Source organism: Mustela erminea, chromosome X, assembly GCF_009829155.1.
Source record: "Mustela erminea isolate mMusErm1 chromosome X, mMusErm1.Pri, whole genome shotgun sequence".
NCBI classification, from domain to species: Eukaryota; Metazoa; Chordata; class Mammalia; order Carnivora; family Mustelidae; genus Mustela; species Mustela erminea.
Window position 1 is genome coordinate 83,485,444 of NC_045635.1, and position 72,089 is coordinate 83,557,532.

Below are 72,089 nucleotides of genomic sequence, written 5' to 3' on the forward strand. Positions count from 1 at the left end.
AACAACTTTGGACAACTTAACTCCAGGAGAGGCAGCCTCTTTAAGATGAAAGATTCTCAAACTCAGTTGTCATCTGCCACTCTCAAAAGAACAAAGAACATGCTGAAAGGGAGAAGATTATGTAGTTCCTTAGCATCACCTTTTGGTACTGAATAGCTGGCTCTGGTTTTGCTCACAAAACCATGGATCTCCTCGCCATCTGACATAAGAGCAGAAAACATAAAGAAACAGCAGATTTATTTGTCTCTGCCTCTGTGTATTTTTGTCATTATCTACTTAAAAGTTTCTCATTTTGTACAGGTGTTGTAAGTAACTTTTACTGTAAATACTCCTTACTGTGTGACAGGGATTGTGTTAAGTGCTCTTCTTCTATCATCTAATCTTCACCACAAGACTATGAGGTAGGTACCATTTTTATGCCTGCTTTACCCAAGAGGAAATGGAGGCTGGAGGGTTTGTCCACAGCACAGCTAATTTTAAGTGGCAAGGATGGGGCTCATACCCAGACCATATGGCCCCCAGACACACACTCCTAATCCTTGGGATATTCCCTGGTGGGCAGAGTGTATGACAGTCTTCTGTAACCCTTGGGTGTACAAACTGGGGACATGGGATGATTTCTCTGGCTCCCTCAGCTTTCCCTTAGCTTAACATGAACTCCTTTGGGGCTGTAGCCTGGTGCAGACTCAACACAACCAAGCCTCTTAGCATTTCATAAGTAGCCTCATGACACTTGTATAGAGTAGATGAGTCCTTTACACATCAGCAAATAATGTTTTATTTTATTCATTTTATTTTATATTTTAAGATGTTCTCTGTAAAATATTCATTTGCAAATTCATGTGGGAGTTACCTAAAAGATAACAAAATATAAGTTCCTTGAGATTTTCTGCATAGGCACTCATGTCATCTGCAAATAGGTAGTGTTCTTTCTGATCAGCATGCTTTTATTTCCTTTTCTTGTCTTATCACAATGGCTCCAGTACATGTTGAATAAGATCAGAAACAGTGTAAAACCTTGCCTTGCTCCTGATTTTAGGACGATAAGCAGTCAGTCTCTCACCATTGGTATAATGTTAGTTGTAATCTTTTGCAGGTGTTCTGTATCAAGCTGAAGAACTTCCTCCTCTACTCTTGTTGAGAGTTTTTTCATGAATGGGTATTGGATTTTGCCAGATTTTTCTTACCTCTGTCAATGATACAATAACATTTTTCTCCTTTACACTCTTCATATGGTAGATTACACTGTTTGAGGATTTTTATTGTCATTATCTCCCTAAAAGTTTTTCATTTTTTACAGGCTTTGTACAGGTTTTTGAACCAGTCTTGCATCCCTAGAACAAACCACACCTGATCATGGTATATAATTCTTTTTATATGTTGTTGTATATTTTTTTCATATATTGCTGAATTCTATTTGCTAATATTTTGTTAAAGGTTTTCATCCTTCTATTCATAAGGGATATTGGTTTGGCTTGTAGTTTCTTGTTTCTTTCCTTTTTCTTTCTTTCTTTCTTTTTTCTTTTCTTTTTTTTTGGGGGGGGTACTGTTTCTGTATTGGTCTTGTACCAGGGTAATATTAGCTTCATAAAATGAAAGCTTCTATTTTCTGGAATTGGTGTTAATTCTTCTTTAAAATTTTGGCAGAATTCTCTTACAGGGGCTTCTGGACAAATTAGTGTGATTCAGCCCAGTTTTGTTTTCAATGATTTATGTTTGTCTCTGTCACTGAGGTTTCTTCTTCCATTTTTTTTCCATTCTTAAAATGGGTGTTTCATTGTAATTTTACATCCACCCCAAAACTTAAGGTGTTTCATTTAGTGGGACTGTTAATCTGGCACCTTCCTCTTCAGAAATGTTGGAGAGCTATATCCATAACCCCATGTCCTGTGAGAGGAGTCACAGGGACAGGTAAAGCTGAGAGTTTCTCTGGGATGCTCTATGGGCTCAATTCTTCTGGTCCACTCTCTTATGGCTGCCTGGTGAGTGATGGATTTTGGACTCCTTTTCTCAGGCTGGCTTACACAATAAAACAGACACTACAGTAAAGGTAAATCAATCTTCAACTTAGATGCATAATACTCGGGAGTAAGGGTGGTGCAGGGAACCAAACTCAGGAATATAAAGTTGCCATGGGACAACTTCTTCCTGCCCTTACCAAGTACCAAGCTGAATTCAGAATGTAATAATACATAATGTTTGGTTGGACATTGGTATCATAGTTGAGAAAAATCAGGGGAAGATCCAAGAGAAATGTAATTTATACTGGCAATCTCTATAATGTTTTTTAAAAATTCTCCCTTTAAAAAAATTGATTATCAATTTTTCCTTTGTTATTGTTTCAAATTCAAAATTATTCATGTGGGGAAGCCTGAGTGGCTCAGCAGGTTAAGCCGCGTCTTGGGCTCAGGTTGTGATCCTAGGGTCCTGGGATCGAGTCCCGCATCCGGCTCTTTGCTCAGTGGGGAGCCTGCTTCTCTCTCTGCTTCTGCCTGCCATCTGCCATCTGTCTCTCTGACAAATAAATAAGAAAAAGAAAGTAGTCATTGTGGTAAGAATTCAACAGTGTGAAAACATATAATGTAAAAAGTGAATTTCTTCCCTTCTCCTTTTTCTGCCCTTTCTCTTCTTTTTTCCAGCCTCTCTCTTCCAGCTTCATGCTGAGCTTGCCCACATTCCCATTCCCTTGCTCTTCTTCCCCATCTCTTTCCATAAGAGTTCTAAACAATTTCCAAAGTAAGTCCAGGCTTTCAAAAAGGTAAGCTCTATTAACATCTACTCATAGCATCTGGCTGAGCCACACCATTTTCACACTAACTTAACCACATAAAACTATTCTGGCAAACTTTCTAACATCTTAGATGAAAAATACATTCTTAGTACTTGTTGAGTTGTAATTTGAAGTGGAATGTTATTACGTGGAAAACTGCTAATAAGATGGTTTTGGCAGTAAACTTTGAGGAAGAAAACTTCTAACTTTACTGCTTCCCCCATTAGCTGGCATTTAAAGCAGGATAATCTGAATGGTCAATCATCTACACAAGGCATTCCTTTGTTCCTTTACTTCCCAGTTAAAGGAGTTAGAATATTTCTGTTAAACAAACATGCCTCAGGCTTTGGAGTCAGTTATAGCTCTCCTGTTACTCCGGCACAGAAGTAGCAAAGGTGAAGTGTTCAGCTTATGGATTCGTGAGCCATACTTTCTGCCTGTCTGCCTGCCTACTTGTATACTTGCTTACCTTTCAAATTCCAGAACTACCATTTACTAGCTGGTGTAATTTTGGGTAAGGCAGCTAACTAACAGTGTTCATCAACTTGTTCTTCACTGAAATAGGGATGATTGTGGCATATGTATCTAAGGGGTTTGTTGTGAGGGTTACGTGCATTAATATATGGAAAACACTTGAAACAGGGCCTGTCATACAGTAAGTGCTGTACAAGTACCAGCTGTTATAGTGACTAAATAGAAGATATCTTAGGGCGCCTGGGTGGCTCAGTGGGTTAAGCCTCTGCCTTCGGCTCAGGTCATTATCCCAGGGTCCTGGGATTGAGCCCCACATTGGGCTCCCTGCTCAGTGGTGAGCCTCCTTCTCCTTCTCCCTCTGCCTGCTGCTCAGCCTACTTGTGCTCTCTGTCAAATAAATAAATAAAATATATATTTTAAATAAATAAATAATTTTTTTAAAGAAGTTACTTAGTATCTTATATTTGGCAGAAAGACCAGAGAGTCTTTTAGATGGTCATGGCTTATATAGAATATAAAATATAGAATATAAAAGTATAAGATAGACATTCACTAGGCAAAAGGATCAGACTCTCATCCCCACACAGCCATGAAAAGGGTCAAAGTTGTAGCAATTATTTATTTATTTGGTGTCTCCTTATAATCGTGCATCCATTCTTCCCATCCTCAGTTCACTTGATGATTTGCAAGGGTGTAGTGAAAACAGAATTCCTGGCAATGGAACTGATGAAATAGGCCTAACAATATTTATGATACTTCCTCTGAGGCAACTTGGATTAAAAGTGAACCTCACTTCTGTAGTATGGAAGCATGCTATACTGACAGCAAAAAGAATTTACGTGCCAATAGTCTCTCTCAATTTATATTATCTGAAGGCCCTAGAAGCCACAGCTATTCATTAGGGAAGAATACTTCAACCCATCTCCCACTTGAATCTCAACACGTTCTCCCCAGTTATATTCTGCCATTAAGCTATCATGCCTGCCTATTCTCTTAGATTGACAGGTACTTCCTATCTTGCTTTAACCTTGACTCAGTCTGGACTCATGCACTGTGGCCCTTTCAATAGTATCTTTAATTCTCTGAGCTCATTGCCATTTTAATTCACATATGTCTGTCACTCCCCAGATCAACCTTCTCTGTTGCAGTTTCAAGGGGCTCCCAAACTCTACCACCACTGCAGTTACTGCCACTGGTGAAAATCCTGATGACAGGGTGCTTGGGGGCTTCATTTACACATTCAATATTCAGCTGGGCTCTGTCCCATTCTATAACCACTTTCCTTTATTCTAATAATTTCTCTGTATTGTGGTCTATGAAAGAACAAAGCACTTGGGATTTCACAAATGAAAACCCCTCCCTATTATGATGACATTGTAATGATTTGCATAACTTGATCCAAGTGGTATGCTACTGAATTAGATGCCTTCTCACTGATGTTAACACATGCATAATTTCCCATCCATTCTTCTACCTTTGCTGTGTGTAAAATAATATTTTTGAAATATTGACCTGTATTCTTATAGCTTTTCTGGGTATTTCAGTCTTGGGCTTTCCTGCCATTCATTTAGATATCCGTACTTTAGTGAACGTTTGTAGCAGGGTTTCCTGGTTTTTGTGTTTCCATAAAAACCTGAGCCCATTATTCTGGGAGCCTCTGAGGCAAACAACAAGAATAATAAGGAGAAGGATTGTCCAAGATTAGAGAAAACCCTCCCCCAGCCCAGTGGAGAGGAGAGAAGAAAAGGAAGTAGTAAGTGCTGAGATTCCAGAAAGGAAATGAATGCAGGTTGTGTCAAGGTGGATGGGGCCCTAGACAACCCTACAGAGTTCCTGTACTTTGGCATGGGAAAGAAGCATCGGGCAGAAGTTTTAGAGTTGAAGGGGCAAACAGGAATAAAAGGACTTTCAGTAGCAATCTCCAAAGGACCAATGACCCAAATCTGTGTGACCTATGACTCAAGGACCAGATTTCCACCCACTTCCAACCAATATTTTTGCTCCTTTCTCCTTTAGAACTGAAATTTAAACACAACCCTGATAGAAGGAAAGAACCCAAATTCTGGGATTAAATTTTTGTCACTCTAGAAAAGCCATAGGCTCAAAATAGAAACTAAGTTGAATGAGTAGAAAGGTTTTTATTTATTGCTCATTAAATTACTTTCTTGAAAGAAAAAGTAACTGCCCAATTGAGCATGTAAATGGCTTGCACACTCAAGTTTGTGAACACTGCTTCTTTGTAGAGCTCTCTCTCCCTTACTAACGTTTTAAATACAATACAGACAGCCATATAAAACAGTGGCTTTCAAACTGTGTTCCACAGAGCTCTAAGTTCCAAGCAAGTTTCTTATAAACCTTGGAAGAGATTGATAGCATAGCAAGTCAACAGGAGTTTGGGCATTTCCCAGCACAGCTTTCTCAAGAGTACTTTCCCTTTTATCTGTTTATTCTGAAGATTATTATAATACTCCCTTTAAGTAAGAGATTCAGCAGTTCAGAAAATTTGAGATTTAATTTTTTTTTTATTTGAGAGAGAGAGAGCACAAGCAGGGGGAAGAGCAGAGGGATAGGGACAATCAGACTCTGCACTGGAGCATGGAGCCTGACATGGGGTTCGATCCCAGGATCCTGAGATCATGACCTGAGCCAAAATCAAGAGTTGGATGCTCAGCTGACTGAGCCACCCAGGTGACCCTAGCAGCTCAGAAAATTTGAAAGTCATTTATGTAAGGTATAAAATAATTTATAGCTATAATCTGAGAAATACCTAAACAGGCATAACACTGGTTTTCATTTTTGTGTTGATTTGTTTTATTTTGCCTGTATAACTTTGGAACAAGTTCTGAAAGCAATTTTTAATGTATTTTAAAGAATGACAGGGGTGCTTGGGTGGCTCAGTGAGCTAAGCCTCTACCTTCGGCTTGGGTCATGATCTCAGGGTCTTGGGATCGAGCCCCACATCGGGCTCTCTGCTCAGCAGGGAGCCTGATTCCTCCTCTCTCTCTGCCTGCTTCTCTGCCCACTTGTGATCTCTGTCTGTCAAATAAATAAAAGCTTTAAAAAAATGGTAACAGAAACAAATGACTTCTTTCAAAGGTAACTCTTTTGAAGGCCAATACTTGTTTGTATTTTAAGTTCTCATGTTTGCTAAAGAAGAAAGTCAGTCTGTTGACTTCAGCATCACAAGTCACATTTTCACTGTCAGTATAGTTCCAGCAAAACAGGAATATTTCTATTCCTTAAAAGGCAAGGGCTGAGCTATGAATAAGTTATATTTTAGTAGGGAAACTGAATGGACTATACTTTACTAGTTGAGTTTATTATCTTGACTTCAATAACCTTTTCCATTTTACAAGCAAATGATGGTCCATCCTCCAAAAATATAAGAAATTGTTTTCTCTTTCCAGGGTTTAAGAAGTACTTGTAAGTTAATAATCATTTTCATTATCAGCCTTCACTCCCCTAATCCAATGCTAACATACTGCGTATTTCTTCCTTCCTAAGGCTATTCAGAACTTTACCTAGGGGACCTCTCTGGATTCTGGACTGTAGCAGGGGAATAGTTGCTGGAGAAAAAAACAATTTCTGTCTAGATGATTGGTCTGTATTCTGCTCCCTTGGACACCACAGTCCGAGAGCATCTGGTTTTGGTTTGCTGCTAAGGAGTTTAGTACACAAAACAGGTAGCTGCTGCATCTGGGAAGATTCCAAAGTCTTATTTTACTTCAAAAAACCCTTGGTATTAACTATTCTGGTAAAGAAGAGAGGCAGAAAGCTTCTAAGGAAAGAAATGGGGAACTTCCATTCAGAATGTCCTGTTGCCAGTTAGTAGACAAGGGCACTACGGTTCATCTAGGAGAGCAGTTAGTTACTTTTAAATAGAGCAAGATGCATGTGTTTTAATGAAGAGCAGTGCCATCTCTGGTCTATCACTCTCTTTTCTCTGCAAATTAGGGTTTCTAAATATCTGCCCTGTGGGATTTTATTTTCCAAATGGCTTTGAAATTTAATTGATTTCCAAACTGTATAAAAGAAGCACTCATTTTAGTCTTCTCTGAATGAAACTTGAGACAATAATAAAAAAGTACATGGAAATCATTTGAGCTTTTTGGTTTCGGTGAATCAATTAAGTATAAAATCCCAAGAGGACAAAATATTCAACATACTTGGACTGACTATTAGAAACTCATTACAGTTTATGTGAACCCACATTTTTATCTTTGATAGGAATAACAAAAAATCTACCAAAAAAAAACCCCAAAACAAAAGATCAGTCAGAAGTTGTGGATAAATACTTCCTCCCCTGCAATGAGATGCAGCGATTAATATGTATTAAACTATTTCTTTTACAAACACTCATAATTTTTATTTAAAAATTTATAATTATACTTAGAGTATTTTTCATTTTCCCTATCAGTGCAAAATAAATTATTTTAAAACATTATTTAATATTATAAAAATAATCTGTGGCTCAAAATATATCTTCAATCTCTAAAAAAATTATTTGGTTCCAGAATACAGAGTATACTACTCACTAACATTTCCATCATTCTTCAGTCACAAAGTTGGGAGGACAAGTGACTTAACATTTTCATATCAGATATCTCCTTCTATAAAGAAATCCTTCTTTTGTGTAATCTAAATCACTCCAAAAAAATTATTTCAGCTGCTTTGAATCATGTTCATACATTCTACTTTCTTACCATCCTGTCATTACTTCAGTTCTGCAGAAAAAGAAGAAAGAGGATACATTTTTTACTTAAATAAACTCAGTGGTGTCAGAAAAAGGTCTTACCATTGTCCCTGTTCTAAAAGAAAACAGACATAAACTTCTAACCTCATAAAACAAATCATGCGTGAATACTAAAGGTTATTCCTTCCACCACTGCTCTTTCCTCATTATTCAAAATGGTAATTTTTCCAGTTACGCAATCACTGGAGTTGCCCAAGAGAAAAAGCATTTACCTATCAAAATGCGGATTGGATCACACAATCTTTCCACTTTGTCACTCAATTAATGTTTGGTATCCTGTTTTTTATTTGGCAACCCTATTGGCTACCTAATTCTCTCCTTCCTTTTATTGAAGTGTCTTTTGCTTCCATAACCACTGCTGATTGAGCCCCACTTTGGGCTCCCTGCTCAGCATGGAGTCTGTTTTGCTCTGCCTCTGCCACTCACCCTGCTTCTGCTCTTTCTCTCAAATAAATACATGAAATATTTAAACAAAATAAAATAAAATATTCCCATTCAGATTAAAGAAGTTGTATCATACACACACCACACACACACATATGCACGCACGCGCGCGCGCGCACACACACACACACACACACACAGAGAAATATTTCTCAACCAACAAAAAGAATGAAATCTTGCCATTTGCAACAACATGGATGGAGCTAGAGTGTGTTATGCTAAGAAAATTAAGTCAGTTAGATAAAGACATACCATTTGATTTCAATTATATGTGGAATTTAAGAAACAAAACAGATGAACATAGGCGAAGGGGTAAAAAAGAGAGGGAAGCAAACCATAAGAGACTCAACTATAGAGAACAAACTGAGGATTGATGGAGGGGAGTTTGGTGGGGTGATGGGCTATATGGGTGATAGGTAAAAAGGAGAAGACTTGTGATAAGCACTGGGTGTTATTTGTAACTTATGAATCACTAAATTCTACTCCTGAAACCAATAGTACACTATATGTTAATTAACTAGAATTTGAATAAAAAATTAAAAAGAAAAAAAGCAAAATACAGGATCATTTTTCTAATGTTTTTGGGAAAGAGTTTGTGAAATAAAGTAAAAAAATTGCTGTTAAATTTTAAAAATTCCCTTTCATAATTTTTAAAGGTAATCAGGATATTTTGCTAGATATTGACAGGCATAGGTCCAAGTTTTAGGATGAAGTATACACCATGAACTTAATAACTATTCTTGTTCTTTCTCTCTCTCTTTTCCTTCTACTCTTTTTCTTTCCTTCTTTTAATATCAAGAGATTATTCTTGATAAATATGACCCTGGGCCATTCACAAACCTGAAAGAGTCAGTACGGTTGGTGGACTAAGGGGCATTCTGAAGTGAGGGCTCTTGGTTTACAGAGAATCTTGGCACCTTGATACACTGAATCACAAGGTAAGGGGAGTAGTTTAAATGTCCTTGCTTCCAATACTTTTTCCTGTAGCCCACCTTCATTCACTCTTCCTGTAGTTTGGGTGCCCAGAGAAGCTTCTTAATGATGTGATTTATTCTAACTCCATTAGCAGAGAATGAAAGAAACAAAGAAAATCTATTTTGCAGTTCGGTGGTCATTCAAAACAACTCTACCTTAAAATGTCAGCTAATTAGGAGATAGTGGGTGGGGGAGTTTTTCCTTGCATACTTAGACCTTACTATTTGGACCTTATAGAGATTATTAATATTATACTTCAACAAAATAAGCCAAAATTATGTCACACACTTAATTTTATTTGAAGGCTGAATTTCTATTGCTCTCACTCTAGCCAGACATTAGATTCATAATGTTCAAAATCATAGGGAACAATTGCCAAATTAGTGTTTTCTCGATTAAGTACTGACCAGTTCTTTTTAATTCTTCTGGTGGTCTTTGAAGCTGGAATAATCTTTGAATATATTTAACTCTCAACTTACAAATGAGCAGAAAGCTGAGACAGTAAGATATGTTTGAAAAAAATACAATTGAAAGAGACCCAGTGGTTACAGACTAAAATGCAGAGAGAACAGTTTCTCTGTTCTTTGGAGAAAAAAGCATATGCAAAGGGAAACAGCATTCAGGATGACAACTTTGGTTAAAATTTACTGAGTGCTTACTATGTGCCAGGCATTGCTCTAAACATTCTACACACTGTATCATAGTTCTCACAAATGCTGTATGAGAAAGGATGTTTTTCACATAGGAAAAGTGTATAAAGAGGTTAGGTGACAAGGGCACCTGGGTGGCTCAGTTGGTTATGCCACTGGCCCTTGTGGCTTGGGTCTTGATCTCAGGATCCTGGGATCCAGCCCCTTAGGGCTTCTAACTCAAGATCCTTTCCCTCTCTCTCTCTCTCTCCCCTTCTGCCCTCCACCCCCTTGCCCTCTTATGTGCTCATTCTTTCTCTCTGTCTCTCTCTCAATAAATAAATAAATAAAATCTTTTTAAAAAGAGAGAATAAGTGACTTCCTCAAAGTCATACACATGTCAATAAAACCAAGGTTTGTACCTAGGCAATCTGACTAGAGAGCTCTTCTTACAAGAAATATAAAATCACAAATATTCTTGCGCATCAATAAAGACCACTAATGAGAAAATACACTGGATGATTAACAGAATGCATGACTAGAGACAAAGGGCTAAACTAAGTCTCTAGTAATAAATTATTAAATCATCCTTTAGCCAAGTTTTCTTTAAGGAGAGAAATATAGACACACACACACATATATACACACATCCTAGAGTTTGGAAATAAGATTTCCTTCTGAAAGCTAAACAAGTAAAAGCCAGCCATAATGGATGTGACGAGCACCCTACAGAACACAATTAAAGGACTTGCCTGCTCAGGTATGAGAGCAGAATATGTACACATCCAACATTGCTAGTCAAGGTTGAGGGACCAGCCCTGGGGACCAGCCAGATGGAGGGGAATAAAGAGTGTGTTCCAGGCAGAAGGGACAGCATGTACCAAAGCTAGGAGGCGAAGGAGAGAATGACACTTTCAGAGAACATGAATAAGTTCGGTATGGCCAAAACAGTGAAGGAGAAGTAGGCAGGGATGGGGCTATGGAAGGCCTTGCCTGCCCCTAAGGTTGTCTGGACCTTATCCCCAGTGCAGTGGGAAGCCAGGCATTGAGGTATTTTAAGTCAGATGTGAAGGAACTCAGATTTGAGGCAGATCACATCGGCTGCAGAGTGTGTTGGAGCCACTCTCACCCCCACCCTCTAGTGTGGGTAGACCAGTTTAGGAGGCTGTTGTCATCATCCAGGAGAGAGATGATTGGGCAAGGTTGGCAGAAGTGACAACCGGGAAGTGTGGACTGATGAGAGACAGTGCAGAGGTAAATGGATGGGATGTGGGCATGAAGTGGAGGAAGGAGTCTGGCTTGGGCAATGGGGTGGGTTGTTGAGTGAGACCCCTTGGAAGAGGAGAGCAGGAGGAAGGGGAAGAAGAGGAACAGTGGGAGGAGGAGGAGGAGGACGAGCTCAGGCTGAGAAAAGTTGAATTTTAGGAGTCGGTGAGTTGTCCAAATGGAGCTCTTCACTGGCCGGTTGATCACATGGATCTGGACTTTGGGTGCAAGATAAAAGACGTGGGTATCATCAGCTCACAGACCCCGAGGGTGAATCAGCTGGCTATAGGAAGCCAGATCATGGAAATGGAGAAGGGAAATGGGAAACAGGAGAAAACCAGAGGCTCAGACAGCAGAAGCCAAATATGTATCTCATGGCGTGGAAAAGGAGAACTTTTGTGACATCCCAAGTCAATATCGTTTCTTTCCGTACTACTTTGGTTTCCCAATTACTGTGGGTCTGTGTTTCTGGAGGCCGGGTGGGCTGGGTTGGGGTGGGAGTGTGTCGTACTTTTATACTCCTTGTATCCTTGGGACCTTTGAGGGCTCTTGGTGTTCTTCTTCTCTTGAGGAAGGCAATTTCCTTTTCCTTTTTTTTCTCCCTCTTTCGGGCTGCTTATGCGATTCTGTCTGCCCGAGCCTGCTGGTGGGGCCTTCCTAGACATGTACATTAAGATGCAGCATAATCTAGTGGTGAAGAGTGTGGGTTTGGTGTCAGAGTCCTGATGGTTGTCATGGTTACCCAGTCATTAACATGGCTAGTAATTAATTCTTGAGAAGCAGGCCATTGCCAGTGTCTTGGGAATCCTTCTTTAGTCCACAGCTTTATAGACTCCATTGATTTTCTGTAATTAGTGTAAGTCATTTTATCCTTTCAAGCAAAAGTTATACCTTTTAATAATAAAAAAGATGTTTCATACAGAGAAAAAAGTTAAGTGAATTATAGGAATAAATTTCAACTTAAAATAATTTTAACAATATGATAGTAGCGACATTCCCAGGAACTCAAGGACCTGATTATATCATCTGACTCTCATTCCAATGTCTTGTTCAGCAGACCAAGATTGTGCTTTGTGGATCTATAGTATCTTAATATTCTGGGGTTTAAAGACAACAATGACGTCTAGTTCATGCATATCTCCTAAAGGAAACAGGAAGTCACCCTGTACTAATGATACATGTGAACTTGGAAATATTTAGAAAATACAAATGAGTGCCGCTTGGAGTCTACAGTCAGAACTGCAGCTTGAACATCAGAGAATGGGAATGTTGGGAAGGAAGGTAGGAAGAAAGGAATAAAGGGAAGAGGGACTGCTACTTTAACCTCCAGACCCAGCTTTCCAGAAGTTTGTATAGCATAAGAAATACATCAGAAGTGGCGGGGGGGGGGGGTGTTGTTTGGGGTACCAGGTGGTGGGTATTATAGAGGGCGCAGATTGCATGGAGCACTGGGTGTGGTGAAAAAATAATGAATACTGTTATGCTGAAAAAAAAAAAAAAGAAATACATCAGGGACTGGAAGCCTGCACTGAGATTTTCTCAGCTGACTTGCGTCTAGTCTATGGTGTCAGTTTCTCCTATTTCCTCTAGTCTATGGTGTCTGTTTCTCCTACTTCCCATCCTCCTCCTCCCCCTCCCTTCTTTCCCCCACTCTCCTCCCCCTTCGTTTTCCTCCTCTCTTCTCACCAGTTTACTCCTCCCACAACATACACAAAGCAGAGTGGGAGCAACTACCATTCAGAGAAGCCAGGGAGCCATCTCAGTCTTATGGAATCTAACATTCCCAACTAAAAAGAATGTGTGTGTGTGTCCGCGCTCGCTCGCGCGCGCACGTAGGAACAAACACACATTCAGGGTTTAAAGAAAAAATAGGATCTTGTTTGCAGCTTTTTTATTGTAAAAGGTATACTTTCTTATTGAGAAAAACACGAAGGATTTACTAAAGATAAAATAGGATTACGTTTGCAGCTTTTTTCTAATTATAGAAATTATACTCGTTCATTGAGAAAATCCTGTAGGATTCAGAAAAGATAAAGAAAATCTAAGTTACCTAGAAACCTATAACTTAAATGTTCAGTTCTGTTTGAGCAGGTTTGTTCATAATTAAAAAAATTTTTTTTTTACAAAGTATTAAGAATTCATTTTTGCTGTTCAAAAGCAGCTTTACTATTTGGCAGGATTATTAATTAGCACTCCCTACTTTAAAATATTCTATGTACATGCAATTTTACATTTACATTTTATATTTAGCCATGTGTAGTGAATGTCTTCCAATGTCAGTAAATATACTTGTACCTCATTTTGTAAAAATTTGTAAAACAAATTCTCTTCATGTTTCAAATTTTAACCCCTATTTTTCTGATTTCAAAGATAAAACAAAAACAACAAAACCTTGTATAAGTTAAACTAAATAGGAATGTATAATATAGTCTTTGCATCTCCTTCACCTGTGAAGTCTGTGGAAATATTCTTTATTTATAGCTTGAAGAACATTCCTTCAGAAGAGTTTTTGTTTTGATTGTTTTGTTTTTAGGGATACATACATATATTGTACCACATAAATGAGACCATACTAAAAAATATTATTCTACATATATCTTTCTAATTCTATCACATGCTTACAATGTTTGCAGGTTGCTCTTTTTACTTAGCAATGAATTGTGAATGTATTTCAGTTTAATAAATACATTTTTACATTCTTTCATGAATCACTCACCATTCAATAAGATTTCCTCCTTAGTTAAAATTTTTTTAAAAGATTTTATTTATTTATTTGACAGACAGAAATCATAAGTAGGCGGAGAGACAGGCAGAGAGAAAGAGGAGGAAGTAGGCTCCCCACTGAGCAGAGAGCCCGATGTGGGGCTCCATCCCAGGACCCTGAGATCATGACCTGAGCCGAAGGCGGAGGCTTTAACCCACTGAGCCACCCAGGGGCCCCCTCCTTAGTTAAAATTCTTAACGAAGCTTTTTTTCTGGTTACAAACTATATATGCTTGCTGTAAAAATTCAAATGACACAAAATTACATAAATTAGAAAGTGGAATTTTCCTGTATCTCTCCCCTCCCTTATCAAGATAGGTCTTGGTGTCTATTCTTCCTGTTACTTTCTTTGCAAAATACCAATCTCTCATTCTCTCTCTCTCTCTCTCATTCTGTGTGTGTGTGTGTGTGTGTGTGTGTGTGTGTATGCATAAAAAATGGGATCCTACAGGGTATATTGTGCAGCAAATTGCTTTTTTTTTCTTAACAATATATATTAGACATCTTTCCATGACAGTACATATAGTTCCACCTAATTTCCTTTAATCCATTTAGAGGATTCCATTGTTTGAATGTACAATTTTTAATTTAACCAATCAGCTATATACGTGTTTTAGGTCCTTCAAAAAATTTTTCACTGTTACAAATTGTGCTGAAGTGGATATTTTTTAAACTTATCTTTACTTAAGTGTGTCCATTACTTTTGTGTGATAAATTTTTATGAGTGAAATTGGTGTCTCAAAGAACATGCACATATATTTTTTAATTCATAATCAATGTGGTTTCAAATCAATAATTTTAATGATTACATAAATTTTCAGATTTTTTGAATAATCTGTTTATTTGTTTAGACACACATGTATATACTTATTTAAATATTATAACCATTAAATAAATACAAAATTGGAAGTGATAATTTAACCTATCATTCAAAAATAACCATCATTAACACTTACTGTATAGCATTCATCAGTCTATCCATATACACAAGGAGGAGAGATACTGTCTAGGTAATAATTTTATAAATATTGGTTATTACTATGTGTGGACTTTTAAACAAAATATTGGAATTTTATCTGATTTAGCTTAAGTTTAATTGAAATGAATCTATAAACTATATTGAACTTTAGGTATATATCATTATATCTTAATTTTTTCCTCTGAAAGATCTCACCACAGTTAAGATTTAATATGTGAATACAGTTTGAAGTCTTTATTTTTAACTATATATTTTTTATTTTAGCAACAGTTGAACTCTTGCTACAGAAATAATCTCATGTCTAATATGTATTACTTAAAATTTTAATTTGTCAATATTTATGCCATCCATTTTCCTCACATTTTGAAGGAGCATGCACATTTTAAATTTGCCTTCAGCAGTTTGAAGCAATTTATTATTCTACCAAGGGTGTATGAGAATGACAATTTTCTACACTCTGCAACACCGTATCTCATCAATATATTTAAAGAAATGTTTGTCTCCTAACCCTGCCAAAATCACACATGTAAATCCTAGGTTTTTAAGAGTAGAACCTGACAATTTTTCTTATTGGTAGTATTGCTGATAGTAGTGGTGTACTTGTGTTTCTGCTTATTTATGCAACTGCCTAGAACTCTTTTTTCTTTTGCATTTCCTTTGCTGCTCTTCCTGGGTGGTAATTACTTCTTCTTTAAATGTCTATGCCTAAATACTGAAACCAGGGATTTATAGGGATGAACATTATTGTAACTTTATCCTTGTGCATATTCTGAGCTTTTTTTTTTTTTTTTAAGGAGGCTCCACAAGTGTGGAGCCCCATGCGGGCCTTGAACTTATTACGTTGAGACCAAGAGCTGAGCTGAGGTCAAGGGTTGGTAGCTTAAGAGATGTCCTTCAACGGATGATTGGATAAAGAAGATGTGATTCATATATACAATGGACTATTACTCAGCCATCAGAAAGGATGAATATATGTACCATTTACATCGACACGGATGGAATTGGAGGGTATTATGTTAAATAAAATAAGCCAACAGAGAAACACAATGATCACATGGTTTCACTCATATGTGAAATATAAGAGCACAGAAGATCATAGGGGAAGGGAGGGAAAACTGAATGGTAAGTCATCAGAGACATCAGAGAGGGAGACAAACTATGAGAGACTCTTAACTATAGGATATAAACTGAGGGTTCCTGAAAGGGAGGTGGTTGGGGGCAATGGGATAACTGGATGATGGGAATTAAAGAAGGCACGTGATATAATGAACACTTAGTGTTATATTCAACTAATGAATCATTGAACATTACATCAAAAACTAATGATGTACTATACCTTGGCTATTTGAATTTAATAAAAAAATAGAATAAAAAAATAAAATAAAAAGAAGTCAGTGACTTAACTGAGCCACCCAGGCACCCCTGAACTATCGTTTTAGGATGAACTCTTCAACATAGGATTGCTGGATGAAAGGATAAGTATATTATAAAGCCAAAAGCTTCATTTATATGCATGTAACTCCTGTTTATCTATTGTGCAGACTCCTCTGAGTTTTTAGACCTGATAATAAGCAAACTTTTTCACCTTAAAATTTCAAATTCAAGATGTCCAAAGCTAAACTCATTATTTCTGTTCTCTCCCATCCTCCAGCATAGTCCTTCTTAATTTCAGTGAATGGCAGGCAGCTTCATTCACTTTTAAAAACCAGAAGTGTTGACTTTTATCTGTCATTTCATTTCCAGTCTACTCCAAGTCCTATTCTATCTTCTAAATATATTTAAATCTGTCTGCTTCTCTCCAATACCATTGCTATCATACTAGTCCAAAATAACACCTTTTCTTAGCCAGACTACTATAAGGTCCTCCTAACTGATTTTCTTTATCCATTTTTTTTTTCAGAGTAAATGGCATTTATTTATTTATATATTTTAAAAGGTTTATTTATTTGGGAGAAAGAGACCTCATGAGAGCATGGGAAGGGGCAAAGGGAGAGGAAGAGAATCTTAAGCAGACTCCCTGCTGAGCAGGAAGCCCACCCTGGGGCTCCATTCAGGACCCTGAGATCATGACCTGAGGAGTCAGGAGTCAGAAGCTTAAGCAACTAAGCCACCCAGACATCCCAGAGTAAGTGGCATTTATTACATGAACTTCCAGGAATAGGAAACATCAGGCAAATTATATCACAATCCACATAGAAACACTGAATTTCCCCATCTTGCACTGTTTTTAATATTTAGCCTCACTTTATTAAAATATGCAAAAGACACTAACTTTCACTGTTTGAAACTAGATGCCACTAATGAGCAAAGTGTCAGAGTGAGCAAACAAAAAGCGTGAACATTGTAATATCACCATTCTTTTTTTTAAAGATATTACTTATTTATCTGTCAGAGAGAAAGAGAGAGAGCACAAACAGGGAAAGCTGCAGCTGAGGGAGGAGCAGGCTCCCCGCTGAGCAAGTAGCCTGATGAGACTCGATCTCAGAACCCTGGGATCATGACCTGAGCAAAAGGCAGATGATTAACTGACTGAGCCATTCAGGCATCGCTCATTTTTTTTTTTAAGATTTTTTTTTTTTTTGGTCTTGTTGTTTTATTTTTTTTAAATTAAATTTATTTATTTTCAGCATAACAGTATTCATTATTTTTTCATCACACCCAGTGCTCCATGCAATCCGTGCCCTCTATAATACCCACCACCTGGTACCCCAACCTCCCACCCACCCACCACTTCAAACCCCTCAGATTGTTTTTCAGAGTCCATAGTCTCTCATGATTCACCTCCCCTTCCAATTTCCCCCGACATGGGGAGTTAGAGAGGAGAAGGGAGTTGGGGGAAATTGGAAGGGGAGGTGAATCATTTATTTTTTTGAAAGACAGGAAGAGAGAGCACTAGTGCGGGAGAGGGGCAGAGGGAGAAGCAGATTCCCTGCTGAGCAGGAAGCCCACTGTGGGACTTGATCCCAGAACCTTGGCATCATGACTTGAGCTGAACCCCGATACTTAATCAACAGCCATCCAGGCGTCCCATAATATTACCATTCTTGAAAAAAACTGGGTGTTTCTAACATAACTGATAAAACAATATGCAATTCTTTTTTGGTTTTTGAAATACTATTAGACACGTGATCACATGCAAATCTTGTCTATTCTGATAATACCATAGCCTTAGGGAGAAGTCTAGAATTCAGAATGCAAAATTAATGTTTCTTTTTCTGGTTGTGGAAACAAATAAGCAGTAACTTCTCCTAATATGTTTAAGGTGAATGGAAAATATATGCATATATGGAATTATAATTTTAACTGAGAAATTGCAGACAGAAAATGCTCACTTTTCTTTACCCTTATTCTAACCAATTTCTCTACCATACTCCTTTCTTTCCTTCTTCCCTCCCTCCCCCTCTTCTTTCTTTTCCTTTTATTTCCTTCCTTTCTTTTTTTAAAAATTTTTATTTATTTTTAAAATTTCTTTACCACACCCAGTGCTCCATGCAATAAGTGCCCTCCATAATACCTACCACCAGGCTCACCCAACCTCCCACCCCCGCCCCTCCAAAACCCTGATTGTTTTTGAGTCCAGAGTCTCTCATGGTTTGTCTCCCCCTCCAATTTCCCCCAACTCCCTTCTCCTCTCCATCTCCCTGTGTCCTCTGTGTTATTCCTTATGCTCCACAAATAAGTGAAACCATTTGATAATTAACTCTCTCTGCTTGACTTATTTCACACAGCATAATCTCTTCCAGTCCTGTCTTTTTTTGAGATATAATTCATACACCATAAAATAAAGTGTTGCACAATTGAGTGGTTTTTAGTGTAGTTACAAAGTTTTGCAACTATCATTAATATCACAATATTTTCATCACCCAACCAAATATTCTGTATATATTAGCCATCACTCTCCATTGTCCCCTCTTCTTATCTCCTGAAAAACAACCTATTTCTGTTTCTCCTGATTTGTCTGCACTGAACATTTCATATAAATGGAACCATAAAATATAAGGCCTTTTGAATATGGTTTCTTTCACTTAGCATAATGTTTTTGAAGTTCATCCATATTGTAGCATATATCAATACTTCATTCTTTTTTAAGGCTGAATATTATTTCACTGTATAGATATACCATTTTTTTAAATCCTTTTATCAACTGATGGACATTTTGGGTTATTTCCTCTTTTGAACTGTTATGAAGAGTTCTATGAACATTCATATACAAATTTTTGTGTGGATATATATTTTCAATTTGGGGGTATATATACCTAAGAGTAGAATTGGCAAGTCATATAGTATCTCTCTGATTAAATTTTGAGGAATAGCCAAACTGTTTTCCAAAGTGGCTGTACCATTTTACTTTCCCATCAGCAAAGTAAGAACGTTCCAATTTATCCACATCTTTGTCAATACTTATTATTGTCCATTTTTAAATTATAGCCAACCCAGTGGGTGTTGAGTGATATCTCATTGCGGTTTTAATATGCATTTTCCTGACTAATGATTTTGAATATCTTTTCATGTGCTTATTTTTAATTTGTGTATCTTTTTTTGAGAAATATCTATTAATGTCTTTTCTCATTTTTATTTTTATTTATTTTTTTAAAGACTTTATCTATTTTTTTGAAAGAGAGAGACACAGAGAGAAGGAACACAAGCAGGGGAAGTGGGAGAGGGAGAAGCAGGCTTCCTACCAGGCTGGGAGCCAGATATGGGCCTTGATCCCAGGGTTCTCGGATCATGACCTGAGCCGAAGGCAGCCGCTTAATGACTAAGCAATCCAGCCGCCCTCAAGTCCTTTTCTCATTAAAAAAAAAAAAACAACAAAAAAAACCAAAACCTGAAATTCTTTAGGTTTTTATTAACATGATAAATGTAATTTTATATTACTAGTATTTGGGGGTTTTAGTTTATTGAGTATTAATAGTCAAGATTATTGTTGACATTTTTTCCTCTTTTCTTTTCTGCATTTATTGAGATGACCATATTTTTTGCCTTTAATCTATTGACATATCTAATTATTCCATAGACTTTTTTTATTTTTAACTCATTGAATTTCAGGGATAAATAATACCTTGTATGTTCAATTGAATTTACCTGTATAAAGTGCTTTGTCATACATATTAATATTGGGAATGGCATCTATTTAAAGTGCAGTAACAGATGCCTAATACAAGCCACTAACACAAATGTGGTAGTTCTTTTTGGAGAAAGCACAGGTTCAGAGGAAGTTCACAGCAGCCATTCATTATTTCTCCCTTGGAAATGCATTCTAATTGGCGAGATAAACCATTTGAACAGAGCATTATTATGATCAAGGAAAACTCGCCCCCAATCTTCTCTCATTTTACATTGAGTTGTTTTCTTGTTGAGTTTTTCTTGTGGTTGAATTTTAAGAGTTCTTTGTATATTCTGGATACTAAACCCTTTGCAGATATGTGACTTGCAAATATTTTCTTAAATTCTTTTTTTTTAAAGGATTTTATTTATTCATTTGACAGAGAGAGAGATCACAGGCAGGCAGAGAGGCAGAGAGAGAGGGAAGCAGGCTCCCTGCTGACCAGACAGCCCGATGCGGGGCCTGATCCCAGGACCCTGAGATCATGACCTGAGCCGGAAGCAGAGGCTTTAACCCACTGAGCCACCCAGGCGCCCCTTTTCTTAAATTCTTAAATATATCTTAAATAAATGTTTTATAGGGATGCCTGGATGGCTCAGTAAGTTAAGCATCTGCCTTCAGTTCAGGTCATGATCTCAGGGTCCTGGGATCTAGTCTCACATTGGGGGGGCGGTCCATGTTCCATGGGGAGCCTACTTTCCCTCTCTCTCTGTCTGCTTGTGCTCTTTCTTTCTCTCTCTCTGATAAATAAATAGGTAAAATCTTTAGAAAAAGCAATTTTTATAGTTTTCAGTGTAAAATTCTTGCATTTCCTTGGTTATATTTATTCTTAAGTATCGTAATCTTTTTGATGCTACTGTAAATGGAATTACTTTAAATTTCATTTGTGGATTGTCCATAGATGGCATATTAAAATACAAATGATTTTTGTATATTGATCTTGTAGCCTGGAACCATGCTGAACTTGTTTATTAATTCTAATAGTTTATTTGCAGATACCTTAGGATTTTCAATACACAAGATCATTTCATCTGGAAATAGAGATCGTTTTATTTCTCTTCCAATTTGGATGACTTTTATTTCTTTTACTCTCTCCTAAGTTCCCTGGTAAGAACATGTAGTACAATGTTGAATAGATACGGCAAAGCCAAGGATCCTTGTCTTGCTCTTGACCTTAGTGTATTTATCTAATTTTGCTTTTGATTCATTGTCTATCCAGAGAAAAATTTAAAAAGTTAAATTATACCAGGTCATTACCTTTCTTAAATACTCCAATGGGTTCCATTCATACTTAGAATAAATTCCAAATTATTTTTCTTGGCCCTCTATGCTATTTTTCTCCAACCTTATCTCATTTTACTTTTTAAAAACTCGTGCACAATAGCTACATGAATCATTTGTAGGATCTAAAATGCACCATGTTCTGTCCTTCCACAAGCCCTATACACATGCTACCCTTTTTTTGGGCAGGGGGAACAAGCCAATTTCGTCAATTCCTTTACCTCTTTATCCTGATTTAAAACTACCTGGAAAAATTCAATCCATGAAAGAATCAATCCACTTCCTATTTTTTGTGTTCTTAATATTATTTGTGAGTGCTGCTGAGAAAAAAAAAAATCACACAATCTCAAGATTTGGTCTCAGAGTCTAGATGTGCCCAGTGTTTCTTCAATGTTTCATTGCTGTTGTCTTTCAGTGAATTTTTATAGTGACCATGTCAGACTTTCTCCAGTGTTCTTGAACCTCTGAACTCCCCCCACCCCCATCTCATTCTACTTTCTGTTTAGGGTTAAGCCCTTCATCTTTGTTTTGGATCTTTTCCCCTACTGCCTCTTCTGTGACTTTACTCCATCAATTATTCTCAATTTCTTTTGTAGTTTCAATCTCTCTTTCACCTCCTGTCCCCATTGATTTTAAATATACTCAGATTGTTCACAGAAAAAAAAGTGAAAAATAAATCAAAGTCTTTCCTTGTCCCTACGCCCATCTCCAGCTATTGTCCTCTCTCCTGCACTTCCTAGCCAAACTACCAGAAAGAATCATATAAGTTTTCTGTTTCCAATTTCTTACCTTCCCCTTTACCACCCTGTTTGTATCACTACTGCTTTTATGAAATTGCTCTCACTAAGACCATAAATAGCTTCATTTTTGCAGAATCAAATGGATAACTCAGTCTTTACATCTAAGTGATCTCTTGCTAGAATTTAGTCACCTCTTCCTTTATACATTTTCTTTTTCTATGTACAAGGCAACTCTATATCTTTTTAAACAATCTAAACACTTTAGAATTATAGAGTACAGAAATGGAAAAGCCCTGTAATCAGGATTGTTAACAGATAGTGTTTATTATTCAAGACTTTTTCCCCCAATGCCCAAACTAATATACTGTATATAATAATAATCTTTGGTGAAAAGGGCTTATATTATTCATAATTGTCTTGCAACCTCATTTATAACTTATTATATCTTGGACCATTTCCCATGTTGGACCATATTATAGTTTGCCTCATTCTTTTTGTGATTGATTCATAATTTTTTCAAGGCAAAGATTTTTTGTAATTTATGGAACTCTCCTATGTTAATGGGTATTTGTTTATAAATACTTGCAACTACAGACAATGCTGCAGTAAACACCCTTGTAACTTGTGTAAATGTTTCTGTGGGACAAAATTGTAGAGCTAGAATTAAACCATGTAAATGATATAAGGAGGTAATTTTTATTTTAGTAGAAACATATGGCTATTTAAAAAGTTTGGGTAATACATCAAGTTTAAAGAAAATAAAAATCACCATCAATCTCCCATCCATAGATAACTAATATTATTTATCACTTAGTATGTGTCTAAAGTGGTATAATGCTGTCATTTTGTAATTCATTGACTCATTTAACCTCTGTGACAGTCCTGAAGGGTCAACATTATTATATACAATTTTATAGCTTAAGAAACTGAGCTTATGAGAGGATGAGGAAACTTACTGACAGTCACATGACTAGTAAGTTTAAGAGTTTGCATTCTGGTCAAGGCACTGTGCTAGTGTCCCTACATGTGTAATACATGGAACTATTATCTCCATTCTCTAGATTGGAAAACTGAGACTTTGAGAGAGTTAGATGTCTTGCCCTGGGTCAACAATGAGTAACTGACAAAGCTGTTTCCAGCCTGGGTCTGACTTCAAAGCCTATGTGTTTTCCTCTAGATTACATTTTCCATGTCTTCTTACTATTAATATTTTATGGATTTTTATGATTATGAAAGTAACTTCCTCTCATTTATGAAATTGTAGAAACCACGATCAAGTTTAGATAAGAAAATGTACATAACAAGTTATCTTACCACCCACTACCAACTACTACTTTGGTATATTTTGTTCCATTATTTTCTATATCTTAGGCCTTTCCTTTCCTGCCTTCTCATATTTGCACATTTGTTCCTTTTGTTTAAACTCTTCTTCCAGATCTTCATTTGGTTGATTTCTTGTCATTCAATGCTAAGTTTAAATGTCATTTTTCAGAGTGCTTTCCTGACCATCTAATTTAAAGGAGTCCAGAATTACTTTCTAGCCCTTACCCTGTTTTATATTCTTCATAGTACCTGTTGTTTTTTACTTATTTATTTTTAAAATTTTGTTTTATTTTGTGTATCCATCCCAGAAGCTAAACAGTAACATACAGATGGTTGAGGACTATGTATATCTTGTTCTCTTCTGTATATCTTTTGTGCCTGAAACAGTGCCTGCTACATGGTATGCAATCAATAAATGCTTTGAATCCCTAAACTGATGAATACTCATAGAACAAGAGCAAAAGTAAGAGAACTATACAGATATTCTCTGATAGGTAAAGCTGTCCAGATACCACATAACTCTCTGTTTGCTTATTGAATCATGTTTTTTTTGGGCTATGCTTATCCCTCTGAAATTTTGAACCCTCAAACCATAATTGGCTCTCTTTATTACATTCAAGTGCTACACTCTCTAAAATATTTTATTTAAAATACCTGAATAGCTCTTTAGGTATTTGTTTATTGTGTATTATTGTGTATTTTCTCCAGTTAGAATATAAGTTGTAGGATGTTCTTCCATTTTGTTAATTGTTGTACCCCCAGCACATAGAATGATGTTTGGCACATAGTAGCTGCTCAATAAATATCTGTTGAATGAATGAATAAACATCTTTTGATATCAGTGGTGGATTAGTGATCCTGCCTCTTAGACTAAGAAACCTGGATCTGTGGGCCACATGGATTGGATGGTCAGCATGGCCAAATGGCTTTCAGAAGGAGAAAAGCATGAAAGCAAAAAGCTAATATGCATAAGGTACTTAAATTTTATCTCATAACAATATTTTGAGGTGGGTATTATCTCCATTATGTAGCTGAGAACATTAAATATTTAAAAGTTAAGTTCCTTAACTTAGGTCACCCAGGTAGGAAGTGACTGAGTAAGGAACTAATAATATCAAATAGAGTCTAAAGCTCAGTTGGCTAATATTCGCCCACAGACTGTCAGAAGTTTAATGCAGCCCTCATCCTGGTTACTACCAGTTTTGGATCCAGTCTCAATTATGTAAGGATTGTTAAAGCACTAAAAAATCCTTAGACTGATAAGGCTGCTTTAAATTTATATCAACCTATTATTAAATATCTCACAATAAGGTGTGTTTTATAATCAGAAAATAAATAAAAAAATGTTTTCTATATGGCCTAAACCACCATTGAAAGGCATATGAGAAACAGTAATAAAACATTTGCATCATATATTACAGGCAGAGGGCTAATATATTTAATATATAAATATTTCATACATTTTATACCAGAGAGATTATCAAAGGAAAGTAACAAGAGATTTAGAGAAAAAAATCAATTTAAAGAGATGCTCTATAGTATTAATCGTTTAAAAATTATGAATAAAAATAAAAGTACTTTTTGTACCTATCAGGATAACAAAGATGTAAAATGTAAATAACAGCCAGAACTATTTAGGATTGGCAAAACAGATATTTTCACATTCTATGGAAGACATGTAAATTGCTGGATTTTTTGAGAAGATCATATGGCATTACCTGTTAGTGTATTCATATCATTTGGTTCAGAAAATCCACTTTTAGGAATTTATCCTACAAAAATCATATACAAACATGCATGCTTAAAAATTAATTGTGGCAATGGTTACAACACAAAATAATTACAAATGAAACATCAAAAAATATTGGAAACCTGAAAATGACCAAATCTCTACCAATGGAAGAAAAGATAGATATATTTGAGTATAGTACTTTCAAACAATAAAATATTCCACAGATTTAAAGAGAAATAAAGAAGCTTTCTTTGTATTGACAATAATATGTCCAAGATACATTAAGGGAGAAATTATCTTGCAACAAAGTTGTAATTGTTTTGTAAAAAATATATGTAAGTGTATATATGCACCATCAAATTAATGAAAAATACATAAAATATTAATAATATTTTTAACTGGGAAGTAGAAGAGAGTGACTTTCCCCTTTTTGCTTTTATGTATTTCTAAATTTTCTATAATGAAAACGTACTATTTGTGTAATAAAAAGTTAAAGATTGAGAATGTATTTTCCTCAGAAATTATTAGGGTCTGTTAGTGGAAGTCTAGGTTATATAATATCCAATACATTCAGTATGCTGTAAATTCTTTTTTAGCTTCATGCAGTATAGATTAGAGTATAACTTCAGAGAAATTATATGTGACATTTTAAATGGGTGAGGCCACACTTTGGTGGCAGTGGAAAGTGTATCCAAAACTACTTTCAAGAATTGACATTACTTCAGAAAATAAAAGAAAAATAAATAGGAAAGTGTAAATCCATAAAAGAACTTGAATAACCAAAGCAACCTTAGAACATATCTGGATGCATCATTCTCCCTGATTTCGAACTACATTGCAAGTCTGTAGTAACTAAAACAGTATGATATGAGCATAGGAACAGATACATTTGTCAGTGGAGCAGAATAGAGGGCCCAGAAAAAAAGCCACATATGTATGGTCAATTAATTTATGACAAAGATATACAATAAGGAAATAACTTTTTTTTTCATTTAGTAGTGTTGGGAAAGCTGCACAGCCATATACAAAAGAATGAAACTGAACCACTTTCTTACACCACATACAAAAATTAACTCAAAATGGGTTAAAGATTTGAACATAACATCTGAAACCATACCAATGAATCTTGGAACACTGAAAAAAATACAATAAAGTTTAAATAAAAAAAATTTAAAAAACATCTGAAACCATAAAACTCCTAGAAGAAAACATAGGTGATAACTCCTTTGCATAGGTCTTGGTATTTATTATTTTTTTTTAGAATTTGACACCAAAAGCAAAAGTAACAAAAACAAAAATAAATAAGTGGGACTGCATAAAACTAAAAATCTTTTGCACAGAAAAGGAAACCATCAACAAAATTAAAAGGCAATCCACTAAATTGGAAAAGCTATTAGCAAATCATATATCTGATAAAGAGATAATATCCAACATACATAAAAAACTCATACAACTCAATAAGAAAAAGCCAAACAATTTGATCAAAAAATGGACAGAATATTTGAATAGACAATTTTCTAAGGAAGACATACGGATGAACAACAACATATGAAAAGATGTTCTGCATTATTCATCATCAGGGAAATGCAAATCAAAACCACCTTACATATGTTAGAATCGCTATTATCAAAAAGAGTAGAAATAATGAATGTTGGCACGGATGCAGCAAAAAGGGAACTAAATGCACACAGTGAAAATGTGTACTGTTGGTGAGAATGTAAATTGGTGTAGTCACTACAAAAAAACAGTATGGAGGTTCCTCAGAAAATTAAAAATGGAACTACCATGTAATCTAGCAATTCCCCTTCTGGGTATTCTTCTGAAGAAAACAAAAGTACTAACTTGAAAAGATACATGAACTTCCATTCACTGTACCATTATTTACAATAGCCCAGATATGGAAACAGCCTAAGTGTTCAACAATGAAATAACAGGTAAAGAAATTGTATAATATCTATGTACAATGGAATATTATTTAGCAATAAACAAGAATGAAGTCTTACCATTTATGATAACATGGATTGAACTCAAGGCATTATGCTAAGTGCAGTAAGTCAGACAAAGAAAAATACCTTATGATCTCTTTTATATGTATATTGTATATATATATTTATATTGTACATATATGTGCGTATTTATAAGTATGTATTATATATATTATATATAGTTCTATCTATCATCTTTTTTTTTTGAAGCACATACATTGTGATTCCAGAGGCAGAGGATGTGGGTGGGCAAAATGAGTGAACTGTTCAAGTTTCATTTTGTTTTTACTTTAAATGAAGTGAATACATTTTTTTTTAAATAGGGAAAGAGTAGTCTTTTCAACCAGTGGTGCTGGAACAATTAGAAGTCCATACGGAAATATGAACCTAATCACAGATATTACACCTTGTACAGAATTAATCTCAAGTGTGTTATATACCTAAATGTAAAATTGAGGTAAATTGTAAAATTGTAAAATGTAAAAATACTATAAAAATTCTACAAGAAAACATAGAAGAAAATCCATGTGAACTTGGGTTTGTGATGACTTTTTAAATAAAACACCAAAAAATACAATCTATTAAAGAAAAAAGATGATAAATTTAGCTTTGTTAAACTTAAAATCTTTCATTCTGTGAAAGACACAGATGAACTTATAGAAGCTCTTGGTTTCTAGCAGTATTCTTCAAATAAAAGGAGCCAAGTCTCTTAGAAGAAAAGCGTAGTTCTAGGACTGGGATAGGTACATACAAGATAAACCTGGAGCATATTGTAGTGCTACAAAGTAGGAAGAACTAAAAACAAAATGAAGCAAAATGCCATGCACAACTGTGGGAGAATGTCAAAAGACACAGAAGAAACTGAAAGAGCTTTTTATAGACAAAGGTGGAGTAGTTGGAGGGGCCAAATAAGTAATATAGTATTGGATTATAACAAACCATAAGATAAATATCCATAAACCCATATTAAGGTAAATAAGTGATTAAATAAGTAAATAAATAAAAACAAATAGAGAAGAATAGCCAAGTTTCTTTTACAGAATAATTCCAAATAATTTATAGAGATACTCCCTCCTCAATGTGTGGGGAATGGGCATAATTCTCCACTCCTTAAGTGGCACCTGTGTATAGTGACTTCCTTCCAAATAGCACATTATAGAATGGAGGAAAAAGAGTAATTTTATAGTGAATAAATCAGACAAACACTGTCTCTGGCAGGTGATCACAGTTTATATCAGTTTATATGACAGTGATATCATGTTGGTAGCATAAACTCTTGCTATGATGTGAAGAGAATATCATCTTACCTTCATGGCTCCTCTCCCCAAAACCCATAACTCCAGCTTAATCATAAAAAAAAGAAATCCCAATGCAGATTTGTTCTACAAAATGTCTCTCCAGTACTCCTCAAAAATCTTTAAGATCATCAAAAACAGGGCAAGTCTGAGAAACTGTCATAATCTAGAGAAGCCTAGCAGGAAACACATCAATTGAATGTAGGAATCCTAAATGAAATCCTGGAACAGAGAAGCATTAGGTAAAATTAGGTAAAGTCTGAATAAAGTATGAATTTCAGGTAATAATAACATGTAAAAAGGGTAAAGTATAAATCCCCTAGACTATGTAAATCTGATGCAGGAGAAATGCCAACGGTCTCATTAAAATGTGAATGATGGGGAAATATCATGTTAGACTTTCCAGTGAGAAGCTGATTGAATAAAGAGGGTTTGGAAAATAACCCCAATCCCACAGAGACCTACTGACCACAAGACGTTGAAAGTGGAAAATGTTAAGAGAAAAGCTGGTCTGTTCTCTGGAAGAAAGGGTCAAGGATAGGGTGAGGGTCAGGGATGGCTGTTGCATACATAGCTTGGTAATCAAAAATACTCATTTGACATTCAACATTGACATTTTGAAGCAGCCTTGACATAACAGCTACATTAAATCAGCCTTGTTAAAACGTCCTGCTTTCCTCTGAGAGAAAGGGCCTCTGCAAGGGAAACTAGCATTAAGGATGACAATAAGCATGCCTTGAAAGACTTGGGATTGAACAGAGACCTTGAATAAGAAAACCTACCCAGTAATTAGAGTAATATTTGCCCAAATTCTGCCTCTTGTGACTAGGAAAGTACAATCATTTCCTTAACCAGTTTGATGGAACTGGTCATAGGCTTATCATCAGTTATTTTTTAGAAAAAGATAAAAAATAAGAACAATAATATAAATACATGGAAGCTACAGTGGAGTGCTTTCCCAAATCCCAAAATAATTTGGAAATAAGCATACAACCTGAGAGTTTAAGAAAAATAATCTACTGGGGCACCTGGTGGCTTAGTTGGTTAAGCATCTGACTCTTGATTTCATCTCAGGTTGTGAGATTGAGACCCACACTGGTCTCCATGATGATCATGGAGACTGCTGAGGATTCTTCTCTCCCTTTCTCTATGTCCCTCCATTCCCCACTAGTGTGCACTCTCTCTCTCTCTACTGAAGAAGGAGAAGGAGAAGAATGAGAATGAGAATGAGAATATGAGAATGAGAATGAGAATGAGAATAAGAATAAGAATAAGAATAAGTATAAGAATAAGAATTACCTACTGGCAGTGTTGATTGTTATCTAACTCCTGGACTAAAGATGGAGATAATCACTACATGTATTACTGAAGGATCTGTGTTTCAGTTCCACAACCAAAGGGAACCAGCAGTAATCTTATGGTGGCAGGGCTGAAATGCACTTGCATTTACTGAGAAAAATCCAAATCCAAACTGTCCGGGAGACACAATAAGAGCAGTAATAAGCGGCAGACATCAGAAATTATACAGAAAATGTAGAAATTTTTGGAAGGAAATGAAGGAATGGATGGCATAAGTTTGACTCATGAGGTGGTAGAACTTCAGAAATATTCAAGACGGAAAGGAGAGGTAGAATGACCCAAACATATCTAAGACATTGTGAATCTCTGGCCTTTAAGGAGAGGGCATCTGCAAGGGAAGATGACCATAGTAAGCCCCATACTATACAACATCCTTGTGGATCAACACAGGCCTGTAGTGAGAAAGCCTACTAGGTAATCAGAGGAAGCCTGGTACAGAGACAGTAAGCAGAACTTTATTGTGAAGGACTATATATTCAGGTTGATAAACTCCAGTTCTCGTGGGGCCACTGATCACTAACAGATGACCAAGCAACAGATGGGATAAAGATGTATCTGCAGATACCTTCTTGGCAGGAGATTCAGAGACCAGAAGGTTCTCCGTTAATAATGTTCTCATACTATATAAGACTTCACATTCCAGAACTTTGGCACAGCTCCAGGAAATTAGAGGAAAGTGATGTAAGAGAACTGTATATCCATCTCGCCCAACATGGGCGATATGATCAGACTGACAATGAATACACAAGATGAAAATAAGGTTTGCCTAAGAATAAAATAAAGAAGGTGTAACATCTTTTTGGGAGACTATGAAAGCAAACCCTTTCCCTCTAAATCTGAATTAAAATCAATTTCAGGAAGACAAGCAATTGAAAACTATAGAATATGATGTAAATAGTGCCTAGTCAGTTTAAATGTTAAAGGTGGGATTCCCTAACTTGAGAGCAAAAATTACAGTGGTGTGATTAGGTAAATCTTGGAATAATGAAGGAACAAAAAATTATATCATTATTATCTCTTAATTTTATCTTATTCTTCTTTTGACATTCAAAATTCGAGGTTCTTTCTAACATTAACATAATATTAGCCACACTTACTGTCAACTAGAAAGTGAATCTAAAGGTTATTTGTGTTTGCATTATAGAGTAGCAACAGAAACAGGTGGCTGATCTGGAATATTACTTCTGAGTGTTGTTACTACACTGAAGAGTTATTTATAGCAGTGGTGCCAAGCATTAGGAAATGAAAATTTCTGTTTTTCCCTGTTATTGTTTAGTATCCTGAACCCTTTCCTTCACTTGTGAAAAGATAATAACTTCAGCTTCCAAGAGATACTGATTTACAAGATTTACAAGTACCCTAATGGAAACTCAGCATCAACTTACTAACCAATAGTAAGGATCCATTTATAACATGAATCAGTGAGATGATAGGCACTGGATTGAAGAATAAGAGCCACATTTCTCAACTCTTATTTAGGATTTGAGCATTGATTGCTTGGATATGCAGTTACATGTATTTATGGACTATACCATCTGCTAGATCAGGGTTTGTAAGTATGGCCTGTGGATCAAATTCAGCCCACCCTCTGTTTTTATAAATAGTTTTATTGGAACACACTGACAATATTTTAACATTACAACAGCATAGTTAAGTAGTTGAGGCAGAAACTACATAGCCCCAAAAGACCAAAATATTCACTATCTGGCCTTTTACTTAAAAAGAAGTTTGCCATTCCTCAGGCTAGATGGTCAAAGTAGATAGAAACCAACCAATATAATTCTTTCAGCAGGTCCACTCCTGCTGAAATTCTGTATTAGGTCTTCTGTTCTTTTTGCCTATCCTCTATTTTTCTGGAATTGTTTATACAAGCCTAGGGACTAGTATCTTAATTCTCAATGAATTAGTCATCTTAGGGATAATAGGTTTAAGAGATTAATATAACCCTTATTTCTTTCTGAAGAATATTTTATTTATTTGTTTATTTATTGATTGATTGTTTTTTTTGGCATGTGAAATTTTATTATTATCATGTTTTCATCAGCAAAATTTACGATCTTGGTCTTTCCTTTTGGCCTTTGCATAAGGGCAGAAGAGAGACATTAGCTACTTTAATTACCCTAAATGAACTCCAGGAATGTCACCAACAGTATGATCTTTGTGACCAAATCCAGCAACCAGAACCTCATTCTTTTCCTCAATAAGATTCAAACAACCATCATTGGGTACAAAGGCTGTGATTTTTTTTTTTTTTTGCCATTCTTGATCATGTAGACCCTGACACACTTCTTGATGGCAGAATTTGAGTTTTGGCTTCTACCCCTATTTTTTCCAGCACGATTTCCTTTGCATAAGCAGCACCTCCAAAAGTGTTGATCTTCAGAACTGTGCTCAAAAGGGCTTTCTTGTATTGTTTATGATGCCATTTTTGATCTCATCAGCAGCTACGGAGCTTTCTGGAAGTACTAAGACCAGGACTCTTGCCCATCCTTCCAGCACCACAGGCCTGAGTAAAGAGCTCTAAAGAATATTTTTTAAAAGTAAGCAAACAAAAATACATCATATCAAATCTGGATGAGAAGCAATTGGATGTGGACATTCTGTCATTGTGGCAAGCAGCATCAGAGTCACAGATATGGATGACTGAGACCTGAGGACTCTAACAGAATACAAATATCTAGGACAGAAACAAGCAAAACTGCTTCTTGATGAGGATGAGAAGGGACAGGATCTTTGTGACAGAAGCTTGAAGCGAATGATGGGTATGTACCTTAGGACTTTGTAGTTATCTGGGAGAGATGGTGTTTCAGATTATACTACTACATTTAGAGAAAAACATAAGTTTGTGAAGGCTCTTAAGATTGAAAATTTATGCAAGGCTTTGCTGGACCTTGAGCTTTCTGGCTCACTCCATGAAAGGGCCTCTTATACACAGGGGCCTCTCAGAAGGGGAGACACCAGCTGTGAGTTATATTTTAAAGTTCTAGAAAACAGGCTACACAGAGGGTCTGTGTTTATATTATGAGTCACAGAAGGGACAGGTGGTGGGTCTGGAGCTTAATATCTGCAAATGATGTCTCTGACTGCCAGGATTGTTCAGAGGAGTTGTTTGTTTGTAGGAGTGAGTTTGGAAAAGAAATGAGGAAATGAAAAGGATTCTTTCTCTCAGTGACCATTTTAAATACTGGATTCTTTCCTTGAATTTGTTAAGGAAAAATGGTACCAATACACAAGGGCTGTTGTAGCAACTTAAATTCATCAACAAAATATGAGCAGAAACTCCAGTGAAAAGAACTGAATGCTAGGTAGTACCAGCATTGGGGATAATAAAAGAGTGAATAAATAAATGAATGAATGAATGATGGGGGCTATTCTGGATAAGGAAAAACTAAAAGTAAACACTCTATTTTTCTTGAATAGAGCATCCAAATTCAAATTAACTGCTTGGAAACTTCATTATCTTGTCCTTAAATCTCTTCCTTTTATTCCTGGATTTATATGTCTAAAATGTTATGTGCCTTTTGACAGATGTCTTAGCTTGTCACCATAAGATCTATCAACATTTTGTGGGTTCATTCCTCACTCAGCAAGATTGACATCAAGGACACATTATACATAACTGACAAGGAAGTCAGGCCAAATACAATTTGCTGTATCCATCTAAATTTTGCCTTACCTATTTTGACAAAGTTCTGAATTATAGAACAAAAGAGAAATTTGGCAAGACTGGCAACAACAAAGAAAGAGGAAGGTACAGCACTGCTTTATATAGAAACCCACACACATGTACACATATTCACACAAACATAGAAGTAAACAGAAAAACTTGTTTTGGACCTCCACTCCCTATACCTTACTGCTGGTGGGGCTATCATCACCCAGCCCATTATTAAACCAGGGGCATTTGAAGAGGAACAAGGAGGACACGTTCTACAATTCTGATGAGAAAATTCAACCTTCAATGTAAGCTACAGGGTAGTAATAAAGACAGAGCTATTTCCTCCAAATTTTGGCATCTGTTCTAGGTAGATTTATGAAGACCCATTGAAGTATCTGACCCATACTTAGCTCTATTTCAGTTAAAACTTGCTTTTAAAATTTGAACTAATTTATGAGTGTAGAATGGATAGTGAAAAACATTAAGTCTGAAATGTATTTTACAACTCATTTGGCTTTGCAGTTGTGCTAAACTGTTGCCCAAGATATATAACTGGCTTTTGACTGATTAGGACCATCTTAGTCCAAAGAACTCCTTTCTGCAGTGTCTGCCCCAGCAGTCCACTTCCAGTTCTTGAGCAGGCCAGATGTTCTCTTGAATTCTGTAACTTTGCTCATTGTTACCTCTGCATGCTGTGTCTTATACCCACCAGTACTCAGTGTTTTTTATTTCTTGGTAGTGTTGATAATGGTCATGTCATGCTTTTCATTGGGCTAAGAAGCTAGGGCTAGACACTCCAGGAACTTGAATTAGCCTCATGCTGATGTTTTGGAATGGAAAGAGCACCAACTGGGGAAATAGAAAGGCCAGTTATGAATTCTAGGTTCTGTCATATATACTACTATAATATTCAATTAATGAAATGTAAGAATGCTCATCTGAAGAATTGAGATAATAAATGTTGCCCCTTAGGCTTACTTTAAGTATTAGAGAAGATGGCACATGGAAATCTGCTAACACACTAACATGTACAGTTCATATGAGTTTTCTTAGTTCTGTAGAGAGCAACATCCATGTCCATCTGAGTCTCATTTGTGTTTTATAAATGTTTGTTGACATTTCATAAATAATTTCCATTTGAGTGCCTAGTATGCAGTGTTTTGCTATTCATACAAATTCATTTCTGTTAAAATAATTCCTTGGCCATAACAGATCTTCCCAGCTGAAAACCCAGAGTGTTTGTCCAGCTTGGGTCTTAAGGATTTCCACAGCACTCCAGAATAGTTAGGTAGGCTTCCCAATTTCATCTTGGTGATCAATCCAGGCTGAAAGAAGAGAAGTGACTCACTGAGGGTCCTATCCTCAGGGTATTTCCAGTCCTGGAAACCAGGCAGCTCTTCTGACCCTCTCTCTAGCATCCTGCCAGCAGATTTATCACTGTAGATTTGTGCTCCTATAGTCTTTCTGGGGCTAAAAGGATAAGAGTGTCAACCATATTTTGGACTTTCCCAATGTTTACCTTTAGATATAGAAAAGGGAGAGGTGGGAAATTCAAAGGAAAAAGAATGAATATTCTTCTCCTAATTGAACTCAACACACAAATAATTCTATTAGATTGAAAGATATGAAATTACTGTTTTTGTAGGTCAAAAATGACTGAACATCAGCAATTTCATGTGGTTTGGTTAAATATAACAAATAATGTACTGTTTCCTACATAATGTAAATGTCTGTGGTTTTCCTTTCGTAGCCATTCCAAATGCTTTTAAACATATAGTTGTTCAACTGCATTTATGGAAATGCTATCTCTGCTATAGAATAGAGGGAATGGGATGAAAAGTAAACTTCTGCTGAGTACCTAGTATGGGCCAGAAACTCTGTTAAGCATTTTACCTACTTTTTCTCTATGCTCAAAAATGCACAGTAGACACCAGTATCTCTTTAATTATTCACTTTTTCATTAAGTATGTGCTGTGAAGCTCAGAGAAGTTAGTTACATTTTCCAAGTTTACACAGTCAATAAAAAGCAGAGGAGGTGTTTTAACCCAGTTGTGCCTGACTTAAAGGCCTAAGCTCTCTTCACACTGCCATATGGCTTTCCCTTTGGGTAAACTTTTATTTTTGTTATTTTTATTGTGTTATGTTAGTCACCGTAAAAATACATCATTAGTTTTTGATGCAGTGCTCCAAGATTCACTGTTTATGTACAAAACCCAGTGCTCCAAATGCAGGGCCAAAGTTGATCTAAACTTGTTTGGTATAGTTCAAATGGAGTCATAGATATTCAGTTGGTTAGTAGTATTTATCTTCTTCAAATGGGCCTGTGTAGTAGGGAGTTTGCTATAGGAGTTTGGATTTTAGGAGAAGTAAGTTATGGGATGAAGTTATGGAATTGGATTCCCCATGCCTGGCACATAATAATATCCAATAGGTATTTCTTAAGTTAATGAATTATTGGATGAATTATAGATTTTGAGAGTTACCAGCAGTAAAATCAAATGTGTGTCCATCTAATTTTTTTCTATGTATATCCATTTTTAAACTGTTTGAGATCACACTATACAAACTGTTTCATCATCTCTTTAGAAATAACTTCTATTTGATTTTTAGTGGGTACAAATTTCCAGGATATAAAACTCAGTTGGTAAAGAAATCTCTGTTTTTATATAACTAATCTTTGTACGCATTTTGAACCTCACTCTACCTATTGCAAAAAAAAAAAAAAAAATCTTGCCAGCTGAAGGTCATGACCTCAGTCATCTTAGGGTTTTCTCAATCAATTCAGTGTGAGATAAATAAATTGAGGCTGGAATTTAAGTCCCGTAGGTGGGGGACTTATACTACATCATTGAATCATGAATGGGTGTGAATAAGTAAGAATAATTTGTCTGGCAGCAATTAGGCATGGAAGAACAAGTAACCACCCTTAAATGATGTTGGGGGGTATATAACCAGTATCTATCCTTATCCACCTCACAAAAGGGGACTCTGAAGATGGTAACACCTATTTGTTGGTTTGTATATGCAAATTACTATTATAGATAAATTTCATACAGCAACTTTATTCTTACTTTCTTTGAGGGGTGATACCTACAGAAATATATTTTCTTTGTAAGGGAAAAAGATTTCCTAGGGGTAGTCAGTGTGGCAAGATGAAATATAGTCCAATATATATTTTAACTTATGATATTTCCCTCTCCCTATTTGGATATCTGAGAAACTATAGCCTCACAGGAATTCTAGTTGTCACTATAATGTGGATTATAGTATAATAGGAATGGCTTCCTTTCATATGAGGCTCAGAGAAGGCCCAAGGTAGATCCACTCAGTTTACCATATCCCTCAGAGGTGTGCCACACAGTCCAATCTTTCTGTGTTCACAGCAAGGGAAAAAAGTTAGCTGAGCAAGAGTGGTTGTGGTCCTAAGCCAGTTTCAAGGTCAGGATGAGATGTTGCAGAATCGCAACACGAACCATATAGGTTTAGATGGGAATTCAAATTCAAATATCTTAGGGGATGTCACCAAGGACAGTAAAGATCAAGACACTACATAAGCTCTGAAAATTTAAATATCATATGATGGGAAGTGGAGACATAAATTAATTGGATTTATCATACATTCACAAACAAAGATAAGAAGAACTGAATTTACACTGAATTAGAGACTGTATACTTCTTACAAAAGAATTGGGGCTCAAAATAGAGATTAGATTCAGTTACAGTGTAGAAAAGTATACCAAATAACACTTCTTGTACTTCTGTGCTTTGCTATGTCTTGAAAATTCATACCTGCCGTATTTTTTCCTTCTTGTAAAAATTATATTTATTTATTGGAGGAATTTTATAAAACAGCAGAATTTCAGCTCTTGATCAGAGCCAGAAATGAAGCTTAAATATCTCAGACCAAAGAGGGAAAGAAGGGGTGAGAGGAAGGATCATTGCTCTAAGCCTGTATGAAGACATATCTAGAAGTTTTTTTGGTAAAGGAAATATTTCTAGAATCCCCAGTCATTTTCAGAACTCTTTAAGACATGTGAAAGAACTACATAGTTGTAAAAAATTTAAATAATGCAGACATGCATAAGGTGAACTTTTTTGTATTTCCCTTCTTCTGAAGATATCCTTTGATTTAAAAATTCTTTAATAATTTCTTTGCTTTTATTATACTAACATCTATGTATATATGCACACCCACAAAAATGTTCATATCCTTACCCTATTTTTCTGTTGGTGTGTAAGTGCTTTTTATATATTAAGAATATTGACCACTTTTATAATAATAACTTCACAAATTATATAATAACTTCACAAATCTTTCAAGATTTTTTATGGCTTTTAAATGTATTCATGATGATTTTTGTCTTATAGAATGTGTTGATACTTTGCTTATGTACAAAGTTCAGCATAAATAAATTTGGATCAGAAACAGTGCATGACTACTAAATGTATAAGCCACTCTCTTAATTATATAAATCTGAAAGTCTCTTTGCTGCCAGCTCCAACTGAGCTTCCAGTCAGTAGCATGCATCAACCTTTAGTATGAACAACTGAGGGTCTTTTTGAACTTTTGACCATCCCAGAACTCCAGTTGAGACCAACTAAAACCAAAGAACACCCTAGCCAAACCATAGCATCTTTACAAACAATAGTAATAAATTGTTGATGTTTTAAGCCTCTGTCTTTGGGGTGACTTGTTATGGATCAGTAGATAACCACATACTGTCTACATTTGGATTGGTTGAATAAGGGAAAGACTATGTATATATTTGTAAATACCATACAGACTTCTATTTAGATGGTAAGCTTTCAGAGTTCAATGATTGTATAATTTGAATTAGCTTTATAAAGCATCCATGCTTGTCATACATGTAAATACATATTATGCTCTCAAGATCTGACAAACTGTAACTCTCTGAACCACCTCATGAAAGTGTATCTCCTATATGGGGACCTCTCAGAAAAGAGACACAAGCTTCAGATTATATTTCAAAATTCTAAAAGACAGGGAGTTTGCTTACAGATGCTAATGAGTTAATGAGTTTAAGAGCCTAATGTCTGCATATGATACCTTGTGACTGTATTTTTTTTTTTTTTTTGGAGCGTGGTAAGAATGGTCCCATGGTTTTGAAACATAAAGAAAGAAATGGCCTCCTTTTCTCCAATTATTCCCTATCCTGGACTGACTTCTTTCATTTTGAAAGAAAGAAGTCGATCAACATCCAGGGGGTGCTGCAGTATTCCATAATCATCAACAGACCCTTACTATAGAATCCAATGAAAAAGACTGTACATACTCCTGCTAAAATTCAATTTGTTACACAGCAGAAGTGAGGGAGAAGAGAAGAAAAAAACCCTTAGAATAAGAAAAAAAAGTACCATATTTTAATAGAAAGGATTCTGAATATTAGTTGTTTGGACACCTTGCTGTCATGACTGCATCTCTAGAGTAGGATGTATAGTTGTCCCAGATAGTCAAAATAACATTCATTAACATTCAGTACATCCATTCCCCATTAGCAGAAGTGGAGGTGTCAGGGTCAACATACCCTAAACTCAGTTCAGGTATGATTTTATTATAATCACATAAAAGTGAGCTTAAATTATTTGATAAAGGTCCAGATTTAGAGATAAAAGAGAATCCCCAACAAGAGGACAGCAATGAAACTGCAGAGAGGCATGCAGAAAATTGTAGGTAGGGGCAGAGATACAAACAACATGTTTGTGTGTGTGTGTGTGTGTGTGTGTGTGTGTGTGTGTTTATAGAACACTGCTGTCTCAGAGCAATCCCTCTTTCAGAACAATCTCTATCTTGAGGCTGGCTGGAATAATTAAATGAACAGACAATATAAAGAAGTAATCATAGTGAGAGTTCCCTCAGCTTGTTCCCTAATGGGCAGTCTTCATGTGTTTTGGGGTGGCCTCTGAATTCTACCAGGTACCTTGGGCATTTAAAAGATAAAATTAGGAGCACCTCCATGTTGCATCACCACTTCCTCATATCAGGGAGATCATATGATAGTTGTCTTTCTCTGCTTGACTTATTTCGCTAAGCATGATACGCTCTAGTTCCATCCATGTTGTCGCAAATGGCAAGATTTCATTTCTTTTGATGGCTGCATAGTATTCCATTGTGTATATATACCACATCTTCTTGATCCATTCATCTGTTGATGGACATCTAGGTTCACAGACCTGTACCCCTGGGGATAAAAACACATGTTTATAAAAAATAAAAAATTAAAAAAAAAAATTAGGAGCACCTGGCTGGCTCAGTAGGTAGACCATGTGATTCTTGATCTCGTGGTCATGGATTTGAACCCCACGTTGGGTGTAGAGATCACTTAAATAAATAAGATCTTTAAAAGAAAATTATAGAAGATAAATAATTAGTAAAAGACATATATTGGGTGACAATTCTCTAAAGGCCTAATTTTCCTACATATAATTCTAGTCAATTGATTCCTTGTACATGAAAGAACTTCTTACTTCCCTTCTGAGGAATCCGAGTGCTTGCAAAAATGGGTATCTCATTGATCTCCATAACATTTCTGAATGCTTGTGGGTGCTTTGTCTTTTTATCATGTATCACTAGGAACTGGGACCCAGACAGCATTCCTGACTCTTGTTCTTGTCTCCTGCCTGCAGATTCATCATTATGCATGCCGTTTCTACTATATCTTAATATTCTGAGGCTCAAGGAATATAGAATCTTCCAAGCCATGTGTATTTATCATATCAATATAAAAGGTCCAAGTGGGTTAGGAAAAGCACAATGATTGAACTTTATCAGCCAACGTGCTCCATTATACAAAAATGATGTTGGATCACATTCATGATATAAACAGATGTTTAACTTTCTTTTTGTTGTCACATTTCTGAATGTTCTCTATGATATAGTTATGTTATTGAGTTCAGGGCAGAGTTATATTTGCTAAAAAAGAGAAGAGATGGAGTGGGAAAAAATAATGTGTTAAATTTTCAGACAGAATGATTGAGTGCACTACATTCCATATGGTTCCTTTGAAACCTGGATAAAAATCCCTTTGTACAGACCAGGAAGTTATGTCTTGGAGATGCTAAGTAAACTTTCCAAGTTTACACACCTTAAATGAGTGGCAGAACAGGATTTTAACCTATGTTTGCCTATTTAAACCCTATGCTCTCCCCATGTTAATACTATATAGACTTCTATTTAGATGGTAAGCTTTTGAGGTTCAAGGATTGTGTAATTTGAATTAGCTTGATAAAGCATCCATGCTTGATCATACATGTAAATACATATTATGCTATAGTTGGATAATAAGGCTTGGAACTCTAAAGAAAAGGCCTGTGATGGAGATACGATTTGGTCTGGTAGTGCCTTGCACTTACTGTGTGTACAGTAAATATTTGTTGAATGAGTAAAAGAAAGAGAGAAAAAAATAAATTTGTATTTGTTAGTCATCAGTTAGAGAATAAAACTTAAAAAAATCTCCTTTTAAAAATTATGTGATTGAAAACAAAATTGGGATAATTCCATACAAGCTATTTAATAAAATGCTTTTTATAAATAAAGGAAATTGGGGGTGCCTGAGTGGCTCAGTTGGTTGAACGTCTGACTCTTAGTTTCAGCTCAGGTCATGATCTCAGGGTCCTGGGACCAAGCCCTGCATTGGGCTCAGTGTGGAGTCTGCTTCAGATTTTCTCTCTCCCTCTCCCTCTGCACCTCCCCCTGCTCATTCTCTCTCTCTTTCCCTCTCTCTCTAAAGTAAATAAATAAAATCTTTTTAAAAAAGTATATTTAATTTGTTTTGTTTCACATTTTGTTGTGAAAAATGGTATTTTTAGTAGACGTAATACATTGTACACTCACAAAGCTAATGCCAGGTAAAAACTGTAACACCTTTAGTATTGTCTAGAACACAGTAAACTTTGAACAACAAATACTTCTGTCTCCTTGCCTTGTTTTTCCCATTAAAGATACAATTTTCATATAAATTAAATAATAATTTTATTATAGAGAATATTTAAAGATGTTGACAGCAACATATGAAAATGTAAATACACTTTTAATAATCTATGAGCTTCAGTGTTATTTCTGAGCTGTAGGATGGATCACCTGATAAATATGGGAGAAGGGAAAATAACCATTATGCTGTTTCCTTTAATTTCGTGTGCTTTCCTTTCTCTTCTATTACCTTCTTGTGGATCATTAGAGAAATAGTTTCCTACTGAGTCCAAGAAATAAAGGACGATAATGACTCTGCTCATCAGAAGACCAGAGATAGAAGATCAGGGATCCAGATAGTAGACCTCTTACCAACTATTTTTTAGATGGGCATGTTTCTTCCTCTAGGATGGCCTCATTTCCAAAATATGAAATGCTGTATATTAGATTGGGCAATAAGAAATTGATATTATTTTGGCCAGAAATGCTCTAATATTGAAAATTTCATACAATTCATTTTAATATAACAGTGAGTAGGAGTATAGGCTTGCTATGATAAGACTTGGGTTTAACACAAGGTTCTACATCAAACTAGTTGAATCTTCTGTACCTCGAGTTTCTCACCTTTCAAATGGGGATAAGAACTCTATCTACACCACTATGTGTAGTCGAGAATTAAGCATAATAACATAAGTAAAGTGTTAGATACATTGCAAATGGTCAATAAATATTAGTTACATTTATTGTTGTGTTGTTGTTGTTGTTATGCTTGACTTTCCAGAGAGCTAGTAATGGGGGAAATGTTACTTTTTAGCTATTAGAATGTTCTATGGAGCAATAATATTAAAACAGGGTGAGACTGGTGGAAAAATCTGAGATATAATGAAATAGAACAGAATAAAACTCAGTCCCCCAAAGATTTTAAAATGTGATAAACTTGGCATTTCTAACCAGTAGGTAACTTTCTAGCCAGTGGTAACATGTATTATTCAGGAAGTGGTGTTCGGTCAGTTGATAAACTTTTCATTAAAAAATGTAACTTTGATCCTCTTCTCACACCATAAAATACGAAGTTAAAAAAAAAACCCTCCATGGTACTTGAACAAAAACTAATATACAGTTTAAGGAGAGCACAGATTGCATGGAGCACTGGGTGTTATATGCAAACAATGAATCAAGGAACACTACATCAAAAACTAATGATGTACTGTATGGTGACTAACATAACATAATAAAAAAGTAATAATTAAAAAAAGGATTTTTAAAAACCCAGAAGTTTAATCAAATTACACTGTGTGTATTTTAAGTATTTGGCACTCAAATTCTTTAGTAATTTCTAATTAAACAAAAATGAAATATCTTTTATCTCATAGACAAGCAAAAATTAGAATGGTGGATAATGCCAAGTGTTTCTGGGGGTTATGGGGACCTGCCACATTGCTGGAAGAGGTTCATACTAGTGCATTCATTCTGGAGATTGATATTAAAGTGCTTAGTTATAGCAAAGGTATGCATACTCAATGACCCACCAATTCTGCTCCTGGATATATATCTCAGAGTCCTTTTTTATATAGCTAATTAAGAGAATATGTATAAGGGTATAATTGTGGTGGTGGGCAATTGAAGGCAAGTTGTATGTCTATCACAGGGATGGTAGAAAATACATGTCTGTTTTTCAGAATCACTGCTGATTTCTGTTTCTGATATGTAGTCCTTTCTCATAAATCAATTCTGTCATCAACAAGACACTGAACTCCTTCTAGTTTCTTTTTCCTCAACCAAAAATAAGGAAAGTGTAAATCCACTTATCCTTTTTACATCCTCTGATGTATTATTTCAATGGACATTCCATAAACCTTTATTTTTCATGCCTCTGCCCTTTTAACATTAGAATAATGGGCAATAACTCTGAATAGTAGTTTAAATATTAGGAGTTTGATTCTCTTTCAAAGGAATCTCTACTGTAAGATCTTTATGTAATAAGAATAACCAGTTCGTAATTCACTTATTCAGAATACTATAAATATAGATAGCCTTATAGTGAATGCCTATGGAAAAACATAAAACATGAAAGAGTAGAAAATGGCGTTTTGTCGAACGCTGAAATTTTACTTGAAAAAAGGTCAGAGAAGGCTGGTGTAAAACTCAGTTTATCATGACAATCCTTTTTTTTTTTTCTTATTTTCCCTCTTATTTTTTAACTTGGCCATTTAAAAACCTTATTTTTAATTCCAAATCACAAAAAGTAATATATGGTAAAGTATGAAAAAAATGTTGATGGTAATTGTAAAAATTTCAATTATTTTAGGAGTGTCTGAAGTAAAATGTGAAAGTCTAGCCCTCATAAGCAAACAGTATTATGTAATGTCTTTGTCTACCTCTTGCAAATTGTCATGTAATACAATGAAATAAACTTGATTTTTCAGGCCTCTTCCTATAGCATCTGGCTGAGTAGTACTGTGTTCAGAAGGACTCTGCTGTGCCGGACTATATCTGCTGAAAAAGAAAGAAGAGCTTATGTTCAAGTAGGAAAAGTAATGGCTCCCTCTTTTCAGGGTCTAAAGCAGAATGTCTGGAGTTGAGTAATTGATTTCTGCCTCAGTCATCTGGCCCTTATATAAACCTTTTACTATTCAGAAGTTTCACTTGGGGACCAAGCCAGATCAGTCCAGCGTCAAAATCAACAATCTCTGTCCCAGTCATTTGTTTGAGCCCTTCTATCTCTTAGACATCAAAAATGAAAGTACCAACTTTTACATTTCAAAACAGGTGCTAAGCCTTCAGAACAAGCATCTGAAATATCTTTCAAAATCCAAACATCTTTCTCTTTATCAGGGAATGTTTGGCAATGAATACTCAGATAATAAAACAGAGCCATGTGCTTCTTTCAGAAGATCCTTGTGAGGGGCACCTGGGTGGCTCAGTGGGTTAAAGCCTCTGCCTTCGGCTCAGGTCATGATCCCAGGGTCCTGGGATCGAGCCCCGCATCGGGCTCTCTGCTCAGTTTGGAGCCTGCTTCCCGCCTCTCTCTCTGCCTGCCTCTGCGTACTTGTGATCTCTCTGTCAAATAAATAAATAAAGTCTTAAAAAAATGAAGATCCTTGTGATCAGTGGGCAGAACAGTCTCCTGCTGAGGAGATAAAGTAGGAGAGCATTTGACCCACACATTGGTTCAATGAGAACTTGAATTAACTCTGGTTAAATATGATGTTGGCCTGAGGGTACAATTTGTCTCACACTAACTATAATACAAGGATTTTAAAAACAGTTTTATTTTTTTTTTTTACTTTATTTATTTATTTATTTATTTATTTATTATTTTTTATAAACATATATTTTTATCCCCAGGGGTACAGGTCTGTGAATCACCAGGTTTACACACTTCACAGCACTCACCAAAGCACATACCCTCCCTAATGTCCATAATCCCACCCCCTTCTCCCAAACCCCCTCCCCCCAGCAACCCTCAGTTTGTTTTGTGAGATTAAGAGTCACTTATGGTTTGTCAAAAAAAAAAAAAAACAAAAAAAACAAAACAGTTTTATATCTTCTTCATCAAATTGCCACTGTAATCCAAGATGACTGGCTTCAAGTCTTGTGCTCTTTCCATAATTTAACCCCATGCTGTTACACGATGTGCTTATGTTTAATATTGCTATTCTCTACTGATCACTTTGAGGTGTATTTACTGCTACTGTGACCTTAAAGCTGCTGTTCAGTGGAATCTAAGGCCTGCATTTTCTAACAGAACATCAGGCGAGCCATGCTCCTTACTTCCCTGAGGCTTTTTTTCACTTAATTCCAGTTTATGGACTTTAAATTGGTACAACTTTTCTGGGTGGCAGGTGGGGAATTAAATTAAGTATGTGTATACCATTTGAGGCAGCAATTCCATGTCTTGAAATGTACCCTAAGGAAATAGTTAAGGTTGTGCACAAGAGCCTGGAAACAATAAAATTCATCAACTTAAATTCCTAATTTTTGTCTTTACCACAAATGTATATTTATTGAAATATAGAAAGAAAACAAAGGATATCTATCAATGAAGGGATATACAGAAACACAGATAAGTATTCTAGAAACACACAAACACACATGAACAGTCTTGTGTACACACATCAAATTAGTCACCAAGTTCTGCTCATAAAAACCTAAAAAGTACCTATATGGGTTTCAGGTGCACAAGAAGGACAAATTCATAAATAAGCTATATCTATTCTTCTTGTTTTTGTTTTTTTAGTTAATTTAATTTTATTTTTTCAGTGTTCCTAGATTCATTGTTTATGTACCACACCCAGTGCTCCATGCAATATGTGCCCTACTTAATAGCCACCACCAGACTCACCTAAGCCCCCATCCCCTCCCCTCCAAAACCCTCAGTTTGTTTCTCAGAGTCCACAGTCTCTCATGGTTTGTCTCCCCCTCTGATTTCCCCCAACTCACTTCTCTCCATCTCCAATGTCCTCCGTATTATTCCTTATGATCCACAAGTAAGTGAAACTGTATGGTAATTGACTCTGCTTGATTTATTTCACTCAGCATAATCTCCTCCACTCCTGTCCATGTTGATACAAAAGTTGGGTATTAATCCTTCCTGGTGGAGGCATAATATTCCATTGTATTTATGGACCGTATCTTCTTTATCCATTCGTCTGCTAAAGGGCTTCTTGGCTCTTTCCTCAGTTTGGCGATTGTGGCCATTGCTGCTATGAACATTGGGGTACATATGGACTTCCTTTTCACTACATCTATATCTTTGGGGTAAATACCCAGTAGTTCAGTTGCAGGGTCATAGGGTAGCTCTATTTTTAATTAGCTAGATTTATTCTAAACACAAATGTGAAATGCCTTCTTTAGAGATAGAAACTGACAATGTCATTCATCTCACCCTTATTTATTATAAGAAAAATGCATTAGTTGTGTGGTAGGATTATGAAAGATTTGTGTTCTTTTGATTTTTTAAATTATTTTTTCCTTATGGGTTGTTGTTATGAGATAAAACGTAAGGAATGGAGATCTATCAGTCAAAAATTGTGAATTTCTCATTAATATAAGAACACAATCTTCTGTAATTTTAATAGCATGTGGAAACTCATTTGGTATGACCTAAATCAAATTAAATTATAATGAAATTATGAAAGGGTGAGGATATTCTTCAGTATAGCAAAAATCAGCACTAAAAATCCACATCACTTTTGAACATTAATAAAAATACAGAAATGAAGACTTAGAGGTATAATACATTACAATGGTAAAGAAACAAAAACCCATAGATATCACTCTCACTCTCCTCAGGCTTGTAGTCTAAAGGGTAGATGGTGAAGCCAGCAATAATGATGAAGGATTATAGCTGCTATGACGGGGGAAGTCAGTGTGCTGTGGGAGCAGCGTAGATAGCACAATTACCCAACTGGGCTTGGGTGTGTTGGGGAGGCTTCCCACGGAAGTGATGTTTAATCTAGGACCTGAGGGATAACAAGGCATTAGCTGAGTAAAGAGAGGGCTGGGCTAATCTGAGACCTGAGCCAGATATAACAGTCAGGAAATACTCTATGACCTGCTTCATCCCCAGGGAAATCCTGTGTGGAATCCACTCCCAGCCGTTGGGCATGTCCGGAAAAGTGTGTGAAACTTAACAGCACAATTGTAGAAAGTGCCTGAATTCCGCAGTTCATGCCCATGAGAGAAACCACGAAGGAGACTTCCCAAGATCTGTCTCATCTTTAACTCTTTCTACAGCATCTTAGCAGTGAGCTCTAGTCAGAAGGACACAAATCACAGATGGTAGCCACAATTGTGAACATAGCATAACATATAGAGTTGCTGGTTGTTATGTTGTACTCATGAAATAATGTAATATTGTGTGTCAACTGTACTCAAAGTAAAAAAAAAAAAAAAAGTGAATGCATAAGTGAGAAGGTAGCTCAAATGCTCAAAACACCAGCATGATTCTATTCTACTACTGCCTGCTCCCTTTAGAAGTCTGTCTTCCAGGATTCCTGGACTCTGGTTTATGATAGTGGGCTGCAATGTCTGATCCTGGTTACATGTGTACAAGTGAACACTAACACTGGGCATATCTGGTGGAGTGTAGACTATTATACTTCTGAACTCAGGAAAGATGAGCCCAGGAAGCCAAGATTCATGATGGCCATGGGAGGCAAACAGGAGACACTCAAAACACTACCTGATGAATGGAAGGGTGAATGAATGAATGAAAGATTTTGGAGAAAGCAGAAAATGAAACTGTGTGTTTATCTCTTCAGGGAGTTTCCCTCCATATTTATCTTTTGACATAGATTGCAATTATATTATATATCCGCTTTTTAAAAATATTGTTGATTTTTATTATTAGAAAGTCGTGTTTTTCCCCTTTCAATAAAAATATCTATTTTCATTAATGTGGGTTGTAGTTTGAATATCATAGGGCAGGGATTTGGGGAATAAGAAAGCTGTTTGTGCTCTGTCAACCAGAAAGAGCTTTCTGGAAGTATTCTAGAGCAAGATATTGCTAAGGAACTTAGGAACTGCCTATGACTTGAGAGAGAAGGAATAGGCAACCTGAATCCATCTTAGAAGAAGATGTGTGTATGGAACATTCTCCAGAATGGATCACATATTAGACCATAAAACAAGCTTCAACACATTAGAAAAGGTAGAAGTCATACCATGCATCTTTTCTGACTACAATGATAGGAAACTAGAAATCAACCACAAGAAAAAATCCAGAAAGACCATAAACACAGGGAGGTTAAATAACATGTTCCTTAACAGTAAATGGGTTAACCAGGAAATCAAAGAAGAAATAAAAAATTAGAAGGACACAAACAAAAATGAAAACACAATGGTCCAAAACTTTTGGGAAGCTGGAAAACTGGTTCTAAGAGGGCAGTTTATAGCAATACAAACCTACCTTGAGAAGCAAGTAAAATATCAAATAAACAACCTAATCTTATACTTAAAGGAGCTAGAAAAGGAAGAACAAACAAAAGTCAAAACCAGAATAAGGAAGGAAACCAATAAAGATTAAAGCAGAAATAAATGATATGGAAACTAAAAAACAAAACAAAACAAAACAAAACAATAGAACAGATCAAGGAAACCAGGAGCCGGCTCTTTGTAAAGATAAACAAAACTGATAAAGTCTAGCAAGACTCATCAAAACAAAAAAAGAGAGAAAGGATTTAAGCAAAATCACAAATGAAAGAGAGGTAACAGGGGGCTTGGGTGGCTCTGTCTTTAAGATATAAGCCATTTGCCTTCAGCTTACATCATGATCCCAGCGTTGGCAATCAAGCCCCACATCTGACTCTCTGCTCTCCAGGAAGCCTGCTTGTGTTCCCTCTCTTACTGTGTCTCTCACTGTCAAATAAATAAATAAAATCTTTTAAAAAAAGGAAGAAAGAGAGGTAACGAACACCACCACAGAAATAGAATTACAAAAGAACGTTATGAAAAGCTATTGCCAACTAATTAGGCAACCTAGAAGAAATGGCTAAATTCTTAGAAATATATAACCTACCAAAACTAAAGTAGGAAGAAATAGAAAATTTGAACAGACCAATTACCAGCAAGGAGATTAAATCAGTAACAACAACAACAACAAAAAATCCCATCAGGGGCACCTGGGTGGGTGGCTCAGTTTGTTAAGCAACTGCTTTTGGCTCAGGTCATGATCCAAGAGTTCTGGGATCACGCCCTGCATTGGGCTCCCTTCTCCTAGGGGAGACTGCTTCTCCCTCTCCCTCTGCCTGCTTCTCTGCCTGCTTGTGCTCTTTCTCTCTTTGTCAAATAAATAAATAAAATCTTTAAAAAAATCCCAACAAACAAAAAAAGTACAGGACCAGGTATCTTCACAGGTGAATTCCACCAAGCATTTAAAGAGTTAATACCTAATCTTCTCAAACTCTTCCAAAAAAATAGAAGAGGAAGGAAAACTCCTTAATTCATTGTATGAGGCCAGTATCACCTGGATACAAAAACTAGGTAAAGACATCTCTCACACATGCACAAACAGACAACTACAAGCAAATATCTCTGATGAACATGGATGCAAAAATTCTCCATAAAATATTAGCCAAAAAAACCCCAACAATACATGAAAAAAATCATTCACCATGGTTAAGTGGGATTTATTCCTGGGATGCAAGAGTGGCTCAATATTTGCAAATCAATCAACACGATACATCACATCAATAAGAGAATGGGTAAAACAGGATGATCATTTCAATAGATGTAGAAAAAGCATTTGGCAAAGTATAACATCCATACATGATAAAAAAACTCTCAACAAAGTAGGTCTAGAGGGAACATACCTCAACAGAATAAAGGCCATATATGAAAAACTCAACATCATCCTCAACAGGGAAAAACTGAGGGCTTTCCCCTATGGTCAGGAACAAGACAAGGATGTCCACTCTCACCACTGTTATTCAACTGGAAGTCCTAGCTACAGCAATCAGACAACAAAAAGAAATAAAAGGCATCCAGATTGGCAAAGGAGAAGTAAAACTTTCACTATCTGAAAGGCTCCACAAAAAACTGCTAGAACTGATAGATGAATTCAGTAAAGTCGCAGGATACAAAATCAACATGCAGAAATCTGCTGCATTTCTATACACTAATAGTGAAGTGGCAGAAAGAGAAATTAAGAAAAAAATCCCATTTACAGTTGAACCAAAAATAATAAGATACTCAGGAATAGACTTAACCAAAGAAGGAAAAAGTTGTAGTCTGAAAACCACAAAACATTGAAATGGAAGGTATTCTATGCTCATGGATTGGAAGAATATTATTAAAATGTCTGTATTACCCAAAGCAGCATATAGATTTAATGCAATACTTATCAAAATACTAACAACATTTTTTTTACAGACCTAGAACAAAAAGTCCTAAAATTTATATGGATGTACAGACTTAAATAGTCAAAGCAATTTTGAAAAAGAAGAGCAAAGCTGGAGGTACCACAATTCCAGACTTCAGGTTATATTGCAAAGCTATAATCAAAACAGTGTGGTACTGACACAAAAATAGACACACAGGTTAATGGAACAGAATAGACCTCAGAAATAAACTCACAGTTATACAGGTCAATTAATCTTTGATGACATAGGAAGGAGTATCCAATGGGGAAAAGACTGTGTCTTTAACAAATTGTGTTAGAAAAACTAGTCAGCTACATGCAAAAGAATGAAATGGGACCACTTTCTTACACCATTCACAAAACCAAACTTTAAATAGATTAAAGACCTTAAATATGAGACCTGAATCCATAAAAGTCCTAGAAGAGAGCCTAATGTCTTTGACATTAACCGTAACTCTTCTCTAGCTATGTCTCTTGAGATGAAGGAAATGAAAACAAAAATAAACTTCTGGGACTACATCAAAATAAAAAGCTTCTGCACAGAGAAGGAAACAATAAATAAAACTAAAAGGCAACCTAAGGAATGGGTGAAGATATTTTCAAATGATATATTTGATAAAGGGCTAGTATCTAAAATATATAAAGAACTTTTACAACTCAATAGCCCCAAAGCAAATAATGGGCGGAAGACACGAAGAGGCATTTCTCCAAAGAAGACATCCAAATGGCCAACAGATACATGAAAAGATGTTCAACATTACTCAGCATCAGGGAAATGCAAATCAAAACTACAATGAGATATCACCTCACATCTGTCAGAATGGCTAAAATCAACAGCACAGGAAACAACAGGCACTGGTGAGGATGAGGAGAAAAAGGATCCCTCCTGCACTGTTGGGAATGCAAACTGGTGCAGGTGGGAATGCAAACTGGTGCAGCTGCTGTGGAAAATGGTGTGGTGTTTTCTCAAAATGTTAAAAACAGAACTACAACATGATCCTGTAATCACACTATTGGGTATTTACCCCCTGAATACAAAAAAATTAATTCAAAGGGATACATATTTTTACCTTGGTACAAAATACTGATGTTTATTGAAGCATTATTTCTAATAGCCAAATTACAGAAGTAGCCCAACTGTCCATCAATAGAGGAAGGGATGAAGAAGTGGGATATATATATACATATATATATATGTCATAAAAAATGAAATCTTGGGGCGCCTGGGTGGCTCAGTGGGTTAAGCCTCTGCCTTCACCTCAGGTCATGATCTCAGGGTCCTGGGATTGAGCCCCGCGTCGGGCTCTCTGCTTGGCGGGGAGCCTGCTTCCCCTTCTCTCCTTGCCTGCCTCTCTGCCTACTTGTGATCTCTCTCTCTCTCTCTGTCAAATATATAAATAAAATCTTTTAAAAAAAATGAAATCTCGCCATTTGTAATGATGGGGGTGGAGTTTGAGAGTACTATGCTAAGTGAAGGAAGTCAGTCAGAGAAAGACAAATACCATATGATTTTATTTATACGTGGAATGTAAGAAATAAAAAATGAGCAAAGAGAAAAAAGAGAGAGGCTAATTGGGAAACAGACTCCTAGTTACAGAGAACAATCTGATGTTTACCAGAGAGGGGGTGGTTTGTGGAGTGGGTGAACTAGATGATGGGCATTAAGGAGTGCACTTGTTGTGATGAGCACTGGGAGTCATATGGAATTGAATCACTATATTGTACATCTGAAACTAATATAACACTGTATGTTAACCAACTGAAATTAAAACATAAAAAAGAGATGTGTGTGTTTGTGTGTAAATATTTGGGGTCATATATTTTAACTTACTTTACACATATACTGGTTTATTTTCAAGTAATAAGACCTTACTGTAGAGTTTATAATTAGAATTTTTCCCATTGTAAAGTATACTGTGAACACCTTTCAATATCAATACATATATTTTTCATGATCAGTTTTTTGATTCATTTTAAAGTCAGCTGTTTTCTGCGTTGAAAGTATCAATACAACTACTTTTCACATTATGAGATCAGTATGTGTTTCTTGAAATAAAATGAAACAATATAGCAATACATTATTTGAAGGTAAAATTTAACTTCTGTCTCTTATCTCACAACCCTTTACTCCATAAAACCACTATTACTAGTAGGTTATGTATCTTCCCAGAATTTTTTCCTTGCTAATTACTTATTAACTTAAATATATCAACAGGTTATACAGATACACATATAATTTTATATTCCTTTGCTGAAATGGGATCATATATCCATAATGTTCTGAAATTATATCTATAATATTCTGAAATAGTCTGTTTTATTTTCATTTCTATAATTAACTGTAGTTAAAGTTTTTCACATTTTATTGCCAGTAGTATTCCTCTGTGAAATTTCTGCCTCTTAGTATTTATAAATTTCCATTTATCTCCATTATTATTTATAAATTTTTGACTTACAAGACAATACAGCAAGTGTCTAAAAATCCACTGATGGGGGCACCTGGGTGGCTCAATTGATTAAGCATGCTTTCAGCTCAGGTCATGATACAGGGGTTCCACACTGGATGGACTCCCTGCTCAGCAGGGAGCCTGCTTCTCCCTCTCCCTGTGCTGCTATCCCTACTTGTGTTCTCTCTCCCTCTCTCTCTCAAATAAATAAATGAAATCTTAAAAAAAAAGAGAGAGAGAGAGTGCACTGGTGGGCATTCTTCACTGTCCTGACCATCTCTAGGTAAATTCCAGTGCACTGAATAATTAGATTCAAAGCCAAGGAGGCTGCAGATTATTTGGTAAGATCTTGGGCCTAAGGGACAGTATAGATTTTTAGTCCCTCCTCTGTCACTTACAAGCCTGGAGACTTGCGGCAAGTTACTTAACCTATGAATCTTACAGTCTTTATCTATTTAATGGCAATAATTCTAGCTACCTGGAATGGTGGTTATTAAGAATACAGGAGATGAAATATAATGTTTATCCCATATAGTAGAAATTATATAAATGCTATGTTTGTTCTTATTTCACCTTCCCAAATTGCAACGCCAATACTTCTGCCTGAAACCTACACCATCTCAGGAACCAGCTAATTCACGTGACCCCCTTGCTTAGTTGTCTTAGCATAAGGTACACATTTCAGCCTACAGTCATCAATACAAAAGATTGCTACATTATTTATTATATGTACATGATACAGATGACACACTAAGAAAATAATCGAGCCCTTTCCTGTTGTTTCACTTTCCAGTTAATTTCAGAGGTTTCCCATTGAGTCCTGGAAAGGCAAGATGTTACAGGAGAACAAAGCATAAAGAGCTGGTCTGTTTGAGAGATATTTTCATTGAGGTTCAGGTCACTGAGTTGCAGTTATATTGATGTCACTTATCTTCTTTCAACTTCATTTTCATAACAAAATGATGCTATCCATAAATTGTTAATAATGTGGATTTTAAATACACACAGTTCGTCACCATAACTCTGCCAATAACTGTTTTATCTCTAAACAGAACATAATAGTACTACCTATTCTATATGGTGGTAGGGAAGAATTAAATAGATAACACATGTAACAGTCTTAGCATAATGACTAGCACGTAGTGAGTGCTCAGTTAATTTTAACCATTATTGCTATTAGTGTTCCTCTCAACCACGGCCAGGATGAAGATGAGGTAGGTGAGTTAAATGAGGCACCTAGAGCACACAACTTAGGGGGGCACTCGCTCTAAGGATAGTACAAATGCTGATTCCACACCTGGAGAATACGGAGTGTCTTTTTGAGAGGGAGGGCTTCTTTCAGGCAGGCCCCACCCTGGTCCATAACAGGATTTCAGGTGTATACTTTTTTTTTTTTTTAAAGTTTTTTGCCTACTAGAGAAACCAGAGAACTCTGAGCATCTGCATTGTGCATGGCACTGCGATTTGTCCCTTATGTATTTTACCTAATTTATTCATCACTCATAACTCTGATGTGGTAACTGTCTCCTCCATTCCACAGATTAGGAGACTAAGACATAGAAAAATGAAGTACATTTTTGGGGCCACACATTTACTAAGTGGGTAAATAGAGATGAGAAATGTCCTTCTGACTGTCAGCTCCATGTTTCTTCCAATATATGACAAAGACTCAGTTATAAATTCCACATTTATAAACCAGGGGATATTTTCTTATTGTGTTCATGTGTAACAAGATTGAAATGCTATGTTTTTTTCTGATACGTAGGTCCTAGTCCTTTCTCTTTCATTCACCAATTATCTTATTTGGGGCAAGTCATTGAACTTCTCTGGGCTCCATTTTGTCACTTGTAAAAGTAAACAAATTAGATGTCATTGCTATGAATTCCCTATTTTACCTCCTATAATTTATTATTTTACAGTGCCTATCCTTTAGCTTTGTGTTTTTCTGCCTTCTTTCTCTTGTTACATGGCAACAACGTGCAAAATGTCCTTAAAAACTTTGGGAGTGGAACTCTCTAAACAAGCCTCTACAAAGGAAAATATAAAAAATGAGACTATAAATCTTCTGTTTTATGTAACAGAATATCATATATGGATATAGAGTAAGATAAGGTATATTTATTTGGAAATGTTCAGGATATGGAAAATATTTTTTGGCTTTGAGTTGGGATTATACTAGACAAAAAGTTAAGAAGAGTTGGGGGAAATTGGAAGGGGAGGTGAACCATGAGAGACTATGGATTCTGAAAAACAATCTGAGGGGTTTGAGGTGGTGGGTGGGTGGGAGGTTGGGGTACCAGGTGGTGGGTATTATAGAGGGCACGGATTGCATGGAGCACTGGGTGTGGTGCAAAAATAATGAATATTGTTATGCTGAAAATAAATAAAAAATAAATTAAAAAAATAAATAAATCAAACAAAACCTGAGTGTATTGGCTGTGACTATAAAATAATAACCCTGGTTATTTTTTTTGAGGATTATAAACTGTGAAGCCAGTTGCCAAAGTCTTGATCACTGATAATCTCTTTGCACAAGTGTGTAGCTTCATGGTAATGGAGGTCTATTTTGAAGAACAAACCTGGTCTGAAGGTTTAAATTCTGGTGTTGGTGAGAAGGGACAGAGGTGTACCTCATTACTCCGTTATCACTTGAATACAGAAGGGGGCCCTCCAATTTAGAAGAGGAAGATACCATAGATATAATGAGAGGGCAGCTAGATTGTATCTCTTAAAGAAAAGGACATACTTCAGTTTGGTGGGGACTTGAATGAACTCTGAATGCTTAACTGGGTCCTATTTTGCAGTAAAATGATAATCAAAAAGTTTAATTCACTGGGATTTAAAGTATTTTCACATTCTTCTCCTAAAGCTGGAATGGCACTCATGGCAGACTCTAAGTCCTGTGCCTTAGGCAGCAATTAGTTCCAAGATACCATATATTTGTTCCCTACAGTTGGGGACACTTGATTATAATGTACAGCTCATTTTTAACCTTCACAATCCTGGATGACTGAAAAGCAGGACAAGTAGAATTCAGATAAGTGAGGTCAAAAGAGGTGAAGGAATTTACCCAAAGTTGTCACAGAAATACTGAGTTTGGTCTGTTAGGACCCTCAAAGTTCTCCCAACTTAGTTGGACTCTCCAGAAGCCATGCCAAAGAAGGCTTTTTCCCCCCTATGAGTGGCTAGCCTTTTAAGGACAAAGGAAAATGATTCTCTGATGTTAACATTTAGAAAGTAAAATAAGAAGGCAGGAAAGCACATGGAGCATAAGAAGCTCATGCATAATGTTATTTATTTTTACCTCCCTCCACTACCCTCTAGAATTTCCTGTGCCCTTGAGAAGGGAACTCTGACTTGAAGCAGAAAAACATTTCTCTTTAAGGAGAGCACATTGGACATAAAGAACAGCAGGAATTCTAAGTTGCATAGGTCACCCTTCCAGGGGTGAGGTAAGCCCAAATATCTCCCAGAATCCTACCACTGTGGTATGTCAGAAACAGCTACATAAATACCTTTTCTTTTATGAGAATTCACTATGCTCAGATCATGATTATATCTCAACAAATATATGTCCAATTTAGTTGCACTGAACTGACTCTTCAGTAAGGTTTTGTAGGTCTTAGTCAGCTGTATTCAATGGAAACCCTTTTAATAAGATGACCACAAAGTTCCACAAACCCATGGATCAAAAACCCAGCTTGACAAGATGGGACAAGTAGATAGACAAAAAGCAGAGGGAGGAGCTAAACACGAAATCCATCAAGTCACTCCTTTATCTGTGAGAAAATTTTGTATAGAAATGTAACACAGTTCAGATGTGTTTCTTTGGGCAGCAGCTCTTTCTGCCCACGAGTCCTGTCCCTGTGTTTTAATTAAATCATCTTTTTGAAAAAAAAATTTTTTTTCTTTAAATAAGTATTTCTTTAATGAATGAATTAGCAAGAGAGGTACAGATTTGGGAGTCCTCATCAGCAAATAAAAAGAATACACTATTTCAATTTTCTCCTATCTATGTAAAAGTTTTCAAATACTTTGTATTGTAGTGTACTTACTGTTTCATAATTTGTTATTAAAAAGTACAACGATTACTAGTGTTACAGAAATCAAGGCTTTTCTACTGCTGCGAAGGTTGTATATTGAGATAATCACCACCTGCTGGTCAGAGTCAGAACTACATCTCTCGATATCTAAGGGAGGAGGCTATACAAGGATTTGGGGAGGGAGGAGCCTTTGTTCTGACCCACCAAACAGGGCTTGCTGGAGGCCTGAATGGCACAGACCAGGCCTTCCTGCACAATCAGATGCTGTTTAGCTCTCTGAGCTCTTGACAGGAAGTTCCACCCCTGTCTCAGATGAAGAGAAAGCTGCCAGTGTGAGTGTTCCTGATGGAGTGTGTAACTGTGTGTGTAGGGGTGGGTGTGTGGTATGTGCATGTTTGTGCATATTTTGATTTGGGGTCACATCTTTTAGACACATTTGCTTTATTATATGTACTTACTCATACACATAACTGTATTATCAACAATAAATAGAATCATATTGTACATAGAGTATAATCTGCTCTTTATTATTGCCTAATAGTGAATACTGTTCTAATAGGTCTATAACATTATTTGTATGAGCTATATCATAACGAAATGTTTCTGGTGATTTGGAAATTGTATTCCAATTACTTTTCTGAATTATAAAATTGAAACATATGTACATTTTAAGGACATCAAATCATAGAGAAATGTATAAACAGAGGTGAAACTGCTGTTTGCCCTCCTCCTAAGATAAAAGTTCTTAATAGAGTATTAATGTATTCTACAATTTTTTATCCCAATACAATGGTACTAGCATATATAAATACTTTTGCGCAAATACATGCACAATATATATACGCACAATATAAATATACAGCTATACATATTTATTTTTTCAGCAAGAAGAAAAAAGACAACATTATAATCTTCATTTTTCCTTTTTTCTTCTTATGAAATCTAAGATTTTTATTTGTATTTATTTCATTATTGTGTTTAGGTTATCTTTTCATTGATTTGTTGGGCACTTAAATTGCTTTTTATGAAAATTACAAGTTACCCTTTGCCCATCTCTTACTATTCAAAAAGAATTATTTATATTGAAGATGCCTGTAAAATTTGTTTGAACTGGGCAATTTTGAGAGTGAAGGATGCACTGTTAAACAATAGACATAAATTGGGAGCATCTTAAACCATATGGTCACTTTCTCATGAATCATGAGAATACTATATTGTATCATGAATTACTAACTCAATGTCTATAGTATATGTGAATGATTTCCTTCCCATTTTATATTTTGTTTTATTTTCTTGTAATGCAAGTGTTATAAAATCTTATTGATTTTTATTATTAAAAGACAACATGGTTAATTATAAATGTTTGAAGAATACACTGGGGTGGAATAATTGCCAGTCTACCGGGAGGTTAGACAGAGAAAGCATTCAAAGCCCGTGGGGCCACAGGAAGCGGAGGGAAAAGTTCAGGTTTTAGAACAAGTCCAGGTTTAGAGTTCCTGGTCTGTAATTTATATTTTATATAATTATATATATATATTATATTTATATGATTATAAATTATAATTTACAATACTACTAACCTGACTCTACTGGCTTGAGCTCTAGGTTATGAAGAGTATAGTAATTTCTATCTTGAATGTTTGTTTTCAGGATTAAATGAAATGAGATATGAAATTACTATGATAGAGAATGAGTTTGGTGAATGTTTATTTTCATCTCCCAGGTCACCTTCCTAGTTGTTTAAAAGGCTGAGCGTTTGTACTAGCTCTACTCATTGCCTCAGGGATCAGCCAACAGATTTGGTCCCATATCCAGATTCCTTAGCATAGGGGTGGGATTTCACCTACTCTGTCATCTTCATCACTCAAGGGGCCACAATGGTAGGGGAGTGTGGTCCAACCATTTCTCCAGCCTCAGAAGCCCAGCTTTCAGAAGGGAGGCTGCTCTGTGTCTTTTGTTGGGAGAGGGCAAGAGCTAGAACCTCTATTCCTGCCTTTTACAAGATCTATGTGTGACTCTGAAAAATTTATTTACTCTCTGTGAACCTGAATTCCTCTGCTGTAAAATGAGAAGAATTTGATAGCTTTCCCATGGAATTGTGTGGGGAAAATGAGAATACTTAAGGAAGTGTTTGGCATATAGTATGCAACTTAAAAAAAAGTTTGTCCTGCTCACCTTGACTTTTCTGTATAATAAAAGAAACTGACATAAAGCAAAGAGCAGAACTGTCAGAGAGATTACTGGGAAATGTAGCAAGAATAAATGAAATGTTTAAATATATAATGTATGAAGTTGGGTGTCATTTTTGTGCTGTGGAATGAGTTATCTGAGGAAATTAGGGAAAGGGAAGATAGCCGTTGCCTTATTTCCTTTTCTTCCATGTGACTTCCTGTCCCTGTTACTTAACTTTCTGTTTGAACATCCGAAGAAACAGTTCCCTGAGAGGAGACAGTACAGGCGAATCAAGAACAGTAATGAACCTCAGGACCTTGGATGAGTCATTTCCCCTGTGCTGGCCTCACTTCTAATATGGAGTCACATGCAATATGACCATGGTTAGGGGTTTGGGCCTTGGGTGTTACCATTTTCTGGTTGCATGATCTTTGGCAAATGCCTTAATTTATTTGAGCCCCATTTAAAAAATCTTTCAAATGGCTGTTATAACAGCAATAACCTACAAATTAAGTTGCAGTGAAAGTTAAATAAAAAAACACATGTAAAACATGTGGTGAAATGTCTGGCACTAAGTGCTCCATAAATGTTATCTTTATGTTCCTTTATTATTTGCTTTCTCAAGCTGATCAAAAGAAGAGTAAAGAGCTTGTGCCTTGAAAGGGATGTAAAGTATTACCTTGGATGACAAGGTTCTATAAAGATGCAGTATTAAAACAGCTCAATCCTGCTGCAAGTATTGACATATATGTTAATAAGACAGAATAGAAAAATAATCAGTAGAACCAAGTGCATGGAAACACTGAGTATTTGATAAATGCGCTGTTTCCAATTGCTTCAGAATTCATAGTCGCTAAGAATTGGTGCCGGATCATTGGTAAATTCCTACAAAGGAAATGGAAATCTTATCCTCACACCAAATAATATAATGTGAAGGTCAAAAATTAGGGCACAGTGCCATATATCCATCCGATGTGACTCTAATCAGATAAAAGATATGTGTAGCTGACTTGTATATGAATATATGTGGATGTTTCTAACTGCAAGGGAATGCAGCAAACCATTAAAACTGTTTGTTAATGAGAGTGAGATTGGAGGTTATTTGTGTATTTATATAGCTGCCTTGCTTTTGATAATATCTTAAATGAACATGAATTACTTTCATAGTCAGAAACAAAGCTCATGTATGCTATTATTACATAATATTATACACATTATAAAGAATACAAGGCAGTGTGATGAGTTGAAAAGAGAAGGCTTTGTTGTCATACACACTTTGTGTTATCTGAGTTCTGCACATTTTAAGGAGTGACCCAAAGGTAAGATACTTAACCCCTCTGTGCTTCGGTTTCCTTATTCTGAAAAGGAGGAAAGTAACCCTTTCTTCACAGGGTTATTGAAGTAATTTGATGGAATATCAGAATGTAGATTAAAGTGCTGTGTTTTATTCTGAAGTATACCTGGGGTCCCATTCCAACTCTGTTACATACTTTTGCAAGTTTCTTCACCCCGCTGAACCTCAGTTTGCATATATTTAAATGTAGTGATAATATTGATCTTGAAAAATTATATATGTTAGCTGTCAAGCATTGTCAAAGTAGGCACTCTCCCTCGGTAACTATTTCCATGAATATTACGTATACTAGTAATAGAAAAGGAAGAGATGGTTATTTCTGACTGGTGGCAGAAGAATTAATGGTAATTGTTATTTTTTCAAGCGACTCTTTCTTCTTTTTTAAGTATTAAAAACTAAGTATTTTTAAAGATTTATTTATTTGAGAGCAAGAGAATGAGAGTGTGCATGTTGGGGGAGGGGCAGAGGAAGAGAGAGAATCCTGAGGGGATTCCCTGCTGAGCATGGAACCCAACTTGGGCCTCAAGCTCACAACCCTAAGATCATGACCTAAGAGTCCTATGCCTAACTGACTGAGTCACCCAGGTGCCCCAAATTAAATATTTTTTGAGAAATATTGAGAAGCCTTGATTTAGCCATTCTGTCCTTAGGAATTTATCTTACAGCAAACTTGGTTCAAGAATTTCTTATTTGAAACAATGGTACAATCATGGTGATTGTGCGTATATTTTTAGAACTTCTGTAAGATTTTCCATAGGATAAACTCCTGACAGTAAAAATTTTCAACCTAAGCATATGGCATTGTCAAATGTAGATTTAAAAAGTTCAGTACTGATTTCCACTCCCACCAATAATGGGTGAAAGCTTCTCTTTCTCCATAGCCATAGGTTAAAGGCCATAGGTTAACCCCTTTTTGTGCATGTTGACCCAGCAATTCCTTTTGCAAGATATTTTTCCTGCAGGACAATCATCACTGTTATATATCGCAGGGGTTTACCCCATGGTTGAGGCAGAAGGACCAAGGGACAAGAGAGTGGAGGATCACTGAAGTGAAACTGTTGAAGTGATGAGCCATACATTTTAAGCTGGACTGGAAAGGAGGGTACAGATTTAAGGAGCTAAGTCAGTAGGAGAAAGTAGAAGGGTCAGATGATGGGTTCCATGGGCCATTCCGCCACTTCCCACCTCCCTACACACTGGGGAACTCAAGGAACTCTGGGTACCTACTCTGTGTCTGGAGCTGGGATTGTTGCTGTACAGTTTTACCTCCCTTAATCCTCGTGACGATTTGATTTTTCCGCTCTATAATTCTAGATGAGGAAACTGAAGCTCCAACAGGTAAAGAGCTGTATTTCATTGAATATAAGATGCCATCACTTTTAAGACACATGCTATTTTAGGGACGCCTGGGTGGCTCAGTCAGTTAAGTGTCTGCCTTCAGCTGGGGTCATGGTCCCAGGGTCCTGGAATCGAGCCCTGCCTTGGGCTCTCTGCTCAGCGGGAAGCCTGCTTCTCCCTCTCCCTAAGTACCTCCTTCAGCTTGTACTCTCTGTGTCACTCACTCTCTGTTTCTCAAATAAATAAAATCTTTTTTTTTTCAAAGAGACATGCTATTTTATATAATACCAAGAAAGATAAAATGCTTGCTGTAGTAATGCTAAGATACCAGTGACTGAAGTGTTAAAAAGTGAAACAAATGTGTTTTTTAGAATGGATGAAATGCAACAACCTGTGTAGGGTTGTTATTCATTCTGTGGAAAAATTGTGATTGGAGGCTATCTTTTTCTGATTTCAGTCAGACTCCACGTTCTTGACATAATACAAATAAGACAAATCAGGTATTGTTTTCTTCTCTTATTGCCTTATTGTGTGGTACAATAGAAATCTTTGTATTCCTTTCTGATAGTCAGGTGCTAGTCCTTTGCCTCCTGCGTAGTGGTTCTATGACCTAGGGCAAGTCACTATGTATCTGTGTGCCATATTTTCCTCAGCTGTGGGTATTAAAAAGAGGTATTCTGTCATCCGGATCACTTTAACCCATTCACATTTTATTAAAAAAAAAAAAATCTGACTTTCCTGACACTCAGCCATACATTACTCTGCCTCCCTCCAATCTGTTACTTACAGAACCATTTAAAAAGAATCACTTAATACCTTCTGATTAGGGTCCAGGATTGCTTCGGGTGGGGTGAAATGGTGAAGGGTGGAGGGTGTTTTCTTTGAAAGATGCCTACAGTCACACAGCTAAGTAATGGGATTTACTCCTTCATTCTCCTGCTTAATGAATTCCACATTACCATATATGGAGCTTTCTTTCTTTTTTTTAAAAATTTTTTATTTCTTTTCAGCGTTAACAGTATTCATTGTTTTTTGCACCACACCCAGTGCTCCATGCAATACGTGCCCTCCCTAATACCCACCACTTGGCTCCCCCAACCTCCCCCCACCACGCCCCTTCAAAACCCCCAGGTTGTTTTTCAGAGTCCATAGTCTCTCATGGTTCACCTCCCCTTCCAATTTCCCTCCAGGAAACAACATGTGTTGAAGATGTGGTCCATATACACTATAGAGTATTATAAATGCCTCCATCAGAAAGGATGAATACCCAACTTTTGTAGCAACATGGACAGGACTGGAAGAGATTATGCTGAGTGAAGTAAGTCAAGCAGAGAGAGTCAATTATATGGAGCTTTCTTTTTTTTAATTTATTTTTTATTTTCAGCATAACAGTATTCATTCTTTTTGCACCATATATGGAGCTTTCTTAATGCAGATCTCGTATATACAGAAACAAGTAGAAAGTGCCAGAAGGTTGGAAGCAAGTCAAGCAAAACCTGGTAAGGGCTTTTGTATAAAATATGAGTTAAGATTACTGAAAGGTAGAAAATAAGTGGTTTTGGTTGAGTTTTAAAATTCTAGTTAAAAAAAAAGAAAGCTGAGGGAAGATGCAAGCAATGCCATTCAAAATTTTAGAATTTTTATTCATTTCCTTTTAATACCATTATTTTATTAAAAATTTACACTTTGATATTTTTTTATATTTATATTAAATTAATTCATTAAATTCATTTATGTATAAGTTCATAAATATATTTATTTATAAATTTATAAATTATTCATAAATTAATTTATTAAATGATTTATTAAATTTATATTTAAAATTTATATTTTAAAAATTTATATTTTAATAAAAATTATCCTTTTAATGTTGACAATACAGACGCGTATAAAGTAAACTTACAGATTATTGTTTCCCTGCCTCTGTATTTCCAGATCACTCTGGATTGCTAACTACTACCCTTACAGAAATGATCCTCGCATAAGATTGTTTGTCACTGTTTGTAAATATAATTTAAAATTCCCTATGTGCGTGGACATGGATCACTGTTTTTCTCCTCTTAAAAGTGTAGGGACCAAGCGGTTAAATGTGCTAAAGTGAGACACGTCACAAACTGCACTTTCAGAAAGGAGTAGAGTGCAGAATAAATATTCCAGGAGAAAGACAAAGGAGAGAGCTACAAAATACAAAATACGGCCATTTTTAATGTTTATATTGTGCGCATTATAAAAGAATATTGCTCACCATATGTGCCTTTAACAATTCAAAAAATAAGTGAGCATATAAAGTAAAATCTGAAAATATCCATCACTTACCAAGACCTTGTTATATATGCTATGCATCTCCATTAATTCTGGATATGAATCCTTTGTTCATTATGTTATTGCAAAATATATTTTTCTACTTGGGCTTGCTTTTTCATGCATTTTAAAATGCATGTTTTGGAAAAATGCGTATTTTTATAAACAAGTTTTATATTTCATTGTAATTTAATTATCATTCATTTGCTTTATGGTTTGTACTTTTTATGTCTTGTTTTAGAAAGTTATCCTACCCCAGTGTCAAAATTTAATTCCTATATTTACCTTTATGTGTTTCATGATTTTTTTTTAGATTGAGTCTTTAATCCATCTGGGACTGAATTTTTATTGGTGTGAGATACAGAAGCAATTTTGCTGTATTTTTTGCCTATAAATAAACAATTGTCCCAATAAATAAACAAAATTCTGGGACTGAATTTTTATTGGTGTGAGATACAGAAGCAATTTTGCTGTATTTTTTGCCTATAAATAAACAATTGTCCCAATATTGAATAACTTATCTCCTTCCACTGATCTGATCTGCTACCTCTGTAAAAGTTTGAGTTCCCATGTGTATGGCTCTGCTTCTAATTTCTCTATGGTGTTCCAATAGCTTAAGTATATATAGGGTTGCCAGATTTAGCATATAAAATGCATACGATTGTTTATCTGAAATTCCAGTTTAACTGGACTTTCTGTATTTTATCTGGCAAAACTATTTGTCGCTGTTTCTATATCACACTGTCTTAATTACTCTAGATTTCTAATGGGTCATGGTGTCTGGCAGGACAAGTTTCCCATCTTTTTTCTGGCTTCAGAATTATCTTGGCTTTTCCCGGCACTTTTGTTTTTTCTAATACACTTTAGAATCAGCTTGTAAAATTTTTTACATTTATTTTATGAGCTAGTATGTCAATTTTTGTAAATGTTTCATTTACAAAATGCTTAAAAAGAATTTGTTTTCTCTAAATGTTGGTGTAGAATCCTATGTCTGTTAGATCAAGATGTTAAATTCATTTTTCAAGTCTTCTATATCTTCACTGATTTTTTTACCTGCTTGATATATCAGTTACTGGGAGAGGAATGTTAAGAACTCTCACTATAATGGTAGATTTGTCAATTTTTCTTTGTAATTTGTCGATTTTTGCTTTGTAGGTTTTGGAGCTATGTTATTAGGAAGCATAAAAGCATATAACTGTGATAACTTCTAGGAGAATTATACCTTTCATTATTCTGTACTGACCCTCATTATCTTTAATAATGCTTTTTGCCTTAAAGACTGTTTTTTTGGCAATAATATAGCTACATCAGGTTTCTTTGCTCAGTATTTGCCTGACATATCTTTTTCTATCCTTTTACTTTCAACATTTTGATGCTGTTATTTTTCAGTAGTAAATCTTGTTAACTCCATATATCTTGAATTATTTTTTCCTTTCTGTGCTATTATATTTTAGACATCTCTTGCAAATCAATCAAATATTGTCTCTTAACAAGTGGCTGGGTTAGTTTATTTATATTTAGTATGACTTCTTATGTATTTGGAATTATTTATGCCATTTGATTTTGTCCTTTCTATTTTCCTGCGTTTTCTATGCTCCTCTTTTTTCTAGTTTCTTGGAATCTTATGGATTCTTTAGGCTTTTTACCCTTTAAAATCTTTGACTTAATTCTATTTCTTTGAAATTATACATTAACTTACTATTATTTTCTTACTTCCTTACTTATAAGTTACTTATAAATAACTTACTATTATCATTACATTTTTAAATAATTTGCTCACTGTATTTTATTTTATTTTTAAAAGTATTTTATTTTTTTATTTGACAGAGAGAGAGAGATCTCAAGTAGGCAGAGAGGCAGGCAGTGGGGGGGAAGCAGGCTCCCTGCTGAGCAGAGAGCCCCATGCGGGGCTTGATCCCAGGACCCTGAGATCATGACCTGAGCCAAAGGCAGAGGCTTAACCCACTGAGCCACCCAGGCACCCCTGCTTGCTGTATTTTAAAATCAGAAAGTTTGCATAGAGGGGAAGGAAAATAACTGAATGTTAATAATTGCTGTCTTAATTGTTTTTGTGGTTTCTGACAAGTATTTTTCCCTAAGTGTTCTACCAGCCTCTTCAACTCAGAACTGGTCTAAATGTGGTCTATTTTTTCAGCTCAAGTTATTGAAATATACTTTACATATAGTCACTCAAGCTCTTCTTAGGCGTTCAGTTCTATAAGTTTGACAAAGCATACAATTGGTTGGCATCCTCCACCACAATGGAGATATAAACATTTATTATCATTGGGTAAAGTTCAATTTCCTCACCCCTTCCACCTGTCTCTGACAAACTCTGATTTTATATTTTTCCCCATAGTTTAATCTTTCCCAGGATGTCATAGAAAAGGATCATATAGTAAATATTCTTTTTGGGGCAGTGGCCTGGCTTATTTCACTAAGCATAATTATTTTGAAATTCACCCATGCTGTACCTTACAACATTACTTCATTTTGTAATTGCCAAATAATATCCTATTAAGTGAATATACTACACTTTGTTTATCCATTTGCGTTCCCCCACTTTTTCTATCATAAATAATGCTGCAATGAACATTTGTGTACAAGTTTTTGTGTGAGCTTGTATGGCCATACCACCCTGAACGCGCCCGATCTCGTCTGATCTCGGAAGCTAAGCAGGGTCGGGCCTGGTTAGTACTTGGATGGGAGAGCTTGTGTTTTTATATCTTTGTGGATTTTGACAAATCTGAAGACTGCTTTGAGTAATATTGCTATCTTAACAATATTATGTTTACTAACCATAAACAAGGAAGGAACATCTTTCCATTTATTTAGCTCTTCTTTAATTTTTTCAGCAATGTTTTGTAGTTTCCATTGTACATATCTTTCACCTCCTTTGTTACATTTGTTTCTGGGTACTCTATTTCTTTGAATGCTATTGTAAATGAAATTGTTTTCTTAATTTCCTCTTCAAATTGCTCATTGCTTGAGTATAAAAATACAACTGATTTTTGTGTGTTGATTCTGTATATATGACCACGTCACCTGTTAGTAGAAATAGTTTTAAGTCTTCCTTTCCAATTTGGATGTCTTTTAATTCTCTATTTGCCTAACTGCTCTGACTAAAACTTTCAGTACTATGTTGAATAGCAGTGGTGAAAGCAGACATCCTTGTCAGGTCATTGATCTTAGGCAGAAAATTTTCTGTTGCTCAGCACTGAGTATGATGTTAGCTCCGAGTTTTCTTTCTTTCTTTTTTTTTTTTTTTAAAGATTTTATTTATTTATTTGTCAAAGAGAGAGCGAGAGGGAGCACAAGCAGACAGAGTGGAAGGCAGAGTCAGAGGGAGAAGCAGGCTCCCTGCGGAGCAAGGAGCCCAATGTGGGACTCGATCCCAGGATGCTGGGATCATGACCTGAGCCGAAGGCAGCTGCTTAACCAACTGAGCCACCCAGGCGTCCCACTGAGTTCTCTAAAAATGTCCTTTATGATGTTGGGGAAGTGCCCTTTATTCCGAGTTATTTTAGTGCTTTTATCTTGAATGGGTGTTCCATTTTGTCAAATGCTTTTTTCTGCCTCAATTGAGATGATTGTGTGTTTTTTCTCCCTTTTTTTCTATTAATGTGGTATAGTACATTTATTGATTTTCTTATGTTGAACTATCCTTCATTCATGGGATAAATCTCAATCGGTCATGGTGTGTAATTCTTTCACCATGCTGTTGGATTTAGTTTGCCACTGTTTCATTCAGGATTTTTGCATCTTTATTAGTAAGGGATATTGGTCTATTTTTTGTGTGTGTGGTGTCAGAGGAATACTGGCCTTTTAGAATAAGTTAGGAAGTGTTCCCTTTCCCTCTTTTTTTTTTTCTTTTTTTTTTTTTTGGAAGAGTTTGAGAAGGGTTGACATTGATTATTTTTTCAATGTTTGGTAATAATCACCAACGAAGTTATCTGGTCTGAGGCTTTTCTTCGTTGGGAAGTTTTTAATTACCAATTTAATTTACTTGTTAGAGATCTGTTGAGATTTTCTTTTCAAGTCAGTTGTGGTCATTCGTGTTTTTCTAGGAATTTGTCCATTTCACCTAGGTTATGTAACTTGTTGCTATATCATTGTTCACAGTATTCTTTTATAACATTTGTTTTTTAAATTCTGGAAGGGCAGTGGTAATGCCCCTATTCTAATTACTGATTTCAGTTGTTCAAAGCTTCTCTCTCGTCATTATAGCTAAAGATTTGTCAATTTATTTATCTTTTCAAAGAACCAACTTTTGGTTTTGTCAGTTGTATTCTTTTTCTATCCTCTATTCACTTACCTCCATTCTAATATTTACTATTTCTTTCCTTTACTGTGTTTGGATTTAGTTTGCTCTTTTTTTCTTCTTTCCTTAAGGTGTAAAAGTATGTTACTGATTTAAAATATTTTTTGTTTTTATTTTGTTTTTATTTTTTTAAAAGATTTTATTTATTTATTTGAGAGAGAGACAGTGAGAGAGAGCATGAGCAAGGAGAAGGTCAGAGGGAGAAGCAGACTCCCCGTGGAGCTGGGAACCCGATGTGGGACTCCATTCTGGTACTCCGGGATCATGACCTGAGCCGAAGGCAGTCATCCAACCGACTGAGCCACCCAGGCGTTCCATTTTTTGTTTTTAATGTAAACATTTGTAGCTATAAATTTCCCTCTGTGTACTGTTTTCACTTCATCCCATAAGGTGTTGTGGTATGTTGTGTTTTCATGTTCATTTATTTCAAAGTATTTTCTAATTTATTTTGTAATTTTTTTACCCATTGATAGTTTAAGAGGGCATTGTTTAATTTTCACATATTTGTGAATTTTCTAGTTTTCATTGTGTTTTTCATTTCTCCTGTCGTGCCATTGTGGTTAGAAAAGATACTTTGTATGTTTTTGATCTTTTAAAAGATTTTGAGGCTCATATTGTGACATATAATCTATTTTGAAGAGTGTTCCATGTGCACTTTGAGATGAATGACAAAATAAAAGCAAAACATACCAGGACAAATGCAATGCAGCTAAAATACTTTAAGAGGGAAATTTGTAACTTCTCTTACATTGGAATCCCACTGTCTACTCTTCTTATTGTACTTTCCCATTCCTCAAAGGCAAACACACTGCTGAAATTTTTTTAATTCTCATGGTTTTCTTTATACTTTCATTACCAATGACTGCATCTCTAATCAGAGTGGATCTCATAATGTCTGTGTCCTTGCACTCCTTACTATTGTTACACCACTTTTTATTTCTAAGGTGCTCTATGTGCTGATCCCTGTAGTTACATTTCATTGATGCTTCACCACTATGCATGATCCCAATGATTATACCACAATGTATTTTTTGGTGTTCTATTAATGGGCATTTCCCCCTGAAGATTTATTATAATGTATCAAAGAATATTCTTATTATTTGTTTCCTTATGCTCACCTGTCAATTATTTTTTTCACATTGTGTACCAAGGTTGTGCAATTGCTGGATCATTATGTAAGATCGTTACTACATACTTACTAACAATTACCAGATTGCTCTCTAGAGTGGCTGCACACTCACCAGAAGTACCTGTCATTTCCATTTGCCCAAATCATGCATCTAAAGGGAAGGTTGCATTTCTGGTTTCAAACTTGGGCTCTGGAGTTAGGCAAACAGTGAGCCTAAGGAATCTACTTAACTTCCCCTCAGCCTCACCTTTTTGAGGTTTAAAAAGAAATTCTGACACCTAACACAAGGGGGCACTGTGAAGAGTTCAAGAAGAAATCTTTGTAAAGATTCCAACATGCCAATTATCATATGGTTTCATTTATTTGTGGAACATAAGGAATAGCATGGAGGACATTAGGAGAAGGAAGGGGACATGAAGGGGGAGAAATTGGAGTGAGAGACGAACCATGGACTCCAGGAAACAAACTGAGGGTTTTAGAAGGGAGAGGGGGTGGGGGATGGGTGAGCCTGGTGATGGGTATTAAGGAGGGCATGGATTGCATGGAGCACTGGGTGTTATATGCAAACAATGAATCATGGAACACTACATCAAAAACTAATGATGTACCATATGATGACTAGCATAACGCAATAAAAAAAAGATACAAAAAAAGATTCCAACATGTTACTTGGTGCATCACCCACAATGCCAGTGTTTGCTTCCTTCCCATCCCTACTGCTCCAGTCTTTAACAAAGATGTTTCTCAACATCAATAGCATTACCACATTTTAGTGAGCATTTGTGAATGTAAGAGGAGAACCACATGTATTTACCTATTTAACATAAGTATTTCAGTGCCATCTCTTGACATGCAATGTTGTGGAGCTGCACTGGAGCAAAGTCCTTATTTTTTCCATAGAATGATTCTGCTTTTCCTCTCCTCAGTTTGTACCCTCTATGTTTATATAAGGAGTGCACATCATCTGGGTGTCTGGGAAGATCTTCGTGCCCAAGAAGAGGTGACTGGGGACCTACTGGGAGGGACACTGGAATGCGGGTCAGGAGCTCAGAGGTAACTGATTGGACACTACAGGGGGGGCTGAGACCATGCTGGCTTAGGAGTAATTGCAGGATTATTACATATTTGCCTCTTTAAGATATTATGCAATCTTCTAGGAAGTCTGGGTGAGACCAAAGTCTTGCCTGACCTAGGGGATACTTGGTTAGGGGTCTGTCCTCCTACCACTATTCCACCACTACCTTTTTTGACGCAGGCTAGGGTACTACAAATAGCCAGGCATCACTTCTTCCCACCATATTTTATTTTGGAAGAGTGGGGACTGTGTCTAACCTTGTCTGCTCTAGGTCTGAGGTTTCTGCTTTAGGATATGGCCTCTGAGGGAGTGAAGTGTTCCTAACCTCTGTTTTTTTCCAGCACAGGAATTTCAGGATATTGGGATGTTAAGGCACTGTAAATGGAGGCAAATTCTGGGGTCATTAAAGGTATGATGCCTCTAAGGGTTTATGAGCAGTCAAACAGGATCAAAGGAATCCATATTTAGGTAGATCAGCAGTTCTGCAGTATTTTGGGACTAGGGACCACAGGCAGGGATCCCAGTTAGAGATAAATTCCAGAACAAAATATTGGGTGGAGAGAGTAACACACAGGATGCAGCGGTATTTTGAGTGAAGGCACACAAGCTAGTTGGAGATAAGGAATGGAAAAGGGCTTCATCATGGCCATTCCCCCTGTTGACTTGCTGCTGCTTCTGGGACTCCTTCCCCACAGAGGCCGCTGAGCCCTGAAAGGGGACTTGAAATGGGGTCCACCACCCACCCCACCAGCAACCTTTGTAAGATGTGCACATTTTTGGAGGTGTCCAGTAAACTTGATGCCTTTGTTCATAATGATCAGGAAAAGAAGCTATGTACAGGAAATAATGCCTTTTCATGGACTTAAGCCCACATGAATTCCACATCCTCATCTCTCTATAAGCAGAGCATGCCAGGACCCAGGGAAATGAACGGAGCAGCTGCCTTTGGGCATTTCTTTCATTATAGTTGGGGAAGATGCACACCACAGAGACCCATGGGGTGTCTCAATAAGAGGGCATTAGGAGTAAACTGTTAGGGGTTTGGGCTTGTGTTAGGTTATTTTGCAGAGGGTTCCAGGAAATGGAAAGATGATAGGATGAGGCACTAAGTTCCCCAAGCCTCAGGCCTCCCATCCAGGGATTGAGTACAGGACCTTCCCTCATGGGGTCCTTGTGGGCATTTGATGAAATCACAAGGGCAGTGTAGGTCACATAGGTGTTATGGCCTCAGCCATGCCTGGCATGTGAGGCTCAGCTTTTTCATCTGTAAAGAGGGAAACACCATGTTTACCCTACAGTTACGCCAAGAGATCCTATATTATTATGTAGTTTAGAAGCTAAGTCAGTGTCCTATTATGCACACAGTTAATAAGAATATAGAGATTGATTGTAAGTCACCAGAGTTTAATAAAGACTTTTGCTTGTTTCTTTAACTTTCCCTCTTTCCCGAGTCCATTTATGTATTTTGGGAATATATTTTCAACAGTATTACACAAAGTAAATGGTTTAAAACTTTCTAACCCATAATTCTACCTCCAGAAGCGTCCTGTGGTCTTTGCCATGGAATACCGTGTTTGGTAAAAAGA

General features: G+C 36.1%; 1 pseudogene; it reads right to left on the minus strand.

Annotated features, from left to right (window-relative positions):
• Positions 1-31,925: 31,925 nt before the first annotated feature.
• LOC116583065 lies at positions 31,926-32,363 on the minus strand (annotated as a pseudogene).
• Positions 32,364-72,089: the final 39,726 nt, after the last annotated feature.